The sequence below is a fragment of the Vigna umbellata genome, chromosome 9 (assembly GCF_029865625.1).
Source record: "Vigna umbellata cultivar VRB3 chromosome 9, Vumbellata_1.0, whole genome shotgun sequence".
Lineage (NCBI taxonomy): Eukaryota > Viridiplantae > Streptophyta > Magnoliopsida > Fabales > Fabaceae > Vigna > Vigna umbellata.
Genome location: NC_142173.1, coordinates 25490697 through 25556070, shown reverse-complemented (window position 1 = coordinate 25556070; position 65374 = coordinate 25490697). Strand labels below are relative to the sequence as shown.

Sequence of the window (65374 nt, the reverse complement as noted above, 5' to 3'; positions counted from 1 at the left end):
ACATCTCAGATTTTCTAGCACTATAAAGGGAGATAACAAAACAGTGAACCAAACTAGGGCGATCTTATAACAAAAGAGGCATAGATATGTAATGATCTTCTAGCTTCTGTTTTGCGAGACACTATCTCTAATCGAGATACAATAGTTGCATTTTTCTAATACTAAGTAGTAATGTTACAGTGCATTCATTACATTGAATGAGGGAACGGTATATTGGTGCTGACCCTGCCGTCAGATTTTGTGGACATCATTCTTTCCTTACCAGATTGATCGTATTGATGTAGACATATAAACTAAGATTCCAAAATTGTTGCTGCGCTGATACGTTTCTAAACTTCAATAGTTTTAGTAATTTGTGGATCCCTATTCTACTAACATTCCTAGATTATGAAGATTACTGCATATATATTAATCAACAAGACAACAACACACCTTAAAATAGTGTCACATCCAAAAAGCGAACTAATGAATTGATAATCCATTCGCAACTCTGGACAATATGATCATGCTACCAAAGCAGGATAATATATGCCTGTAGTGAACTAAGGCAAGGAGTCTGTTGACAACAGTTCTTTTAATATTTTGCCAGAATCATCAACAGACTTCTGATTTTCTTGTAAGCCCAAAAGCCAACATAAATTTAATAAAATTTCAGAACAAGTCCTTTTTCAAGATCAATATAATAACAATAGAACAGATGACAGGTATTAGTATATTAAATTTTACCAACTTTAAGAATGATACTCAGAAGACAAGGAAGTATAATGGCATCCTATCAATACTTCAAATGACAAGTCCAAAAAATTCCAAATTCCAAAAAATATTAGCAAACCACACAAATTAATACGATACGCCGGATTGAGGGGAAAGTTTAAATAAAAGGTGAAATGTCAGGGTTAAGGCAAACCTTGGTGAAGACAAAAAATTGGAAGAGCTGGGGAGGCCAGCAAACACATTCGAGTAGGACTTTGTCAGATATGAAAAATTGGTAACCGGAGGCAGAGAAGATACCCTTTCACCCTTCTTCAAAAGTTCTTGTAAGTTAAGTCTTTGCAAGGTCAAAACAACTCTTGACTCCTTCCACATGAAAGCAAGGATGCCATTTTGAAACACAAAGAGGGAACCAGGCTTTGATCCAGGGTATCTGAACCCATAACCACTTGCAATACCCTCTCCCACAAAAGCATGGTCGACATTCACAGGAACCAAATCTGCATCGGTATCCCAGGGAAAGGGTTCGGACGAAGGTTCATTGATATTTGCTGTGAACATTGCTGAACCATTAGGATGCAAAACATAGTGTGTGCCTTCCAAAATCTTGGTTGCAATGAGAAGCTGTTGTCCCTGGAACTCCTCATAAGAGAGCAGGAGAAAGAACAAAGCCTTTCCAGGTTTGTCTTCAGAAGGTTTTCCAGGAGGCCAACCAAAAGTTCCTCCCCATAAACCAGCATATTCTTGGTCATCTCTAGGAACTCGCAATGGCAACTTGTAAAGCGCAAACCTACTGTCGTGCATATTTGGCCATGCCCGGTAAGAAGATAGCTTCACAGTTGATGCTTTTAACGTTAGCCTTACTGTGTCACTCGATCTAAGGAATTCTTGAAGCCGTGCATGCCTAATCTCACCGCTTGACATAAGCTTCTTCTTGGAAACTGAATGATTGCCATTCATTGAATTTGATCTTCCAAGCATTTGCTTAATGCCATTCCAGAAATATCCCCTAAGGCCTTTCCTCTTGATGCACTGGGTGTTACCATCCTCCTCGGGCAGAGGATGAGAGATAGACCTTAGGTCAAATCTCGCCCTAACATCACCCAATTCCAACTGGGTTGGATCAACTGCCTCTTGAGAACTCAACTTATTATACTCATCAACCTCACCACTACCAGCCTTATACATTTGACAAAGGAGTGATCTTCTTTCCCACAAAAGCGCCAAATCCTTCTGAAAATTCTCCTCATCATCCCTCAACCTAGGAAACAACGGCCCAATCATCTTATCCGGAACCTTTTGTCGAACATGGCTAGTAGTAACCTCAAGCAACTTTCTCCTATCACTAAAAGCTAACTTCCCAAAACCAACCATCCCTTCAGCATTTCCAACCACCCTTTGTGAACTAGAAACATCGCTAATTGACCTACAAACCTTCCTCGACGATGAAGACTCCAAGCCCGAGTAATGCACAAAGCTCTTACTCTGCAACAAAGCACTAACACTGCCACACCCCCCAGGTTCAACCTCAAGCAACAGTACATTACAGGACTTATCTGTAAGCTTGACCGAACCGGGATAAACATAATTCACCCCCTTCTCCCTCCCATGAAGAAAAAACATCATGGAACCATCATAATCACTAACAACCTCAAACACAGAAGCCCACAGTATGGGACCCTCTTCAATCCCCAAAGGACCAAGCTCCTGGGGAATTATCCTGCACCCAACAACAGAGACGAAACCAGGCATCACATACACCACGTTCCCAAGCTCAGGATTCTGGTGAACCCATATTCCAATCAATGGTTTCACACCCACCAGAAACCGACAAAGCGCCTTGTAAGAAGCCACACCCTTTCTCCATTCCACAAGATCCTTGTGGGTCACTATGCCCAAATCGTCACATTGCGTGAGCCATAGTTTCTCAGAGGCCACAAGAGCGTTCAAACTCTTGCAACACAGACACAGATTGCACACGTCTCTCGGCGACAGGAAGCGAGAAACAACGGCGAAAACATCGTCCGGCAGAAACAACAGCAAGTTCGAATCAGAATGTTCGGGTTCCATGCCGATCCGACAAAATAAAAATCAAAACTTGCACGCTTCAGCGCATGCCCAAAAATCAAAATAGCGAACAAAACTACAGGGTTGGGGTGAACGAAGAACAAACCCTGAAAATTGGTATTTTTTTTCAGGCAGCACGTGGAAGAACCCTGCACTTGATAGGTGTACTGTGATTCTTCCTGTTCGGTGATTGAGAAGGGTTTGGTAGGTTGGGTTCAATTATTGAGTCTGTGACAGAGACAGTTTGACAGAAATGGAGAGAGTGAAAAAGAGACGGTCGAAATTGGGGAGTGAAAAAGCAAGGAAGGTTGTTGGTGTTTTGGATTCTCCAATGAAGATGATGGTAAATACAAAGGAGTGGAAGAGAGGAAGAGTCCAAGAGAGAAAGCCTTGATTGCTTCGTTGTCTTGTCTTTTTTCGGTTTCTTTCTTCCTTCAATGTTCAAAACAAAACCAAGCATACGCAATGTTTGGCAGCGGAGAATAAATACAGGGAGAGAATGAAGGAAGAAAGTAAAAAAAAAAAAAAAAATTGAAAGTGAAAATAGAGACTATTTACCATTACCTAAGATAACAAAACCAGAACGTAGCTAGTTTGAAAGAAAATAATAATATTTTATTTTACCTTTTATTCCACCTATACTTATTTTTCTTCTTTCTTTATCACGTAAGTTCTTCTCATATATATAACCATCTACATCATTTCATAATCAAAACTACAAATAATTTAAATATTTTTTTACCTTTCAATTTTTTTGAGAACAAAATCATCTGATATTTAAAAAAAAAGTATTTCAAATATAATAATAATTAATTCTAATCAAATATTAACGTCATATTCATAACAATCAAATACAAAATTGCAAATAAATATTATGACTTGAAGTATAAATTACGATTTATAAATAATTAAATCCATGATATATTCTTTCATTTCTCCAATTGATAATTTATTTCAACAGGTTCTCTTTATTAAAATTGATTTTGACTTAGACAAACACAAGGATAGCTCCTTGAAGAATAATAACAATGTCAAACAAAGTTATGGTTCGTTCTTTTCAGAAATTGGTTTTGAGAATAAATGATACCTCACACATAAACGAAAGGGTTACCAGAATAGGAAGAGTAACATGATAACACAATATTTTAACTAATTTTCTCTTCAATTTCTATAATTCTATCTTAGCAAAAAAAAATATGTGAGCCCCACCTACTAATATTTAAAAGATAACATAATTCCCCAAACAATCCATTATTGCCCCCCATCTGCGAAAAAAATACAAAAGATAAAAGAGGATGGAGAGTGTGAAAGATGAAAAATTGGATGAAATTAGGTTTCTATAAAGGATTCTTAAGTTTTACTAATGTGTAAGGTTTTTTTATAAAAGTTAGATTAGATTTTATTTTAGAATTTTTTATATTGTTGTAATACTTTTTTTTGATAATGTAATATTCTTCCATTATTTTCTAAATAATAACATAAATTTAAAATATATTTGATTTTTGTAAAAATCTACAAAATTTTGAGAAGACTTTACAATATTAAATTTTTTTACAAATATTATCTTTAATATTTACTGATATAATTAAATAAAATAATTATTTAAAAATATCATATAAAATATTTAAAAATATATTTGTCCCAAATTATCATTTATCATAAAGGTTTTTGAATTATCGAAGCCTTTTATTGAAAAAGAAAAGATAGAGAAAGCTCGATTTTGATGTTTGTTTTTTATTCTTGACTATGAAATTTCTTCATTTTTTCATATTTTCTTTTATTTTTTTATGTAATGTTTGACTTTAATTTTTGTGATTTTGATTATTTGTTATTCTTTGATTTAGTTTTAACGTGTCATGAAACTTTAGTTAATTTATTTTTACATATTCATCAATGACACAACTGCATTAAAATAACTCAAAATATACAAAAAAATATTTATTCAATTAAAAATTTATTTTTAATATGACTTTGTATCTCATGTTCAATATATTTTATTATCAATAAACTCAATTCTAGTACATCTTAATTAAAATAAGGCTTAATACCCTATTTTGTCTCCAGTTTCGCTCGACAATGTCAAATTAGTCCATCCTTTAAAACGTGCGTCAATTACGTCCTTACTTAATAAAATTTATATCAATGTGCCGTTTGTACGAATTTAACGGAAGGGATTTCATTGATATAAATTTTATTAAGTAGGGACGTAATTGACGCACGTTTTAAAAAATGGACTAATTTGACATTGTTGAGCGAAACTGGGGACAAAATAGGGTATTAAGCCTTAAAATAATATTTTAAAACACAAAAATCAATTAAGAATTTTATATTAAAGACTAAATGAGGATACACTAGTGGAAAAACAACGTATAACGTCACGTATTCAACGTCGTAGCACTCAATATCCAACGTTAAAAATGACTAGTGGCATTTTCGTAAATAAATTGAATCGCTCCACGTTAATTAATAAAATAGTGCGCTGACTAAAATGTATGAACGTCAAACAAGAAGCATATCGACGTAATCTAAAATGTATTAACGTCAAATAAGGCCCAGATCGACGTAAAACAATGACCTTAGAATCTCATAACGTCAACTTAAGAAACATCTAACGTTCAATTTAAAATAAAAAAATAACGAAATAGTGGTTTGCTTCCAGCATTATTATTCCTACCCACATTTGATGTCAACCATGACAAATATTTGACGTTTTATATGCCAGCATGAAGCCAAAGAGGTAATCCCTTTTTTATTCTTTATTTCTTTTCTCTTATAAACCAAACAGAACGTCCCACACTTTATGGGGTCGACGTTTAAAACAATATAGAACGTCGAACTAGCTGGGGTTGGTGATGCGGCTGTCGCGGCCCATCAAATTTGATGTGCATTAAAGAATGCAGTATAGTGCTAGGAAGTGACTCCTAGGTCGTCTCTCAAGGACCAAATGTGGTTCAGGTAATAGGTCAGACACGTAGTGGGGGGGGGGGGGGTTGGTGAAGAGTTTTGTAAATGCAAATGAACTAAATTAAAACCCGAATATAAACACGGATGTAAACACAAAATAAAAACGGTTGGTCATTAACTCAATTACAATACCTTCAATCATAGATTAACAAAATCAAGTGCTACTCTAGCGTCTTTTCCAACACAAATTTTCCAACTAACTTAAACTAACATCACAACTAAATTAAGGATAACTTGCTTGACTCACTTGAATAAAAATTGATACATCAGAAAACACACATTGCATCTTGGAATAAACAATTGCTACACTTAAGCTAATAAAAATTCAATTTAAAAGGGTTGGAACTAATTGAAATGTAGCGGATATAAACGAAATGCCAAAGTGTGTGACAAGTGGAAATGCAATAAATAAATGACCAAATGCATCATTACTACTGGAATAAAAGAAGCTATGCCTTATCTAATAAATGAAATTCGGAACAACTAAGAAAGCAAGCAAGAAATCTGTGTTGCACCCAATTAAAGAAAAATCAATCTCCGTGCTCTTCTAAAATAAATCACCACTTCTTTCTCGATCTTTGTGCACCTCCTGGGACACTAGCTGCTGAATGCAATTCCATCATCATTAATCACCGTTTGCGCCTAGAAAGAAAGTTGAAAGCATCCTGCTGGTGGAATAAAATGAAAAGAAACGTGTGCTTCCCAACACTGCTCCGCTTCATCCAATACCGTGCAGCTGCCCCCCCCCCCCCCCCCCCACTTAAGAAGGAAGAAGAACCGTACACTACATTGCTTGCTACTGTAGCCGAGAATCAAAGCCAAAAATGAAGCACCTCTCTCCCTCCTTTCCCAAGTGGCGGCTGAACCTTCTCCCTAGATGATGCTACGTGATTCGCTTTTGTGCACGCTGCTTCACTTCTTGTTGGACACAACCCTCTCTTTGCTTGCTGGACCGTGGTGAAGCCCTCCGTGTGCAAGCAGTCTATTGGGCCCTCCTTGGACGCGTGTTCCTGCTGTGGTGCAGGCCGTGAGCTTCACTTCCACGTGCTTTTCCTTCCTTCCAGCCAGCAGCCTCTGCTTTCTTCCGTGTGCACCTTCCATTCTCTCCAAACACACACCTGCTGGACCTACTTGCTGGACCAAGGCAACGTGGATCTTCCAATTAAAGCCTTTTTCCTCTAGCCCAAGTGATTCAGCGCTTCCTTCACGTGTGCCACTGCTGCTGTTACCAAGCTTTCTAAAGTGAATGAATCACCCTCTCATGGCTGCTGCGTGTGTGCTTCCCATTCCCCTACTGGACGCGCTGAACTTTCTTCCAAGCTGCTGGGCCGACGTGTGCTTCTGTCTAGAAGAAATAGAAAGATGCCTCTCCAATTTTGCGGGACGTGACAGGCCGTGTGAATGCAGCCCAAATTAATGAAATGTTGGACGGCTGCTGCACTTCTTAAAGCACCCCTGGATGTCCCTACTTGCATCCAATAAAGAAACCAAAAAACCTTTTATTTTGTGGGCCGTGACATGCTGCTCTAGCCTTCAAAAACGTGGCAGTCCACTTCTTCCAATTTAAACACAACATCTTGCAGCACATAACCCCTTAAAAATCCATATGAGCCTTTCACACTTCATTTCCAATTGAATTTAGAAATTACTATCTCCCTGGCGGTTATACCATTCCAACCCTCCGTGTGCACCCCTTTCTCATAAGCCCAAAAGTGCACTCTTTACTGTGCATACTGCTTTTGTGGAGACTTTAGAAATATGTGACAGCCCTCCAAATGTTCCAAAATATTATCCAACAATTTTCCTGCAATTAATAATGCAAATAATTAGCCTCAGATAATTCAAATTAATTAAAATAAGAATTTCTGATCGAATTAAGCACAATTAAGAAAAATGGGAAAATAATGAACATTCAAGCACAATTCCCTAATTAAATCTAGCACAATAAGCTAAGTGAAGTGAAGAAAATATTGACTCATCAAAATAGACCACACTTAGTCTTTTGCACTCCTGGGCAAAATCAAGACACAGATCAAGGAATAGTTCAGAGGACATCAAGGGTACGACACAAACTCAACACACAGAAAACAAAGACTAACAAGGACATAAACAGAATTACACAGTCCTCAAGGAATCTCGACAAAGAAAAGAAGTAGACAATATCCAACACATAATGAATATGAGAAAGCAGATACTTATGAAATCATCCAAGCAATTTCAAGCATGGTAAAATGATCAATCAGTTCAAGAGGTGAATCAAAAGCAACAGAACCTCACAGATGAACTATCACTGTATCTCTCAAGTGTCTAGGGTAAATAATGCCAACTCGATGCACTCAAGAAAGCAAGCACACACAGACTTGGCAAGCCTCTAATATCAACACTAAAAAACATATGCATGTTCAAATCAAAAGGTCTTTTATGGATGTAATGGGGCCAAGACCAAGGGAGGATAAATATGGATGAGAAGTCTAAACATATTGTTTGTCACAAATATCTGAACCTCGACTTATTTGAAAAAGAGGGATTTCACTTCCAGGAATGGATTGAAACTGAAGGTCTCTCTACACTTGTCCAGATGAAGGGTGATTGATACCCTGACTTAGTAAGGGTCTTCTACAATAATATGAGAAACATAGATGGTGTCCTTCATTCTCGAGTAAAAGGAGTAAATGTTCACATTAACAATGATGTATGGTTTCAAGTTGCAGGATTAAAAGCCGAAGGGTTATTCTCGCACTTACGGTACTTAGAAACAAACAGATGGTTGAAGAAAAAGGACGTGTACAATAACTGGTTAAGGTTTCCTGGAGATACACAATTGAAAGATTATATGTGCATGAGGGAATGAATAAAGAAGAACAGATAACAACACACATTCTTGCTTGGGTGATTTTACCTGCTAGACCTGGACAAGACAGAATGATAATTGAAGATGTTTTCCTGCTGTATGCCATCAAGAATGATGTTCCTACCAATTGGGTGGAAGTAATAAAAGATCATATGATTGATGCATGAACCAAACATGCACGACATCTACCATATGTTGTGTTTATCAGCAAAATCCTGATCCTTGAAGGTGTGAATGTTAGTGGTGAAAAGAAATGCTCTTGTAACTGCTCAAATGTGATAAATCAAAACACCTTGACTTCCATTGGCCTTGTAAGACCACAAAGGGATGGTGCTTCAAGGATGAAGAGAATATGGTTCAAAGTTCTGGAAGCACACCTACACTAAATGAAGACCGCACCAACTTCTTCCCTGAAAACCAATTTTGAAAGATTTGTTGTTGACTGTTGTCGACACCCAATTTCGTCCGGATTGACTATAATAGGTTTATTTTATTTTATGTTATTTTCTTTCATTTTTATTTTTTAATTTATACTTTATTCTTACCTTCTTATTTATTTATTATTTTACTTTATGTTATTTTCTTTCATTTTTATTTTTAGTTTATATTTTATTTTTACCTTCTTATTTATTTATTTTATTATTATTATGTATATATATATATATATATAATATATATATATTAGTTATTTCATTTTATTTGTAAGAAAACGAAAAAAAAAGGAAAAGAAAAGAGAAAACCCGAGGTCAACCCTTCCTGTAACATAAAACAGCAGTAAGCAGTGTTCAGGCAAAAAGCAATGCTCGAAATGTTCATTTACAATGGCAACAACAAAAGGCAGAGACTCTTCTTCCTATAATTCCCTACTTACGACTGCAAGTATACATAAAAGGAGAATGATTTTTTTTGAAAGGCAAACTTCTGCCAACTGATAGCCGATACAGTGAACATCAAATAAAGAAAAAAACAAAAGAGAAATCCCATGACAGAAGATATTCCAGAGCTCACAGGATGGAGGACAGAGAGAAGTTTGGGTTTTTCATCACGGTCATAAAAAGGGAAAAAAGGAGAAACCGGGGACGGAGGGAAAAAGGAGGAGAAGCAACGAGTGTTGGAGGAACCTAGCAGTCCACTCCACTTCACTTTCCAGTGCCTGCCTGCAAGATCATTTTGGTTACTGAAGGAGAAGTTCGGCGGAGGGGAGCAAAGGAGATTGAATCCAGTAAAGAAAAGGAGACTAAAACAAAAAGGAAAGTTTTATCTTCTCTTGAAGCTGCGAAGGTAATTCTTCAGACATCCAACCTCTTTTGGTCATGTTCGTTTATATGCTCTATGTATGTCTGCTTTATGCCTGCTGAAAGACGAATGAAATTGCGTTCAATCAATGCATATTGTTAACAATAACAAAACCCCTGTTCATTCGAACTGGACCCAAAATGCAATTTCAGTGCCTGCAAACTTCATCTATTTTGTTAACAATAGAAAATAAGCATATACTCCCCAATATCAAAGCTTCAATACCCTTTAGCACCCAGAAAACATGTGATAAAAAGCAAACAGGGATACAACACATTCAAACAAGGATGGCAAATTGACACTTCGGACTGCATAGTTCAACATCCTCAAGTCCCATGACCTCAGTACCAAACGCTAAATTTCTGCTACCTTCGGCCTGTAACACAAAACACCCATCCGGTCAGCCCCTCTCTCAATACTGTTATGCTGCAACATTCATCAAGTTAACTCAAAATGGCCATGACTATTCACTCCTCACGTTCAGAAACACACCACCTCTCCTTGTGTCGGCGATGCAAAGCCTCTAAAGTTAGTCACCATCTTCGTTTCATCCAACCACAAAAACGAAGGTCTCCCTTTCGTATACGTTGAACACTTAACACAGGACTCATCCTTCGCCTCTCACGACTTCCATTCACTCAATAGAACCATACCCACCTAAGTCAATTTCTCCGCCACGCACATCCCTTCACCCAATCTTCAACCGTCATCCATCCATGTTGCTACAGCCACCATTCATCTGTAAGAGACAAGGAACTCATTCCTTCATCACAACCGAACCCATTACAGTGGACCCATTACAGTGAGAAGATGAAGAAGAGAACCTAGGCGTGGTTCGAAAGGGTTGTTGGCGATGGCAGCCGCGAAAAGAAGAGGGAAAGAGCTTCCTCTGTTTGCAAGCGAGGAGGGAAGGAGGATGTTGACGTGGTGACCGGAGGCGTCTCTGGCGACGACCGGTGACGCTAGCGGAGCCCTGGCCGACGCGGTGGTCGAGCTCGCCCAAGAGGCGATTCACGAAAGAGAAGATAGTCTCTCTTGCGCGCGAGAAGAGAGGAACCGGATTCCGGGGCCGGCGACGATCCTGACGGCGAGCGGCGGTGCTGGCGACGCCCTGGGTCGCGTCTCGCAGTGGCCGGTTTGGCGGAAGCAGCCGTAGACGGAGAAGAAGGAGAGGAACTCGAGCCTCTGGGTGTGTTGGAAATGAGTTAGGATGTGAGAACCCCTAGGGTTTTCCAGACCTGAGAAGTGAAAAGGGCCTTGGGCCTTCTGATAAAAAAAATAAATAAAATAAAATCTATTCTCTCCTACGCGCACCCCCCATTTCTCACCTTTACACCCCTACGTCCATTCCTTGCTTTGGCTCAGGCCCGTTCTGTTCCCAAGGACCAAAAAACGAATTTATTTCCTGCGCCCCTTATTCTCATTTTCGCACCCCTCCCCGCTTGGGCTTTGGCCCAGTTTTGCTTTTTTTGTTTAAACACCCCTTTTTCTTATTTGGCACCTCTACACTTTTTTTTTTATTTTATTTCATTTACCTAGTATTTTACTTTTATTTTATCCTTTTACTTTTTACTTTATTTTCATTATTTATTTATTCATCCTTTTATTTTATTTTATTTTATTTTATTTTCTCTCATTTGTTCCCATTTTAAACATTTATCTATTTTTTAAAATGCACTTTTATAAGAAACGATAAAAGATGTTTTAAAGGTTTAGACACACGTGTGATCGCACGCATCGTCCTTGTGTCAGAACTTTTTCTTCTTCTCTTCTAAAAAATTTTAATAATAAATGTTTTAAAGGTTTAAACACATGTGTGATCGCACGCATCGTCCTTGTGTTAGAACCTTTTCTTCTTCTCTTCTAAAAAATAATAATAAATGTTTTAAAGGTTTAAACACATGTGTGATCGCACGCATCGTCCTTGTGTTAGAACCTTTTCTTCTTCTCTTCAAAAAAATAATAATAAAATATTTTAAAGGTTTAGACAGATGTGTGATCGCACGCATCGTCCTTGTGTTAGAACCTTTTATTCTTCTCTTCTAAAAAATTTTATAATAAATGTTTTAAAGGTTTAGACACATGTGTGATCGCACGCATCGTCCTTGTGTTAGAACCTTTTCTTCTTCTCTTCTAAAACAATTTAATAATAAATATTTTAAAGGTTTAGACACATGTGTGATCCCACGCATCGTCCTTGTGTTAGAACCTCTTCTTCTTCTCTTCTAAAAAATAATAAAAATGTTTTAAAGGTTTAGGCATATGTGTGATCGCACGCATCGTCCTTGTGCCAAAAACCTCTCCTCTTTCACTTCCCCAAAGATCCAAATTTATCCAAAATCATTTTCAAAACAAATTTTCAAACAATTTCCAAACAAATTTCTCAAACAGATTCAAAAGAACTACGTAACCCTGATTTCTCATTTTGAATGAGAATACGTAGGAGCAAGGTTAATCCTTGTCGGGCTCAAAAAACTAAAAAATATATTTTGTTTATTTAGAATTTTTTTTAGGGGATAGTTAAACATTTTGAAAACCACATCATATTCGTGCATTTAGTTAAAGGTACTGCCTTAGGGCAGGCGTTGTGGGGTGCTAACACCTTCCCCACGCGTAACCGACTCCCGAACCCAATCTTTGGTTTTCGTGGACCGTGCTTTATCGTTTTGAGGTTTTTCCGTAGTTTTCCATAATAAACTATGGTGGTGACTCCAAATCTCTTTTCAAAACCCGTTTCTTTTTGGATCGTCGTCCCGTCGCGATTCCGGTTGCGACAGATGGCGACTCCGCTGGGGACGTCGAGAGTCAGGCCATTTAATTAGATGCGCGAATTTGACATGTTTTCTTTATGTTTTTGTTTCCCTGTTTTTTTTTCTTTATCTGTGTTTGATAGTTGGAATAACTGCATGTGAATTGTTGAACATGGAACCCTAGGGTAGAAAACATGTTTATATCTGCCTGGGAATTTTTCTGGTTGTTTTGCAGGTGAGGGTTTAGGTATGCATTGCATTCTCCCTTCACACACACTTTGTGCATGTCATGAGTGGGGCCCTATACCCGGGTCTGAGCGTAACTTAGAATTAGAGGAGTTGTGTAGCGGTGTCATTCTGGGATGTACTTCCTGTCTGGCTATCGTGAGAACTCCAGCTAGAGTCTGTTCTCTTCATTTGTGTCTCCACATCTAGTTGATTACTCTGACTGTTGTGGAGAAGCAATGAAAAGGGCCATAGCTCTAGTGACCATCGACCTTTAGGTTCAGAGAGCCATCCTTGTGAGGTTGCATGTACTTGACTTTCAATCTGAAGCGCTGAACCTTTATTAGGGCACAAAGGGAGAAATGTGCATTCCTGTAACCCTCACTCTGTTTGTTCTTTTTTTGAAAATAATGACTTTGCATTCTCATACCATGCATACATTTTTGTTGGTCATGTTGTTTTACTTCATTATATTTTCATGCATCATGTTCATTCGTCATTTGGTAACATGTTGGTTTTAGGGGGAAATCACAGGCATTCGCTTGATCTCGTACAAGATGGAAGTTGATGCAAGATCTGGTGCTACACAACAGACCGACTCTGCCGTGTTAAGAAAAAAATCTCGCCTGAGGACTCATAGTGGGAACTTGACAGGGTTGATAGACTTAGGCAAAAGGTTAAAGACCATAAAGAGAGAAAACTTCAAGAAGAAGTATGGGAATCTGTTGGATTTAATGGAGGTAGAAGTACAGTTGCCTGCTATCACAGCCCTGGCACAGTATTACGACTCTCCGCTAAGATGCTTCACCTTTCAAGATTTCCAACTGGCGCTAACTATAGAGGAGTTTGAGCACATCTTGGGATTGCCGCTAGAGGGTACCACTCCGTATCAACACTTGGAGCATCAGGCCTCCATCCCTACCATCGCCGCCATAATGAAGGTACATCCCAAGGAACTTGAAGACAGGTTGGTAACTAGGAATCAAGTGCGCGGACTGACGCAAGGATATTTGGAACAGTACTTGCACCATTTAGCTGATGGGGAAGAGTGGGAGACTTTTATGGACGTGTTAGCCCTTACCGTGTATGGCGTCATGTTGTTTCCCAAAGTAGAGGACTTTGTGGATTATGCCGCGATAGATGTCTTCGTGGCAAGAAAGACAAGATCAGAAAACCCTGTGACGGCAGTCCTCGCAGATGTTTATGGGACCATGAGTTTTTGCCATGAAAGAAAGGGGAAGAAAATTCTTTGTTGTTTGCCGGCACTGTATGAGTGGATGACTGCGCGCGTATGTAAGGGGGCGGTTAGTGTCAGGTGTCTATTTGGAGATCCTTCACACCAAGGGCCCAAGGACAAAGGAGGAAACGAGTGGGCCCAATTCTTTGCTGGCTTGAATGGTGGAAAAGTAAAATGGCGTCTTCCTTGGCTTGGGATTAAGCCCTCCATCCATCATTGTGGCAACTTTCCCAATGTACCCCTCATAGGTACCCGATATTGCATCAATTATAACCCCGTCTTGGTTCAAAGGCAATTCGGAAATCCCATGAAAGGGGCACCTTCACCGGACTACCTTACGACATTGTTCGTCTATTATGAGGATGGGCACCTCACCGAAACGTTGAGGAAAAGTTAGAAGTGCTTGGGAAAACGTTATGCGAGCTGAAAAGGATTTAAGGTTGGGAGTGGTGGATGGCAAAGTTAGTTATCATACCTGGATCCTGGAAAGGGTAAAGGAAGTCAAACTGCCTTTCAAGCCAATCAGCGATCAGCCGGTTAATGAAGGGTCCTCCCAAGACCTAGAGAGCGGAGAGGTGAAGGGGTTGAAACTAGAGATGGAAAAACTGAGGGAGAAGAATGCTAGGTTGAGAAAGGAATTACAAGCTGTGCGCAATGATTTCGTTGATATGAGGAATGGTAAAGAAGAAAAAGCACAGGCCTATGAAGAAATTGTCAGAAGTCAGAAAGCCGAAAGAGATTATACATTCCGACTGAAATAAGATCTTGCAGCTGCAAGCAAGGAGCTCGCCATGAAAGTGAAGGAGAAGAATGCGGCGTTAGAAGAGGGAAAACAGTGGAAGCACCTCTACGAAGAAGCCAAAAGAGATAAGCGAGAGGCCCTGAAAAGACTAAGAGAAGCGCAGGTTCAGGTAGAAAAAGTGGGGCACGAGATGAAAGAAATGGCCGTGTCTTTTGAGTCAGAAATGAGCCAGGAGCGTTGGAAGCTAACAGAAGCAGAAGAAGAGCATCGAACCATGATAAAACAAATGGAGGAGTACATTGAGGAGCAAGAGGAAAGGTGGAGGTCGACGGAGTTCGAAGAAAGGCATCAGCTTTGGTAAAGCGAATGGAGGATCACATCGCCGAGCAGGAAGTGGTTGTGAGACATTGGAAGGAAAGTTTCTCCCGATTGGCAGCCTTGGCAAACGAAGCAATTGAAGACATCCCCAAGATGGTGTTGGACGCCGAAGCGAGTATTCATTTTTATAGCCCGCCGGAAGAGATAAAACTTTTTATTAATCATTGTAAATGGTTGGTAGGCGAGATGAAATCCTTTATCGCTCGAGCTCGAGCGTGATGTATTTTGAGATCCTTGTGTCTCGTTTTCTTTATGCGATGTATTGAACTGAGTATTTTAATGAAAGATATGGAAGGTTTGTCTGGTATCAACTTGTATTGATTTCCATCAGTAATGTCATCGTGATCTTGTGATTTCCACCTGTTACCAACATGCATCATGTTTTCTTTATTTCGTTCTCATCTAATTTAAAGTTAATCAAATAATAAAACAGTACAAGTGAGGAAAACAACGGCCAATTTTCCGCGACATCCCTACAGGACTCGAGCCAATTCAAGGATCATGGAAAGCTGAGAGGAGTCGCAAGAATCCATCAAAGCCGAAGTTAGCCAGTTGAAAGACCAGGTTGGCCAGATCTTGGCTGCCCTTGAATCCTTGAAGACTACTGCAGAGTCGTCGTCCGCACAGATCGGAGGAAATGCCCATTTTTATCCCCCGTTGTTGAACACCGCCAGCCAATCGATACCTTTCCCGCCATATGGGTTACCCCCAGGTTACACTCCTCCCGTAGGAGAGTACTTAGAAACAGAGCATGCATCTTTCTCCTTTCCCACAACTGTCAATGTACCGCCAATCGGCACTTTGGGACCCGTCTCCGTGTCAGCTCCCATGGTGAGTGCACAGGGGAACGAAACAAACACAGTTGAAGGGACACGAGTAACTGCAATGCCGTACGTGGTCGCTAATCATGAATCTTCAGCTAGGGCCGCATCGCAAACCACAGTGCATGGGAGAATCAGTGACCTTGAAGGAGCTAAAGGCAGGCTGGAGATTCTTGAGGAAAGATTGAGGGCCATTGAAGGGGTGGAAAGCTACGACTTTGGAGATGTTGCAAGACTAAGCTTGGCCCCTGGTGTGAAAATACCGCATAAGTTCAAGGCGCCGGAGTTTGAGAAGTACAAGGGTAGTACATGCCCTAAAAGCCATCTGACCATGTATTGTAGAAAGATGGCTGCGTACGCCTATGATGACCCGCTACTCATCCACGTTTTCCAAGACAGTTTGGCTGGGGTGGCGTTAAACTGGTATACCCATTTAGAGCCCTCTAGAATTCGTTGTTGGACGGATCTAGCTGACGCTTTTGTGAAACAATACGTATACAACACGCATGTTGCACCGGACCGTCTGCAGTTGCAAAATATGGGGAAGAGAGACAATGAAACTTTCAAGGAATATGCCCAACGGTGGAGAGAATTGGCCGCGCAAGTTGAGCCACCTTTGTTTGACAGAGAGATGGTGGCAATGTTTGTAAATACTCTTCAGCCGCCGTTTTATGAACATATGGTGGGGAACGTGTCCGTCAATTTCGCGGATGTCATCATAATTGGCGAAAGGATAGAAATTGGGCTGAAAAACGGGAAAATTGTGTATGGCCCGCCCGCAGCTACAAACTACAAAAAACCCGGTTTCAATCCGGGAAAGAAGAAGGAAGGGGAGGTGCATGCAGCCTCGATAATGCCTGCGTGGAGAGGTCAGGCTCCCACTCATAGTTATCGACCATACTTAGGCCAACCCCCCTATGCAGCTAACGCCTCGTTCGATCATCAAACTAGGCCACAACAACAACAAGGGTATTATCAACCACCGCGAGTCCCAACTGAAGCGTGGAGGGCCGGGGCAAACGCGGATCCAAATATCAATGCGGGTCAAAACACCAACCCGAGAAGGAATCAATTTGTTAATTTCACCCCCATCCCTATGACTTACACGGAGTTGTTGCCTCAACTTGTAAAAAAGGGTTTGGTTGCCATTTGCCCGATGAAGCCTGTACAACCTCCATACCCAAGGGGTTATGATGCAGATGCCAAGTGTAGTTACCATGGAGGAGGCATTGGTCACTCAACCGAGCGATGTGTGGCTTTCAAGTATAAGATACAGGCTCTAATCGACTCTGGTTGGCTAAAGTTTCAAGAAGATAAGCCTAGCATCGAGGATAACCCATTGTCCGGGCATGGGAGTACCTCGACGAACGCCATCGAGGTCGAAAAACAGGAGTTGATAAGGGATGTGAGTGAAATCCGGAGTTCTAGGAGGTTTATTTTCGAGGCGTTGTTAAAAGTGGGCCTAGTGCAAGGTGATTATGATATGGGTACATCATGTGCACTTCATCCAGATGCTGAGCACTCTATTGAAGAGTGTGTTGAATTAGAAGATATTCTGCAAGACCTGCTTGACAGAAGTTTGATGCAAGTATGCCGCGAGGATAAAGAGGAAGAAGTGTTTGCACAAACTGGTGGGGAATCTGATGTAACTCTACCGGAACCGCTGGTGATACGTTTCACTAGAACCACTCCTGCACCGATGACTGAAGAAAAACCGTCTGTGGTTATCTGTGTCCCATCCCCCTTTCCTTACAAAAATGAGAAAGCTGTCCCTTGGAGATATGGGGCATTTGCGTTAGGAGAAGGAAAGGGTGCTGACCCGGCCATTGAAAACATATCAGGCATCGGGGGAATGACGAGAAGTGGTCGAATCTTTACACCACCAGAGCTGACAAGAGAGGGAGCCAACAATAAGGAAGCAACAATGGCCGCAAAAGCTAAGGAGTTCTTGAAAGGGAAGGGTGTACAAGAAAAAGAGACCCCTGACGAAGGAGAGAAGAGAGAGATATCCGAAGAAGAGGCTTGCGAGTTTTTAAAGTTCATACAACAGAGCGAGTACAAGGTGGTGGAACAGCTAAACCGCATGCCTGCCCGGATCTCCTTGCTAGAACTGCTCATGCATTCTGCATCTCACAGGAAGTTGTTAATGAAGATACTTAGTGAGGCCCATGTGGAGCAAGGTATTTCTCTGAACAAGTTTGAGGGCATTGTTGGCAATATCGTTGCTAATAATTACCTCACCTTTACCGATGAGGAGATACCTACTGAAGGCAGAGGGCATAACAAGGCTCTTCATGTCTCTGTGAAATGCCTGGATCACGTCATAGCGCGTGTCTTGGTGGACAATGGCTCCTCTTTGAACGTCATGCCAAAGTCAACATTGGAGAAGCTACCCTGTGACGGAATGCATATGAGGCCAAGCTCAATGATTGTGAGGGCGTTTAACGGCAGCAAGAGGGAAGTCATGGGCGAAATAGAGTTGCCGGTCCAGATTGGCCCATGTGTGTTTCAAATAACCTTCCAGGTCATGGATATCCTCCCAGCCTATAGTTGTTTATTGGGTCGCCCGTGGATCCATTCTGCGGGAGTTGTACCTTCCACACTACACCAGAAACTGAAATATGTCATGGGAGATAAGCTAGTGATAGTTTCTGGAGAGGAGGATCTCCTTGTGAGTGGGCCATCCTCTGCCCGTTATATAGAGGCAGCCGAGGAAGCTCTCGAGACAGCTTTCCAATCATTGGAGATCGTGGGAAACACCTATGTGGAACCATTTCCAGTAAACCCATATCTGTCATGTGCCTCTATCATGGCGGCCAAGGTCATGCTGAAAGAAGGCTATAAGTACGGGAGCGGTTTAGGCAAGCACGGACAGGGGCGGACATTGTTAGAATCGCTGCAGCGGAATTATTAGCGTGGTAACAAACCAAGAGGGGGGTTTTTAATACGAACGTGTGCCTTTTAATTTCTACTCAATTAAACTTACCAAGCAAATAATAGAGACAAATAAAGAGAGTAAGGTTGAGAGAAATTTGCACAGATGATTTTATCCTGGTTCAGATCACTAGGATCCTACGTCCAGTCGCTTATCTCAAACAAGATAAACCTTTTTCACTAACACAAAACACTTACAAATATTAGTCACAAAGAAAAACAATTTGTAAGAGTTTAGAAATACCACCTCTCTTGAAACCACAAGAGATGAACCTACACCTCCTTTGAATCTTCACAAAGGATGATACCACCTCTCTTGAAACCACAAGAGACGAACTTACACTTCCTTTGAATCTTCACAAAGGATGACCACCTCCTTCGAATGCTTCACGAAGGATGATTCTCTTCCACGCACTTCCTCGGACACACCAAGGATGAACACCTCCTCCGAATACTTCACGAAGGATGAACTTCCTCTTCCGAACACCTCCTCAGACACACCAAGGATGAACCGGCTATTTCCTCTGTCACCGTAGCAGCACTTCACCAGCTCCACAGACACGAGTTTCACAAGCCGAACAAGAACACACAAGTCTCAATGATTTCTGAGTACTAGAGCACAAGGGAAGAGTTGCTTTTGAGAGAAATAGTGAGCCAATTTATAGACTCAGCCTAATGCCCTTCCATTCTTCGAAAACGGGCCATCTAACGCATTTAATCGATTAACATAAGTACTAATCGATTAAAATGAGTACAACGGCTAGTTTTTCAAATCTGAAAGCCCCAACGGTCAGTGTTAATCGATTATTCTCAAGATTAATCGATTAGCTAATCGATTATTATACACTTTAATCGATTATTCTAGTGGCACTTGGGTTTTCAGGGCCAGCCTCTGTTTTAATCGATTAATACTTGTTTTAATCGATTAATACAGTGCGATTTTGACTCTGGACATTAATTATATAATATAAAATTACATGGAATCAAAACCACTAAAAATCTAAGTCCTAGACACTAAACTACAATTATTACAAAAGCTTTCCATAGCAATACAAGTCTTCATAACATCTTGAATCTTGATTTCTCTTGACTTGATTTGGACATCATCAAAACTTCATCTTCATCATTTTGCTAACATTCTCCCCCTTTTTGATGATGATCAAAAACTCCTTTGATTTAAAGCTTTTAGTAATAATCTGGATAAAACACAACTTACGGAAGAAAAAGTGCATTAGTGAATAAGCACAAATAGCACAAATAGGCAAATAAGCTTTAAACATTTTCTCCCCCTTTTTGATCATAATTAAAAAGTTGTGTTTGATGTTCTCCTCCTAAGATAATACTCCCCCTTAATAAAAGCAAGTATGCATATGAGCTAAAAATATTTTAAATTTAAAGATTCATTCAAACATGCACAAAAGGATATATAAAGCAAATATTTTTAGGATAAAGAACTTATAAAACATTGTTTAATCATATATTGAATTATATAAGATAGGAATTTTTTTTTAAAAAAAAACAATCCTAAGATATTTCTAAAAAATTCCTAGATCTCTTCTAATGTTTACCCCTGTAGATATGCCTCCAACTTCGTAATGATAATCCTCTAGGTTGTTTCCACATTTTGTTTAGATCTTCATTTTGAGGATTGTCATCATTCTTTGCTTCATTTGTTGTCTTCTACAAATTTTCATCATTGCCTGCATGTAATTCAACTGACTCAAGAGGTTTTGCCTCAAGGTCTACAATTTCATCAAAGACAACATGCACACATAAAAATTTTTCCGATTGAAAACTATATATGCTTTGTATATTAGAAGATATCCAAAAAAATAGTTTCATCGGCCTTGGAATAAAATTTTCTTTGTTTTAAAGAAATTCTAAATATTAAACAATAGGTACCCAACTACTTGTATGGGTCCTTTGGGTTAGATTTAGAAAAAAAAAAATCATTTTACAACCCAAACATATCTACCACTTGGAACACCATAATGCTTAATTTTACATTTATTTGAAGTATGACCCTTTTTCATACAATAAAAGCATGATACAAAGTTTGTGTTCCTATAAGTTGTTCCTTTTTCTACCCATGTTCTACGGGTTCTATTATTATGTTTATTTTTAATTTTAGGAACATACTTATTTTTAACAACCTTATTTTCGTTATTTTTACTACATTCTCCTAAGGTTGTGTGTTCTAGTAGTTTCTTAAAATTTTCACAAGAAGCACATTCATCACTACTAGTAAATTTACCCTTTTCAAAAAATAAAACTTTATTTTTCAAATCTTTATTTTCTTCAAAAATATTTTCAAAATCTAATTTTAAATTTTTATTTTCTTCAAGAATATTTTCAAAGTCTGATTTCAAATTTTTGAAATCCTTTTTCAATTTCTTATGAGCTTTATCTAATTTTTCAGATTCTACTATTAAAGCAGCATAAGTTTCATGCAATTCATCTTCACTAATTTGACTATAATTATCAGAATCGCTAGATGTACTTACTTGGCTTCCAGCTTCGTCGTTCACCACTAGACAAATGTTTGCTTCTTCATCAGATTCGCTCAAATCGGAAATTGTTTCGTTGTCATCGTCCCATGCGATGTAGGCTTTCTTTTTCTTGAAGTTTTTCTTTTCCTTTATTTCTTCATTCTTTTTTTGATTTGGGCAGTCCGCTTTTAAGTGCCCCATTTCTCCGCAACCATAACATTTATAGTGTGAGGAAGATCCTTGATTTTCTTTCTTTTCGAATTTTAATCTTCCTTTGTCTTTTGATTTCATGAACCTGTTGAGCCTTTTTATCATGAGTCTCAAATTTTCTTCATCTTCTGAATCTTCATCTTCCATTTTGCTCTTGCTCCTTTCTACCTCAGATTTCAAGGCTAGACTCTTTTTCTTGGTTTTTGCTTTTGCTTCTTCTTCATCTAGTCTTCCGAGGTCAAGTTCATGTTCCCTCAACTTTCCAAAAAGTGCCGCCATAGTCATGGTGTTGAGATTTTGTGACTCCGAGATTGCAGTCACCTTAGGTTGCCACGACCTGTCTAAAGACTTCAAGATTTTAATGTTTAATTCATCAGTATCAAATGACTTACCTAGTCCAATGAGATGATTGACAATGTTGGTGAAGCGTTTTTGAACGTCGGAAATTGTTTCTCCTTGCTTCATCCGGAACATTTCATACTCTTGAATCAGGGAATTCTTTCTTGCCCTCTTTACGTCATCTGTTCCTTCATGTGTCACTCTGAGCACATCCCACATTTCTTGAGCAGTTTTGCAGACAGAAACCCTGTAGAACTCATCAACAGTCAATGCTGATGCAATGATATTCCGAGCTTTTACGTCATTCTGACATCTTTTCTTTTCTTCAATGGTCCATTGACCACGGGGCTTTGGTTCCTGTATATTGTTAGTAGGAACAGAAGAACCAGACGCAATAACATCCCAAATTTCACAATCAATAGATTCAATAAATATTTGCATTCTTACCTTCCAGAATGCATAGTTCTCACCTGTGAATAGTGGGGGTCTATTGATTGATGCACCCTCTGCAAAGGTTTGATGTGATCTTGCCATTTGAATGACTATCAAAGCAAGCTCTGATACCAATTGTTAGAATCGCTGCAGCAGAATTATTAGCGTGGTAACAAACCAAGAGGGGGGTTTTTAATACGAACGTGTGCCTTTTAATTTCTACTCAATTAAACTTACCAAGCAAATAATAGAGACAAATAAAGAGAGTAAGGTTGAGAGAAATTTGCACAGATGATTTTATCCTGGTTCAGATCACTAGGATCCTACGTCCAGTCGCTTATCTCAAACAAGATAAACCTTTTTCACTAACACAAAACACTTACAAATATTAGTCACAAAGAAAAACAATTTGTAAGAGTTTAGAAATACCACCTCTCTTGAAACCACAAGAGATGAACCTACACCTCCTTTGAATCTTCACAAAGGATGATACCACCTCTCTTGAAACCACAAGAGACGAACTTACACTTCCTTTGAATCTTCACAAAGGATGACCACCTCCTTCGAATGCTTCACGAAGGATGATTCTCTTCCACGCACTTCCTCGGACACACCAAGGATGAACACCTCCTCCGAATACTTCACGAAGGATGAACTTCCTCTTCCGAACACCTCCTCAGACACACCAAGGATGAACCGGCTATTTCCTCTGTCACCGTAGCAGCACTTCACTAGCTCCACAGACACGAGTTTCACAAGCCGAACAAGAACACACAAGTCTCAATGATTTCTGAGTACTAGAGCACAAGGGAAGAGTTGCTTTTGAGAGAAATAGTGAGCCAATTTATAGACTCAGCCTAATGCCCTTCCATTCTTCGAAAACGGGCCATCTAACGCATTTAATCGATTAACATAAGTACTAATCGATTAAAATGAGTACAACGGCTAGTTTTTCAAATCTGAAAGCCCCAACGGTCAGTGTTAATCGATTATTCTCAAGATTAATCGATTAGCTAATCGATTATTATACACTTTAATCGATTATTCTAGTGGCACTTGGGTTTTCAGGGCCAGCCTCTGTTTTAATCGATTAATACTTGTTTTAATCGATTAATACAGTGCGATTTTGACTCTGGACATTAATTATATAATATAAAATTACATGGAATCAAAACCACTAAAAATCTAAGTCCTAGACACTAAACTACAATTATTACAAAAGCTTTCCATAGCAATACAAGTCTTCATAACATCTTGAATCTTGATTTCTCTTGACTTGATTTGGACATCATCAAAACTTCATCTTCATCATTTTGCTAACAGACATTCCCATTGGAGGTGGTCGAGAACAAAAGCAGGTATGGCCTAGGGTACAAGCCCAGCAAGGGGGATAAGAAGAGGCTGATCGAGGAAAGGAGGGAGCGTAGTCTGGCTCGGATAGAACGACGGGAACCAAGGACGAGGAAGATTCACATTTGTGATATCAAGGAGAGTTTTCGCGGCGCTGGATGGGTGAACACTAGCCTTATAGCGGTCTTGGAAGAGGAAGCTGGATCTGAAAGCTCAAACTTCGTGTGGGCTTGCTCACCAGATGCGCGGCTCAGCAATTGGAAGACTGTGGATTTACCTGTGATGTTTAATTCGAACGAAATGTAATATATTAATTGATCCTATCGCTTTACCCGGAGCTTTAGGATTCATGACTTACGGGTTGCTTTTATTTTGCTTTCAGTGTGATATTTGAATCGTGTTTATCCTCATTTAGCCTCCTCCATCGTTTTTTTTTGTTTATTTATTCTTTTTTCAAAAACTTAAATAATGCAGATATGACAATGAATATTTTGAAAATAACAATGTCGTATCCCTAATCTGGAGCACCCTGTCGATGATACGGAAGATGATTATGAAGATGGTTCGGAACCCTCTCCAGAACTAATGAGATTAGTGGAGCAAGAGTCTAAAGAAATAAAACCCTATCAGGAAGATGTCAAAATACTCAACTTGGGTGAGGAAGACGAGATAAAAGAAGTAAAGATCGGCACTACCATGAAAGAGGAAGTGAGAGAAAGGTTGCGAGTCCTATTGAAGGAATTTAAGGACGTGTTCGCTTGGTCGTACAATGATATGCCCGGTCTGGATACCGATATCGTGCAGCATACAGTCCCTCTTAAGCCGGAATGCCTCCCGGTCAAACAGAAACTAAGAAGAATGAAGCCGGAGATGTCTTTGAAAATCAAGGAAGAGGTGCAAAAACAATTTGATGCAGGATTTTTGGCTGTGGCGAAATACCCGCAATGGGTGGCGAATATCGTACCAGTACCCAAGAAAGATGGTAAAGTTCCGATGTGCGTTGACTACCGTGATTTGAATCGTGCACGTCCAAAAGACAATTTCCCTCTACCGCACATCGACACTCTAGTCGATAATACAGCCAAGTTTTCGCTATTTTCATTCATGGATGGTTTCTCAGGATATAATCAGATCAAGATGGCGCCAGAAGATATGGAAAAGACAACCTTTATCACGTTGTGGGGAACCTTTTGTTATAAGGTGATGTCCTTTGGGCTCAAGAATGCTGGGGCAACATATCAAAGGGCGATGGTGGCACTTTTTCATGACATGATGCACAAGGAAATCGAAGTTTATGTGGATGACATGATTACAAAGTTCGAATCGGAGGAAGAGCACGTTCTCAACTTGAAGAAATTATTTAAGAGATAGAGAAAGTATAAACTCAGGTTAAACCCCACAAAATGCACGTTTGGAGTGAAATCTGGGAAATTGTTGGGTTTTGTGGTTAGCCAAAAGGGGATAGAAGTGGATCTTGATAAGGCGCGAGCGATAATAGAAATGCCTACGCCTAGAACAAAAAAGGAGGTTCGAGGTTTTCTGGGTAGACTGAACTACATTGCTAGATTCATCTCCCAATTAACCGCTATGTGTGAACCAATGTTCAAGTTGTTACGAAAGAATCAGGCTGTAGTTTGGAATGAGGATTGTCAAGCCTCTTTTGAAAAAATCAAATGATACCTGCAAGACCCTCCCGTATTACGTCCACCTGAACCAAGAAGACCGCTCATTTTGTATTTGACTGTGTTGGATAAGTCAATGGGTTGTGTGTTGGGTCAGCACGATGAAGTTGGGAAGAGAGAACACGCTATATACTACTTGAGCAAGAAATTCACAGACTGCGAACAAAGATATTCGTCGTTAGAACGAACTTGTTGTGCATTGGCGTGGACTGCTCATCGCTAGAGGCAATACATGTTGAGTCACTCAACCTGGTTGATATCTAAGGTGGACCCTATAAAGTTCATTTTTGAAAAGCCTGCTCTTACTGGAAGGATAGCTCGGTGGCAGATGCTATTGTCAGAATATGACATCGTGTATGTTACTCAGAAATCCGTCAAGGGTAGTGCGTTAGCAGAATACCTGGCTCATCAACCCATCAGCGATTATCAGCCAATGCAACCCGAATTTCCCGATGAAGATATCATGGCTCTATTCGAAGAAGGAAGAAAAAATCGAGATGAAGAAACGTGGATATTATTATTCGACGGAGCCTCGAATGTGATGGGGCATGGCATAGGGGCAGTTCTCATCTCTCCAGAGCATCAGTACATACCTATGACAGCAAGGTTATGTTTTAATTGCACAAATAACATTGCAGAATATGAGGCCTGCGCTATGGGTATTCGGGCAGCAATAGAGTCCAAAGTGAAAATTCTGGATGTGTATGGAGATTTAGCTTTAGTCATCCACCAGTTGAAGGGAGAGTGGGAAACTAGGGATGCAAAATTAATTCCTTACCAAGCTTACGTCAGGAGATTAATGGAGTATTTCGACGCCATCACATTTAACCACATACCGCGAGAAGATAATCAATTAGCAAACACGTTGGCTACTTTGTCATCAATGTTTGAAGTTGACCAAGATGCAGAATTACCGATGACTGAAATGAAGAGCCATGTAGAGCCAGCATATTGCCATTTCATCGAGGATGAGGTAGATGGTAAACCTTGGTATTTTGATATCAAGCACTATCTTAAGACCTGAGAATATCATGAGAAGGCATCTGAAAACGATAAAAGGTCGTTAAGGAGGTTGGTTGGAAGCTTTATTTTAAATGGGGATATTTTATACAAGAGAAATCATGACATGGTTCTCCTCAGATACGTGGATGCAAAGGATGCCGAACTGATATTGAAAGAAGTCCACGAGGGTACATTTGGCACACACATGAATGGGCACTCAATGGCCAGGAAGATCTTGCGAGCTGGTTACTTCTGGTTGACCATGGAAAAGGATGGTTGCACACACGTGAGGAAGTGCGAGAAATGTCAGATGTATGCAGACAATATCAATGTGCCGCACACGACCTTGAACGTGTTGTCTGCACCGTGGCCATTTTCGATGTGGGGGATAGATGTTATTGGAGCTATAGAGCCAAAAGCGACAAATGGACATCGTTTCATACTAGTCGCAATCGATTACTTCACCAAGTGGGTTGAGGCTGCTTCTTATGCCAATGTGACTAGAAAGGTGGTGACCAGATTCATAAAAAGGGAGTTGATCTGCAGATACGGGTTACCTAACAAGATTATCACTGATAATGCCACCAACCTGAACAACCAGATGATGGCGGAGTTATGTGAGGAGTTCAAAATTCATCATCTTAAATCTTCCCCTTACCGTCCAAAGATGAATGGGGCAGTAGAGGCTGCTAATAAGAATATCAAGAAGATTGTACAAAAGATGGTGGTCACCTATAAAGATTGGCATGAAATGCTTCCTTTTGCTTTACATGGATATCGTACAACAGTAGGAACGTCAACTGGGGCAACACCTTTCTCGCTTGTGTATGGGATGGAAGCGGTACTTCCATTTGAGGTGGAAATCCCATCTATATGAGTTTTAATGGAAACCCAATTGGAGGAAGTTGAGTGGGTTCAAACTCGGTTTGACCAGCTCAATCTCATCGAAGAAAAGAGACTGACAGCGGTGTGCCACGGACAATTGTACCAAAGAAGAATGAAAAAGGCTTTCGACAAAAAGGTGCGCCCAAGGGAGTTCCATGAAGGCGAACTTGTCTTAAAGAAGATTTTGCCTATACAAAAGGATCACAGAGGCAAGTGGACCCCAAATTATGAAGGGCCATTTGTAGTAAAAAAAGGCATTCTCTGGAGGGGCACTAATTCTCACAAGGATGGACGGAGAGGAGTTACATTTACCGGTTAATTCTGATGCGGTAAAAAATTTTTACGCATGATGATTCCGCGATAGGGGATGCCACTAAGGGATATCAACATTGTTTTTGAATTAGGTTGTATTCTGTGTTACTTCATTCAATAAATACCATACGGTTTTATCCATTATTCAACTTTTACGCTTTTTCTTTCGACACGATTCATGTCACACTGGGTTTTAAAGTAAAGTAAGGAAAAAGGAAAGTGATAATACTTAAAGCATCACGGGTATATCCATCGAGCACAAACTCGTTCCTGAAGGATGTTGTGAAGAAAAAATAAATAATAAAAAGAAGAAAAAGGCGAAAAGGAAAGACACATGTTGAATTCATTGTCAATAAAGTCGTCAAGGGCGTAGTACTTTCAAAAGCCAAAAACAAACAAAGTTTTGAAAAATACTTGTGCAGAGTCCTTTCTTGATCAGGTATTTTGAGGATAACTGGTGTTCTTTTCTTACGAAAGCATTTGCATTCATATTGCTTGAACCCCTAACCCTTTCATTTCCCTAAAGAAAAAAAAAGGGTATTGTCATGTCGGAGCGGTTTTCATCATAGTACCTCTGTCTGATGATACATTGATCGGGCAGCGTAAAATAAGAATGATTGTCAGATTGAAAACCTGTAAGGGCAGGCAAAACAAGACAAAAGAAAGAAAAGAAAAAAACAGAAGGAAATGAAGTCGGTGTGTCAACCGTTACAGAGTTTTGTTTCAGGGTTAAAGTCGTGGGAAATAAGGCGAGTAAGCTTCAGAATGACGTGTGGCCATTTTTCTTCACCCAAGTGACAAAAGAAATTTATCCAGTTGCACCCCCTTTGAGCCGTAAGTTATAACTGTTTTTCTTCATCACCCTCAACAAGAATCATTATCATATCGATGTCAATCCAAAGGGACGTCAAAGGCATCCAAGTCAAGGAGAAGATTTGTGGAAAAGGGAAATGAAAAAGAAAAGTTTCAAAAAGGGTCACAACAGGGGCAACGAGACGAATGAAGAAAATAAAGAAAAAAAAACAAAAACAAAAAAACAAAAAAAAACAAAAAAAAAACAAAAAAAAATGAAAAAAATAAAAGGATGTCTGAAGTTCCAAACCCCTAGAGACAGTCGACTCGACACCTTGCAGATGATTCTTGTTAAGACAATTCGACCGTCAAAACCTGTTTGGGCCTTCATTATCCGTTTCTTTCAAAACCCTTTGACCTTTAGCCAGGGTACAAGCCAATTAAAGTCCACGCCGACTGAAGAATGTTTGTCTTGATCTTTCTCATGAACTTAACTCTGGAACGAAATGATGTGGTGAATGACACGATCGCTAGAAGAAAAGAAAAGCATCGTAAAGGAAAAATGAAGATATAATGTGAAGTCTCCCCGTCAAGAGAGAATCGTCAAACTAGGGCATTCCTTCCTACCCAGACCTGTCCACCTCTCCAAATCACACTTATTGTGCACAACAAAGTTGGGGTAGGCTTGTAAGCCTTGATTGTTGAAATATTAACGACACCCCCCCGGATGGGGAGAGCATGAAAGTTAATGTTTCCCACAAACCATCATTCACAAACCATCATTCAGCCATCCACTTTTCATAACCATTTCTCACACTTTCTCGGGTTCAAGCTAGTTTGGATTGCAAAAAGCGGTAAAGAGAATTTGAACTAATGGTTACACTCTTTTCATCAAAGGACTCACTGTCTCTCGACATTATTTTCAATAAATGCATTTTGAATGTACATCGAGTTTAATGACAATATTGACAACGAATTCCAAACATGGGATTTTCAAAAGATATAATAAAAAAACACAGAAAGAAAGAAGGGAAAGCGAGAGCAAAAGGAAAAAACGAAACAAATGTCTCATGTGTTTGTGCATTCATGCACCCTTATCACATTACATCATGCATCTCGAAAGAAGCAAGGAAAATTGTTCTGAAAATCCCTAAGGAGAAAGAGGAGTTGTGGAAAATGTTAATACGACCTTCGCTTCTAAGCCTTTTCATTGTTTTGCTCAATATTCACCAACGTTTCAAAATTTGAATACAAGTTTTCCTTCTACGATAGCGCCCCTCTGTTGGACAATCAGCGAACCTAGTGATCAAGCTCATTCCACTAGTACAATAAAGGGAAACGACAGCGGTTATTTTCGTCTATATGCACCGGTTCTACAACCGAGGTATATACAGGCGAGGCAAAAAATCTACCACTTTTTGCCTCGGTTCAGAACGGAGGCAAAAAGGTGTATGTTTTTGCCTCGGTTCAAATGCAACCGAGACAGTAAAGACGTGTTCCTTTTTTTACTATTTTTTTCGCCAAACGTTTGGCCTCGGTTATTGGTGAACCGAGGCAGTAGAGGGGATTATGCCTCGGTTTGAAGTTGAACCGAGGTAGTAGAAGAGGGTTTTTTCTTTTTCCAGTAAAGAGGGATTATTCCTTTTTTCCAGTAGAAAGCTTGAAAGTATACTCAACAGAGAAAGCTTATTGACATTCACCAATACATTCACCAATACAATCACCAATACAATCACTAATACAAAAATGAAAATGTAATTGTACAATTGAAATGAAAGCAACATATTATTATGAAAGTAAAACAGAGGTCAACAATTATCTAGGCTTCAAGCTTTCTCTGTTCCAATAGTAATGGGCTGTCTATAAGCTTTCTCTGTTGAGCTACGACATTACTTTTTGCTAAAGAGAAAAATTCACCAACCTGAAATGATAAATCAAAAAAAGTCATTACCACTTTGATTGCAGTTTTATCCAGTCAAGGAAAAAAAAAAGAAAACAAACCCAAGAATAAGGACTAACAGTATGCATAAATGTAGACAGGAAAAAACCATAATAATATACCAAAAGTTAACACTTATAAATTCTAAATAGAGTTTAAACACCAGAAAGATGAACAACTTATGTGCTCCTCACAGTTTGAGACTCAGCGTATACTTTCAAGCTTTCTTTCTTTCAGGATTACTTACTGAAAAATGAATTCATACAAACTCTTTGTTTCCACTAATCAAAGCAAAAGGAAGCTGGAAAGGTCAAACTTACAGTGATGCTTTCTCCTATGAAAAAGACCAAGCCACTTAAGTCTAACATCAATATCATCCTTAACGTGCTTGGAGCTCTCAATTTCCTCAAGGGACATCTTAGCTAGATCCTCAATCCCACCTTCCATGAACATCTTCATGGGATCTCTCTCAAGCTTCAACTTTTCTTGAGGGCTGATGCCCCCTTGTACTCTTCCTTCAAAACCCAGTACTCATCTCTCTTCTCCACTCCAGGCTCCAACCTCGACGCCTCCACCGCATCTAGAGCAGTTGAAGCCACCGTCAGTGTGGCACAGAGCAATGTCTTGGAGCGAGAGCTGGGGCAGCATGGAGGAGCCAAAAAATTGGGGATGGGCACAAAGCAATGTCTTGCAGAAAATTGGCCAAAAATCCCAAAACGAAGCCCTCCGCCGCGGCGGAGACGAGGAGGCACGCGAAGAGCAGGCGCTCGAGGGCAACGACGATGGAAGGGATTTTGAGCAGGAGCCACTTGAACTGGAGAGAGGACCAGACGCCGAGGAGAAAGGTGGTGTGGCGTAAAGGAAAGAGGCGATGGCAGCCACAGCGACGGAGGAGTTGAAGGCGGCGAGGAGGGAGGAGGGGGCGGAGAGGAAGAAGGCGAACTGAGCGAAGATAAGAGAGAACCACACGGCAAAGAAGGCGGCGGGCTTGAGGCTGAGGGCGTCGAGGATGGCGACGACGAGGGTGCCACCGAGGTCGAGGAGGAATAAGGCGGATGGAATTAGGGCGATGGCGATCCGGTAGTTGTGGGCGAATGATGAGGGGGGTTTTGAGGGATCTGGAGGAGGCGAAGGAAGCGAAGGTGGAGGAGACGCCATTGCCGCGACGGCGAAAAGTGGGAGTCGTTAGGGTTTGGGGAGGAAGAGAAGCAGGGGGCGCTGTTGGAAGAGGAGAGGGTTATGTGAGGGCGAAGCGCGAGGAAAGGGTTATGGCAAGATAGGTATATTGCCTCGGGTCTAAGTGCACTGAGGCATTCTATGGGGTGTCAGGCATCAGGTGGGGTTTGAACCGAGGTCATATTATCTATGTGCTTCGGTTCCCCTTAAACCGGGTCAAAAAAGTTAACGTAAACTACGAAAATGCCACCGGTTTTATTTTTTTACTAGTGATTAGGCCTCGATTTTGCTTTTAACCGAATTAATTTTCCTTTTATGCTTTGGTTCCTCTGCAACCGAGGCGTATAAGTTATTCAAAATTGCAAAAATGCCACCGCCTTTACATATGCCTCGGTTTTCTAAAAATCGAGACGTATTACCCGTGTTCTTATCCCCGATTTGCACTAGTGTTCATTTATCCATAGGGTTGTTACACCCTCCATGAGGTTGTTACACCTCATTCATTCATCCATAGGGTTGTTACACCCTCCACGAGGTTGTTACACCTCATTCATTCATCCATAGGGTTGTTACACCCTCCACGAGGTTGTTACACCTCATTCACTCATCTATAGGGTTGTTACAACCTCCACGAGGTTGTTACACCTCATTCACTCATACATAGGGTTGTTACACCCTCCACGAGGTTGTTACACCTCATTCACTCATCCATAGGGTTGTTACACCCTCCACGAGGTTGTTACACCTCATTCACTCATCCATAGGGTTGTTACACCCTCCACGAGGTTGTTACACCTCATTCATTTATCCATAGGGTTGTTACACCCTCCACGAGGTTGTTACACCTCATTCATTCACCCATAGGGTTGTTACACCCTCCACGAGGTTGCTACACCTCATTCATTCATCCATAGGGTTGTTACACCCTCCACGAGGTTGCTACACCTCATTCACTCATCCATAGGGTTGTTACACCCTCCACGAGGTTGTTACACCTCATTCACTCATCCATAGGGTTGTTACACCCTCCACGAGGTTGTTACACCTCATTCACTTATCCATAGGGCTGTTACACCCTCCCCGAGGTTGTTACACCTCATCCATAGGTTTATGACACTCTCCATGAGGTTTGCACACCTCAATTCTCTTAGCCTTGTTCATTTTTTGTTTAAAATTCCCTATTTATTCCACGTTCATTTTGAAATCCGGACGAAATTAGTGTTTCTTTCTTTACTTAGCTTTTACTCTAATAATACGAAAATATCAAATTTTCATATTATCTAGTAATATATAAGTAAAGAGGGACAACTGTCAATACCCAATTTCGTCCGGATAGATAAAGACGTCTAGAATTAAGAGGAAATAATAAAATAAAATATTAGAAGACAAAGACAAATTTCATATAAGTTTATTTTCTTTTAGGAAGAAATAAAAAAAGGGGAGGGGTTTTTGTTGTTATTTTTCTTTTCCCTTTTTTTCTGATTATTTTTATTTGTTACTTTTATTATTATTTTTCCTTTTCTACTTTTTGTTTTTATTTTCTTCTCCTTTATTTATTATTATGTTTTATTTTTATTTCTATTTTTATTCTTTGTTTTTTTGCTTTTTGTTTTATTTTATTTATTTTCTCTTTTGTTTGGTATTTCTATCATTTTTTCTATCTATGTATATATTTATCTTATTTATTTACTTATTTATTTTTATTGTTTTAATTATCAAAGTTTTTTCTTTTTATTTTTTATTTTTCTTTTCATTTGTTTCTTAGATTCAAGAAAAGAAGATTTTCTTAAATAATATATATGATGCATTTCTAACGTTTTAAAAAAAAAAGAAAAAAAACAAGAAAAACAAAACACTAAACACAAAAGTCAACTAAGCTTTTCTCTGCAAAGCAAAACAACCAGCAACACAAAGCAACTGCAACATTACACAGTAATGCTCAAAATACTCCAGCAACAAAAGAAAGTTTTGGTTCCTATGGCTAAAATTCCCTAGGCAGAGTTGCAATCATACATCAAAGAGGGAAAGGATATCTGAATGGCTTTTCCCAGCTGATTCAATTTAAACATAAAGAAGAAAAAAGACAAAGGAAAATCTCAGGTCAGAGGATATGCCAGAGCTCCCAGAAGCAGTGCAACAGAAAAAGAGCTTGGTGGTTTTCAAAATGGGGCGGAATCACGTTCATTCAAAGGGGGAGACCTCACGGCTAGAGAAGGATCTCCATTCTGTCAATGATATTCACCTTTTGGGTCATCCGAGAACGGTTTTGGTGATAAAAAAGAAGATTGGTTCAGAGAGCAGGGGACTCACCACCATCACCGGTCATCACCACATTAGAGAGCAAGAAACTCGCATCAAAGAAAAAGGAGAGACGGTTGCCTTCCTAACCAAAAGGAGAAGCTTCTTGAAATTTTGAAGGTAAGTTTTCGTAGGCTCTTTGGTCATGCTCCTCGTAGATATGCTTTCCTCGTAGATATGCTTTCCTCATAGATATGCTTTCCTCGTAGATATTGCTTTCCTTACGCATGCTGAGAGATGAATGATTGATGTTCGATCACTGTATATGGTTACATTTGCTTGTGCCTTCCTCCTCTATTAATCCAAACTGCACCCAAAATGCAATTTCGATGCCTGCAAATTTCATCTATTTAGCTAACAACAAAAGATAGGCATACACTTCCCTAACATCAACACTTCATACCCCTTTAGCACCCAGAAAAGCTGCAAATAAAAGCAAACAGACGCATTTTCATAAAGCAAAACAGATCCCATGCCAATACACTCAAAGCATTCACCTCCTTAGAATTTCCTCACATCACAGGAGCCTATCATTCCCCAACTTACATCCTCATTATACTCATTTTCATAATCTCTGCCCACGGTAACAATAGAGACTCCAACCTTTGTCTACTTCCCTCGCCAGCCACCATCAACCGTTTGGATTCTCCACACTGCGCTCACCCGTAACCGCCTCAACAAACATAACCCGTCATCCGCTACACCTATCATCGCTCAAAATCACCATTGATGCCCCCATTCACTTGTCGGATACCCCTTTCACCATCCAGATTCACCCATGGCCATGTTTTGACACTCACGGCTACTACCAACACCCTTCCAATCACCTTTTCATTCCATTCCCAATTCTCACATCCTATTCGCCTTCCCCATGAATCCATTTCTCAACTTTACTCATCATTTTCTCATAATCTAATCAACACACAAAGATTCCCGTATCCATTTACTTGCACCCAGAAAGCATCCAAGTAAACAGAAGCAGCCAAGTAGGAAAACAGAGAATGAATAAACCAAATCCCAAACCAATCAGTAAATAAAAAAAGATGGAAAAGAGAGGGGAGAAGGTGGATTCAACGCCATGGCTGGCGATGCTTTAGGCTACGACGTGCGACGGTGAGAAGGAGCTGGTGGACTGGAGCTTGGGCTGACGATGGCTCCGGCGGTGCGCGTGGTTACTGGCGACGCCACGAAGGTAGTTCACGGCGGTCTGGTTCGAGGAAGCAGTCGCGCATGCGTGGCGGAGGCGACCCCTTCCCTGGGTTACCGTTTTCGAAGGGAAACGAGAGAGAACGCAGGGGCGCCGCGGTCGGCAGTGGCGCCTAAGGTCGTCGTCGACGCCGAGACCGGTGGAAGGCGGTGGCATGGAGGCCGGTTCTAGCAAGGAGCGGCGGCGAACATCCGAGAGAGGAAAGAGACCTTAGGTCTCTGGAGAACGAGTATAGTGTTGGGAATGAAGGGGGAGATGCTGAACCCCTAGGATTTCTGGATAGAAATTGGGCCAAACCCTAAAACAAAAAAAAGAAAAGATTTTCTCCCTTGCACCCCCTATTTTCCTTTTCACAGTGCTTTCCGCTTGGGCTTACGCCCAATCCGTTATTGGAAAGGAAAATGGTTTAGCCACCACTTGCAACTTCATTCACACCCCCATTTCGTTCGGGCTTTAAGCCCACTCTATTTTTACACACAAAAATAAAAAGGAATTGGACCTGGGCACACATTTCGGGATGCACCCCCCATTTTCATCTTTACACCTTGGCAGATACAAAGTTGGAGAAAAAGGATTTTGACCCAAACTAAAGAGCCTCAATTTCACTCCACACCTTTGGTTTTTATCTCTGCACCCCCATTCTTATGGGATGTTCTCTTGCTTTTATTTTATTGCTTTTATTTTATTACTTTTATTTTTGTTTTGCTTTTATTTTATTTTATTTTATGCTTTTATTATTTGTTTGACTGTTAGGATTTTATTATATGCAACCCCTTGTATGATAACCCCTCACCCCTTTGTTTTATTTTTATCTATTGGACTTGTTTGTTTTGTTTTTTGTAAAAAATTACAAAAAATAAGAAAAAAGGATGAAATATTAAAATTACAAATATTTTAAAAATTAAAAAATATATATTTTAAAGGTCATGCACATGTGTGATCGCTCGCATCGTCCTTGTGCTAGAAACCTTTTCTCTTTCTTTTATAAAAATACAAAAATATATTTTAAAGGTCAAGCACATGTGTGATCACTCGCATCGTCCTTGTGCTAGAAACCTTTTCTCTTTCTTTTATAAAAATACAAAAATATATTTTAAAGGTCAAGCACATGTGTGATCGTTCGCATCGTCCTTGTGCTAAAAAAAACTTTTCTCCTTCTCACATAAAAATACCAAAATGTAAAACATTCACATCTTCAAACAACAATCAACCTTTCGCCAGAACTACGTGATCCTTGATTCTCCATCAAAAGTGGAGATACGTAGGAGCAAGGCTAGTCCTTGTCAGTTTCACTTCCAAGAAATCCAAAATCATTTCAAAACAAATTTTCAAACAAACTTCTCAAACAGTTCCGAAAGAATTACGTAACCCTGATTTCTCATTCTGAATGAGAATACGTAGGAGCAAGGTCAATCATTGTCGGGCCCAAAAAACTAAAAAATATATTTTGTTTCTTTAGAGTTTTATTTCAGGGGATAATTAAACATTTTGAAAACCACATCATATTCGCATATTTAGTTAAAGGTACTGCCTTGGGGCAGGCGTTGTAGGGTGCTAATACCTTCCCTACACGTAACCGACTCCCGAACCCAGAATCTGGTTCTTGTAGACCATGCCTTATCCTTTTATGGTTTTTCCGTAGTTTTTCAGAATAAACTATGGTGGCAACTCCAATTCTCTTTCCAAAACCCGTTCCTATTTTTGGATTATCGTCCCGTCGCGATTTCGGTTGCGACAATGTATAGCAAGATCGTCTTGATAATTAGATGAAAAAATATTTTCTACAAAATTATAGTATAAGCATTTATAAGTTTGAATTGTATGATGTAATATTAAGGTTTAAACCCTCAGACGATCCTCATATTTGTATCGGAATCTCAAGTGGGTCCTTGTATTTGCAACTGTCTCAATTGGGTCCAAATATTTGAAAAAATGAGCCAATTTTGCCCTGTCCGTTAAGTTCTCACAGACGGCGTTAAACTGTGATGACGTGTTTATGCTGATGTGTATTGTTGGATTAGGTGGAATTTTTATTTAAATTAAAGAATTATGACATGGCAAATTAGGGTTTTTCATTCTACAGAGGGGAGGAAAAGGTTGTGTCGTCACACGTAGTAGAGGCGCGAAGGAGATTGATTTTAAGGTGGAATCAATCTCGCCATGACACTACTTGCACGGGTGTTGGCGGTGAAACTGAACTCGCGTCGGGGTGGCTATTTGTTCACGGTGGTCTCTTGCAATGATGGTGAAGTGCGAAGGAACGTTGCGATTTGGTTGGTTCTTGGGGGTTTCTCTGTTTTGATTTTCTGCAAGTCTATGTGTTAGGTTATGTCAGACTCATGGCGGAAGGGTTCCCCTACTCTGCGAGTTTGGGATTCTTGTTATTGCTTTGGAGGAGGCTCATAGAGATTTGTGAATCACAGAGACCATGCAGGCATTGCACGAAGAAGACGAACTGATGATATTGATTTGGGGTTCCTGCTATTTCTAGTTTTTCTGAGTGCAGGTTTGGTAGTGGCACGTTGAAGGTGGCGTTGATGGTGGGCTTTCATGGAGATGTGTCCTGGTGAAGAAGATTAATGTTGGAGCGAACATTACGGAGTTGCTATTAGGGTTTTTTTTGTGTGGTTGCTACAAGTGATTCGCGCGAAGGAGATTGTGGTGGAAATAGGCTTGCGATTTGGCTTGCAGAGATTATGAATGCGTTCATGGAGATTTGTGAATCGCAACGACCATGGAGGAGGACAAATTAGGGTTAGGCGACGGCCTTGCGGCAACGCGACATGGACGGTGATAGTGGCGGCACAGTTGCGGCACGATGGCCAGGGTTAGGGAATTAGGGTTTTTGTGGAGAGGATGATGATGTGGCATCAAGGGTTATCAAATTCCACGTCATAATTTAAAATTTATTTCCACGTAAAAAGATCACACAGATCAGTATTATCACATCAGCAGACTTTGACGTCGTCTATGACAACTTAACGGAAATGGTAAAATTGGCTCAATTTTTCAAATATTAGGACCCAATTGAGACAATTGCAAATACGAGGACTCATTTGAGATTCCCATACAAATATGAGGACCATCCGAGGGTTTAAACCTAATATTAAATATTACATATTTTATCTTTGTTGTATTGCAAGCTACTTTGTGCTTGTGGTTATTATAATGTCTTGACTATTATATAAATAATAATCATTAAATGATTAAACTAATTTATTTTTGTATAATAAGATTTTCCTAGAGACAACATTAATAAGAACAAACTTTATATTCATCTATATGTCAATATTTATGCAAATTTATGTATGTAGGCCATTGCCTTATTACGTAACTAGGTTAAAATTTTAAAAATTATGTAAATGGACAACTCGTGCAACCTTTACATGATTTCAAATGAAGGAATTGTGTTGGAGGTACACAACTTTCATTTTGACCATTGTTAAAAGGTGAAGTCATCCACCCCCATACGTTTTTTAGCATTTGTAATCGATTACAAAAATATGTAATCAATTATGTAATGAAATCGTTTTGGGGTGCACGACTTTAGTGTGTAATCAATTACATATTAATTGTAATCGATTATCAGTGTGTGTAATTCGAATTATAGGCCATTGTAATAAATTACAATAATGTTGTAATTAATTATCATTAACAAAAGGTTGTAACAAACTTTATGTACTTGTTGATATTGTGATTTATGGGTTATACCCTACTACATTATAAGGTATCTAAGCGTATCATTAAGTTATAATTGATTATGATTTAAGTTTTTAGTACATGAAGCGAAAAAATAACACCAATAGAAGTGAACAAATTCATCAACTAAAATATAAAGTACTTTATTAATTCATAATAGTTAGTACAAAAAGTTAATCATAAAATAAAAACATAATACAATCAAATTTAAGATGGGTCTGATGGCCTAAATTGATGGCATAGATAATCCATGTCTTCTTTGAGGTGAGCAACTCGAACATCAATGCTATCAAATATGTTCCCAACAAATGTCTGAAGATCACGATCTCATTCATAATTTATGGCAGCATAACAAAAGAAGTATCTTGCTTGGATGGGGACGGTGAGCGATTTTTAACAAAACCAAACGAATAGATAACTTCACCACTAATTTTGAAAGACCTTTTAACTTATACATAAGGTTCATCATCAAGGGAAACTTCAAAGTGCTTCATAAATATGGTAATGAGTTGGGGATATGGTAGATGAGCATTGTTTAGTAACGTCTTTTTCATTCGATGTTTGATTAGACGAGCCTTGTTAATCTCCCTTACAGTAAAATGTGTCCAAATCATAATTAGATTTTCTTTTTTGGCTTATGCAAGGTAGTCCTACAAGGAACCAAAATGCGACACATAATATAGTGGATTATACTACTGTCAACCTTCATCAACCCAGCAAGTATTCTACCTATAATGTTTGCATTCGGATTACAAATCATTGTTCTAGAATCTAAAGTATAGTACTCATCTTTCCACTCATTAGGCATATTTCCTTCAAAAGATACTCCGAGAGAAAGTTTGTTTGTCAGATAATAAACTAATTATGGAGTTATTGTCATATTTTTTAAATTTAGTGTGAATTACTCCATCGTCAATAATGCACATGTTGTTGTAAAAAACTCAGACTAATTCCGGATAATAATGTTTTTTATGAGTGATAAAATCAATTAGACCAATATTTTTCAAAAGATTATAGCACTCAAAATTTTAATCCTTGAAAAAGTCCAAATCAATGTATTTTGGTTCAATAATGTCATGGAAAAAAAATTGAACAGTACCTATCATATTGGCCATTTGTGGAAAATAGTTTATTAGGGTGTGTGGTTAGGCGAGATGGATTTAGTGGTGGTTGTGGTGATGGTGGGCTCTCAACAGGTTGACGACGATGACGCCCACAATAGTAGAAGAGAACCCCTTTGTCTTTTGGAGGATTCTGCCATTGATGATTTTGGACGTTTTAATTGGTGAGAATAGTAAAGATCTGATAGGAAAATGTGTTCCTACTTCTTAGAAGTGAATGAGAGGAGAAATGAGGAAGAAAGGAAAGAACTTTGGCCACCAAAATAGGAAGAGAGAAAATGGAGTTTTTACAATGAAAGATAAGTGGTAATTGATTACACTTACTGTGTAATCGATTACCAAATGCATTTTGTAATCAATTACATAATAAATATAATCGATAATCAATGTCGTTATGTAATCAATTACATTTACTAAGAAATTGACATGATGAAGGAGCATGAAACAAGGAGAAACGTGACGAAAGAGAAAAAGACACTAAAAGAGTGCAACAAAAGAGGTTAAAGGAAGAGCATGATGAAAAAAAAAAAGTAAAAAAGAGAACATATTAAAAAAGTCAACAAAAAAATACAGATGAAAAAAGCTTGATGGAAGAACTTGAATGAAACACAAAATAAAAAAGTAAAAATAAAATTTTCAAACCTATTACATCATTAAATTTTTTTTCTAACATACTATAAACTTAGAAAAATAAACAAAAGTTTAGCTGGAAAATATTTTTTAGGTAACATTGATGCATATAAATGGGACATAAAATATTTTTGGATTAATATACATTTTTTAAGTGTGATATATGTGAAAATAATTTTCAATGCTACTATTTATATATTTATTCTACAATCTCATTTAACATTATTTTTTTTATGATTTAATTTAACATGATATTATAATTTATAAATTCATAAATCGTATAGGTCTGTGTGTTCTAAAGTGCATATGTAAAAGGAGAATGGGAAGTCCAACCATTTATCTCAATTTGAAGTGACTTTAAAAAATAAATTAAAAATAATGAAATTCATAAATATTTCATTATAACATTAATATTTTAAATAATTCATATATTTATTTTAATGTAAATATGAATATATTATTAACCTTCATTTTAATGATTTAAGTACGAATTTTCTATTATCATAGAAGCAAAAGTAATCTTTAATTATTAAAGTACAATCTAATTCCAAATAATTTTAAAATAAATATTATTTTTACACTTTTTGAATTATATATATTTTAAAAGAGAGAAAAAAATGTTTGTAATGAATAATATTGTGAACAAAATGTATAAAATTTATAAAGAGTTACTGGTATATAAAGTATTCATACAGTCGTCCAAAATAACTATGATTCAAATTTATATACATAACTTGATCAAAACTATTTACTCGTCTAGAAAAGGTTTCTTGACATATAAACTAAAAGACAAATTACTAACTTTTCTAAGCACGACTAAGCATATGTTCCTTCACCGCCCAAAGCCTGCTCCAAAGAAGTACGATCTCTCTCTCTATTCAGGTCCATCTTGTGATCATACAAAAACATACAACAAACCACAATACAACAAAAGGGTAAGCTAACATTTTAAAAGGAATTCGCTCATGCAATTATAACATCATACAATATGTCTCATATCCAAATCAAACTAAATCTCACCATACAAATTATTTCAAGATTCAACCAATCTAAATATATGTATTGATATTGGACTATGATAAGTTTTTGCACTTGTAGTGGTGGAACAACTGGTCCACCCCAAGCTACCACACAAGGCTAATTCGTCTACCACCTACGGACAAAGAACACCAGACCATAAACTAAGACCTCCTACTACTCCTTACTACATAATCTCCTTCCCTATTTGAGATGAAATGATTATTAAAGTGTCAAGATAACTTCCAAGGTTGAGTTCCTACATTAATACATCTCTTTGTTTGAAACCACCACCAAGAATTTCACCTTACAAATTCTTGTCGAACCACACCTCAATGACATACTCAACATCATGTATAAAGCATAATTCAATTCAATAATTACTTTTAAACAAACTTCAGTCCATAATATAGTTCATTGTTACAAGAAATCAAAAGAAAGAAAGATTCCAATCAAACTCTAAACTAGTCACTTAGTGCATGCCTCGACCAACGAAAACCCTCTCCCTCGCTCAACGAGCCACCACTCACTCTACGAATAATGAAACATAGAGTTCTTGTCACCCATTGAGAACTCTAATGAGAACTCTTGCTTATCCACTACTACAACCAGATCCCTCCACGAACTACTTGCCAAGCCTCATGGCTCGCTCTGCAAATGCAAAAACAGAGAGCTTTGCTCACTAAGCGAGCCTAGGCTCACTTAACGAGATTGTAGAATTTTGTAAAGAATCAATTCTGCATAATCTACACCACAATCATCACATATTCTATCTTGTACACCTCCACATACATCTACAACTCTTCTAGGCTATTTCAAACTTTAATTGCACTATTCCCCCGTAGTTATGACTTACCTTACATGCTATTAGTCTTAATTTCTTTCCATTCTCTAACTTAAATAACTAAACTCCATTATAAAAGCTTAAAAGACCATTTCTACTCATTCCTTAGCGGTTTTGTTAAAATTAATTATATTTTTCATCTAAATTTTTTATATTAATAATTTTTTAAACTAAAATAAGTATCTTTAACAAAAAAATTACCTACAAAATAAACAAAAATATTTATAATAAAATTTAAAAAGTGAACATACGTGTATTTTCTCTTGTTCGATGTAATAACGTTATATGCGAACACTTATTTTCACCAGTGATTATTACTTCTATCTTATTAAGTTAATAAATGTATATACTCATCTGAACAATACTTGATTTTGTCTTTCCTAATTTATTAAAGCTATAAAAGGAATTGTAATAACAGGACCTCCCGGCATAGGACGAGCATCCAGCCATGTGGACGACCGTCCAAGATGGAACGCCCGTCCAATGTGGCGAGCGTCCAACGACGTCCGCCCAAGATGGCATGCCCGTCCAAAATGACGAGCGTCCGCCCAAGATGGCGAGCGTCCAGCCAACCAAGACAGAACGTCATCCCAAAGATGGAATTCAGGACGAGCGTCCAGCCATTTGGACGTCCGCCCAAGATGGAACGCCCGTCCAATGTGGCGAGCGTCCAGCCAACCAAGGCAGAACCTATGTACCAGGGAGTGCAGAGCGTCACCTAAATGGCCAAATGCCCATCCGCCAACCGGGTAGAACCCCTGTTTGTAAGAGAAAATTTGAAGAACTCACATGGAATTTTATCACCACAAGATAGCACCGCACTCTCTACACTCACAAAAAGTGTTCTTCAGGAAAATGCCGAGGGACGAAACGTCTGGGAAATATGTATGACCATGGCGTCAAATCTTCTCTTGTTTTAGATGATTATTCATAATCCTACGCACACTACGTGCACTAGGACTTGGGGGGCTTATGTACCAGAGGTGCCGGATGCCGTACGGAAGGACGCCCACATAGACGGCGTCATATGTACCGATAGAGGACGTCTACCCAAAGTAGATCGTCCGCCCGAGGCTTGACGTCCGCGCAAGGTAAAATGTCCGCCCCGGAGGCTGGACCGAACGAGCGGCCAGCCATTTGAGAAATGGACGTCCGCCTAAGTTGGCGTGTCCGCCCAATAATCCGGACGTCCGCCAAACAGTCTGGACCGAGCGTCCTTAGGAACCGGACGTCCGTCCAAGGACGTCCGTCATCCGCCAGTCCGCCCAATAATCTGGTACGCATTCACGAGCCGGACGCTCGCCCAAGGATTGTACGTCCGCCCAAGAGCTGGACGTCCGCCCAAGGAGAGGACGACCGCCCAAGAGCTGGACGTCCGCCCAAAGAGTGGACGACCGCCCAAGAGCTGGACGTCCGCCCAAGAAGTGGACGTCCGCCTAAGTTGGCGTGTCCGCCCAATAATCTGGACGTCCGCCAAACAGTCTGGACCGAGCGTCCTTAGGAACCGGACGTCCGTCCAAGGACGTCCGTCATCCGCCAGTCCGCCCAATAATCTGGTACGCATTCACGAGCCGGACGCCCGCCCAAGGAGTGGACGACCGCCCAAGAGCTGGACGTCCGCCCAAGGATTGGACGTCCGCCCGAGAGCTGGACGCCCACCTAGGGTAACATCCCTGACCGACCATCATTCCCAACCGACGCACGTTGCTGATTACACGGTTAAATGCTAATGACACATTAAAGTCCTTAACGAAGATTAAGGTATTATTGGGCCGTCCCCAGGCCCCCAAAAGGTAAAAGCCCATTACAACTCACTATAAATAAAGGTCTCAGGTATGAACTCTGACCAACTTGAATAACGATGCATACACGCATTACAATCGCTCTGTCATAATACTGACTTGAGCGTCGGAGTGCCTTTAGCAGGTACCTGGCCCCTCCCCAACTGGGAGTGTGGAGCAGCGCTAGGAGAGGGAGGACGCCCGTCCAGGAACAGCGTTCGTCCATCACTGTACCGTCCGCCCAATCTGCATCAGCTGGAGAGAGGCGTCCGCCCGTTTCCAACGTTCGTGATCGCTCGTCCGCCCGGCTCCAGCAACCGCCATCAGTCGTCCGTTCGTTCATCTTCGTCGTCCGCCGGTCCGTCTCCAACAGTAAGTTAGTGTGTTTTAACAGGGTCCGCCCGGATCCAGCCGAAACATTTGGCGCCGGTCCGTCTCCAACAGTAAGTTAGTGTGTTTTAACAGGGTCCGCCCGGATCCAGCCGAAACATTTGGCGCCGGTCCGTCTCCAACAGTAAGTTAGTGTGTTTTAACAGAGTCCGCCCGGATCCAGCCGAAACAGGAATTAATAATTAATAAATGCATATAAGGCAGGTCTATATTTTTAAAATTAGAAAGAATTTCACTATTTATTTTTTATACAAATAATGAAAAAAAATTAAGAAACATTATCGTACATTAAAAGCGCGTGCGTCATTGTCATACATATATTTTTTTTAAGCAAAAGATGTACTTATCTTCCTTTTTTGGAGGGGGAAGTTTGATTTCATCATAAAAATAATCCAAAAACAAAATAAAAATATATTTTACTGTACTCTAACTTCAATTATTAACACATTTCATAATTGAGATAACATAGAATGATAAGATATGCCGTTTCGAACGAGGACAAAGACACCTAAACTTCATTTGCAGAAGATATGCATAGATTATTATTATTATTATTATATGATGTAATATAATATGGCAAAGCCTAGGGGCTAATAAATAATTAAAAATAAGTCAGCGTTATCGCGTGGGGTGACTTGCACCAAGTTTGGGTTGGTCATGCGTTTTATTTTATATATAAAGTTGGAGCAAATCTCCATTTATAGATAAGTGAAGGGAGAAAAAATAACACTATCACCATCTTCATATCATGGCTTCCACACTGAGAATTTCAAGGCTCATCTCTCGCTCCTTTTCTTCTACTTCCTTCTTTTCACGAGGTAGAGGTGTGTGCTCCATCGCACCCAATCTCAAGATGCTCTCATAATTTTTCTCTGTCTAAAAACAGTTACCAAATGATTTTTGTTATCTGTTTTGTTTATTTCATTTTTCTGTTCTTTCTTGAACTGATTTCTTATTTTTTGACAAAGAAAATATGTTAGAGTGTACGGTTAGGTTCATTTAATCATTGGTATTCGCTTAGTGTCAACTGCTGTGTGTTTAGTTGTCTCATGTTTTCTTAATTGTACTTGTCGATCATCGGTTCCAGTTACAATTACTGTTTTTTTTGTGTCACTTCGAATGGGTGTTTAACTGGGTGCTTTGATTTGGATTTATGGTTTGCCGTTTAAGGTCTTTATTAATTATGTGTACGGATCAAAAGTTTAAAGATTAAAAGGTAAAACTTTCAGGTGGGAATAGTTACCTTGGCTCAAGACTCTCTAAATACAGCACTGCTGCTGCCATTGAAGAACCCATTAAACCATCAGTTCAAGTGGAATATAACCAACTCTTAATTGATGGAAAATTCGTAGATGCTGCTTCCGGTGAGTGTTTATTTTGCTAATCTTGTTTCCTTTTGGGACATAAAGTTGAGTTTTTTGGCTAATCAAAAAGTGGAAGGACAAAAGAAAGAAAAAAAGATAATTGATTTTTAAGGGGGGCTGTTTGGGGTATCTGACGATTCGGATTCTGGTGGCATCAGGTAAAACTTTTCCAACTTTAGATCCAAGAACGGGGGAAGTGATTGCTCATGTTGCTGAGGGTCACTCTGAAGATGTTGATCGAGCTGTTGCAGCTGCACGCAAGGCATTTGATCATGGTCCATGGCCTAGGATGACAGCTTATGTATTTGATCATAACCCCCCTCTATAATGTTTATTTTCCTGTCGTTCACAAAGTCGTGATCATTGGTCTCATGATTCCGGGGGAATCCTTTTTTGCTTCTTTGTTATTTGATTTTATAGGAAAGGCAAAGGATCTTGTTACGTGCCGCTGATCTGATTGAGAAGCATAATGATGAGATTGCAGCACTTGAGACTTGGGATAATGGAAAGCCTTATGAACAATCTGCTAAGATTGAGATTCCAATGCTTGTTCGTCTGATTCGATACTATGCTGGTAGGTGGCACACAAAACGTGGAACTTAGCCTACCCCTCTTTGTTTTTTGTGAAAATTTGGTGACACTTGTGTTTTCATGATCCTCAGGTTGGGCAGATAAGATTCATGGTCTAACAGTTCCAGCTGATGGACCTTATCATGTGCAAACTTTGCACGAACCCATTGGTGTTGCGGGTCAGATCATTCCTTGGAACTTCCCTCTTCTCATGTTTGCTTGGAAGGTTGGACCAGCGTTGGCCTGTGGCAACACCATTGTTCTCAAAACAGCTGAGCAGACACCATTATCGGCTTTATATGTAGCAAAACTATTTCTTGAGGTTTGTGCTAGTAATATTGACCAATATTTATTTTTTAAGAAGCATAATTTTTATGGAGTTTAATGTACTCAGAATATCTGCAATCCTCATCATTTTTAGTTTGTGATCTGTCTGGCAGGCTGGACTTCCTCCTGGTGTTTTAAATGTGATATCGGGATTTGGCCCGACTGCTGGTGCTGCTCTTGCAAGTCACATGGAGGTTGATAAGGTACTAAAATGTTTGGCCTCTGCGGTAGTGGTATAATGTGCATCCTCTGTCCCACAATTGCAGCAGTTTTAGTCTTTTGAAAAGATACCAAATTGATTGATGTTCTTAGTTTTCAATGAAGCATGAATTATTTCTTTCATAATTTTCCTCAAATAATGTTTTGGTATACAGATAAATTTCCATGGCAATCAATTTCAGTTTCCTTGTCTTGTGTAAAAGTTTCAAGTTCTAATATGGTATTTATTTGGATTGTTAGACATATAAACACGATAATGACTTAACAGCATAAATATTTGGTATTCTGTCACAGCTTGCTTTTACGGGTTCCACTGATACTGGGAAAGTTGTCCTTGAATTGGCGGCTAAAAGCAATCTTAAGCCTGTAACTTTGGAGCTTGGTGGGAAATCCCCGTTTATTGTGTGTGAAGACGCTGATGTAGATCAGGCTGTTGAGCTAGCACACTTTGCTTTATTCTTTAATCAGGTATATAAAATATATTGCACTTGAGTAAATCAACCAGTGGTCTTGGGACTTGGAAAATTTGATTGGTGTTGTTTGTGACATTCAGGGACAATGTTGCTGTGCTGGGTCACGAACATTTGTACACGAAAGAGTGTACGATGAGTTTGTTGAGAAAGCAAAGGCTCGTGCTTTGAAACGTGTTGTTGGTGATCCATTCAAGGGGGGTATAGAGCAGGGTCCTCAGGTAAAATGCTAAGAATCCCTTACATTGCATCCTCATGTTTGATCATGGAGCTTTGTTGTCCAAATTCATTTGAGGGTATAAAATGTCTGACAATTTGACATTGTGTTTGCATTTCACCGACTCAGATACTAATCGGTGATGACTGGAAATAGATTAATGCATAATTCTTATAAAATGTATAAATACACTGATGGTTTCATGTACAATCCAAACAATCAGATTGATTCAGATCAGTTTGAGAAAATCCTGAGGTATATCAGATATGGTGTTGAAAGTGGGGCTACCCTTGAAACCGGAGGAGACAGACTTGGCAACAAGGGCTTCTATATTCAACCAACTGTGTTCTCAAATGTTAAGGTATATCTTATAAACTAGAGTGAAAAATAAAAATACAACTCCTAATGTTTTCAATTTGTGACAACCATCACCAGGACGACATGCGGATTGCAAAGGATGAAATCTTTGGTCCAGTCCAATCCATATTAAAATTCAAGTAAGAAAGCAACCACTGTGAATTTGTTTGAAGAGAATGGTATTATGCTACATATCTGTGCACTAATCTATGAGTTGATGATCCCAGGGACCTTGGTGAGGTAGTTCAAAGAGCAAATAACACACGTTATGGGCTTGCAGCAGGAGTGTTCACAAAGAACATAGACACTGCCAACATTTTGACTCGGGCACTGAGAGTAGGAACAGTTTGGGTAAATTGCTTTGACACATTCGATGCTGCAATCCCCTTTGGGGGTTACAAGATGAGTGGTCAGGGCAGAGAAAAAGGAGAGTATAGTCTCAAGAACTACTTGCAAGTGAAGGCTGTTGTTAACCCCTTGAACAACCCAGCATGGCTTTGAGTTTCAGCCTTTTGAGCATTTCTAGCATTTTCTGGATGATCAATAACTCACTGTTTCAATAACATGATAAAATCCTGCTTTTTTGGTGTAACCCATGACTCATTAAATTTTTTATATTTTTCTTCAGCTTCATCCTTTTATCTCTTTCGTCTATTTCTAGGCGCAGCATTTGTATGCGTCAGCCTGACACACTTTGTTACTCTTGATTTGGCAAACTCATCTAGGTTGTTTCTTTTATCATGTTCTGTTATGGATGCAAAAACAACACTAGAGATAGTTTACATTATCCTGAGTTAGATCAGTTTCTGATTTCAATGAGATATAAAAACTTGTCAGAAGAAAAATAAAAATTAATCTCAAAGTAGGTTTAAAGTTAAAAAAGAAAATAGTTTTAAGAAAATAATCGAAGGTACTCTTTTCCAAACCAATTGGCTTCATTCTACTGCTACACTCAAACCAATGATATATTAGTTTCAAGCTAAATTTAATTTTTAATTATACATGTTGGAATTATATTGTTTAAAATTAATTGATTGTTCAAAGTCAAAGATTGTTCAAGGTCAAAGATTCACAAGAGAAAAGGAGAAACTTCAGCCTTGAACCGATCATGTGAAATACAAAACTCGTCGAAGATTAAAAAAAATTAATTAGTCCAATGATAGGGAGAAGGTGGATCTAATAATATTTTAAGCAGGAATTATAGACAGATAAACAAAATTAATTAGACCAATGGTAGTGAGAAGAGGGTGGTACTAATAATATTTTAAGCACGAATTATAGGAATTCATTCTTTTCATATATTATTATCTTTTTATATTCGATATATAATCTATATCTATAATTTAAATAAAAACAATATATTATATACGTCACACAATACGCCACTCAATAAAATAAAAATATTAAATACTTACAAACGTGTATATCTATATATATATATATATATATATAATTGACATGTTAATTGGAGGAGATAAATAAAATAAATGAAATAGAAATGACGAGTGAGAAATACAATGAAAGTTAAGGTCTTTCTTGAAGAAAAAAATAGAGAATAAAGGAGGAGATGGATGTAAAAAAGAGTAGAAATAAGTGAAAATAAAATAAAAAATTTATTCAAAACTTTTAAAATTATATCTTCTTAAAAACATATAAAAAGAAAAGAACAACTTTTTTAATGACTATTTATCTTCAATGATTTTATTTTATTTTGATATTAATTTCAGTAATTATTTACTTTGCTTTTGCCTTCTAAAAAGTATATAAAAATATTGTTCTTGAATTTTGTAGTTTCACATAGGTCTCATTCGAGATTTGTTATCATACTTATTACATATTTTTATATTTCTTCACCTATTTTTGATTTTTAAGTTATTGGGGCTTCACCTGCAACGACTGCAACATTGGGCTAAATATTTTTTATATTGGCTCTTTCGTATATTTTTCTATAGCAATTTGTTTTCACCCCATAACTTCCTATACTTTCATACTTTTCAAATTGTCTATTTTGTCTTTTATGATTTATAAGTGTATAAATCTTCCTTAGCTGTGTTTTTCTTGTTTTTTTCTCCTTTCTACTCATTGTTGGTTTTACTACTATTTTGGGTACGAAGTATTCTTGAAAATGCTTGGTGATGAATAAGTCCTTATAGGGTCATTCACTACATCAGCATCACCCACATCAACGACTAGAACCTGATCTTTCCTACAATTTAGGTTGGAGGTCTCTATCTATGACCAACTTCAGATATCCATACATCATATATTTTAGATTCCACAAACAAGGTATTTTTAATAAATGAATTATCTTCTAAATTTTATAATCCATTCCTCATAGTCGATTAAGTACAATAAATATTGATATATTTTACTTTTTAGTTATAAGAAAAAAATAAATACTCAGTTAAAAAGAATAATTTTGTTGATTTTGTTTAAGTTTCATTAATGATTAAGGCAGTGAAACACATGTTTGATCTTTAGTAATTGTTTAAAACAAAATTTAATCGTTAAAGGAACATTTACTTTTTGTTTTTCTAAATTTAAAATCTTTAGTAATTTTTTCAAGGTTAATTACATATTACCTTTATCTTTCATTTTAATAAACAATAATTATTAAAGACCAAATATACGTTTAATTATCTTAACCTTTAGAGAAGTTTAAAAAATATTAACAGAATTAATTTTAGATTGTGTAATGTAGAACATAGATTCAGAAACATATTCTGAATTGCATAATTTAAAACATGATTTATGAAAAGTACATTATCAATTGTTTAATTTAAAATTCATTTTCAGAAAATGTATTATGGATTAAAAAATTTGGGTCAAATTCTTCAATTTGAAAAGTTAATATATGAACACAAACTCATTAGAATTTCACAATGGTTCCAATAATACATACACGATGACAGTGGAGTAGTCAGCACCAAGCGAAAGGGGAGATAGGGTGCGTATCATATACCGCCCAGTCAGCATATCACTAGTAAGATTACACTATCAAGAAGGTGGATCAATCTGTGAGCATGATAATTAATTTTAATATTGACCAAGTGTGATTATCTAATTAGATTATTATTAATTAAAAATTTATTTTAAAATCTATAAATATAAGTTTGAAGTAAAGAGATTGATGAAGAGTTTAAAACAAAACTACAACTGTCATAACTGTTTTTACTGTTACAGTTTGACATACTCATTCACTGTTATATACGTTGCATGTACTCTTTTATTGTTTAATGAGAAAACCAGTCACTTTCTCCTATTCCTTTTTCTCTGCATTATATTCTACACTCTCTCTACATAATCACCACCTTACCACAACAGAGATAAGTGACCTGCATTTTACTACACACCATTAATATTGAACTGTCAACGTTGAACTAACTTCGGCATCATAATTCCTTCTGTTGGTACCCTCCGAACGATTGGGAAAACAACTACGAGAGGATTAGAAATTCTGGACAACTTTTAGACCTTGGCCGACTTACTTGTGGTTGGATTGTTGCCTTCGACCCTACATCTCAAACAATTTTGGCACCCACCATGGGGCGAATATTCAACAACCAACAAACCTTACGGTAACTACAAGGAACATGACGAGCAATATAGTGGCAGACTCAGTCAAATAACAATAGCATCAACCTGCTCCAACTAGGTACGGAGAAGACTCGTGCAAGACAACCCATGAGGACAACATAAAAGCTAGCAAAGAGAACACGTCCGTCCAGATAATTAACATAGCGGGTCTGTTGTCCTTCACATCGGTCATCATGGAGACTCACATGCCTCTAGTCTATGAATGACAAAAATATCCGCGCCTGCGGGTATTAGCGGATAAAATATGTGACAAATAGTTGGTACCTGCGGGTATTTATTACCAGTGGATAACAAATATTTTAATATTAGCTTGTAAACTGTCAGGTGCGGGTATTATACTCTCTGTACCCGTGGATATCCGCTATCCGTAAAAAATAAAATAAAAATGTAATTTACATTTTATTAAATTAAATTTAATTAAAATTAAAATTAATTTACATTTTATAAGGTTAAATTTAATTAAAATTAAATTTTAATTTAATTTATATTATTTTTATATATTTTTGTAATTTTATTTAAATTTATTTTAATAATTTAAAAAAATATATTTTTTTAAATATTTGCAGGTATCCGAAGATATTTGCGGGTTTTAAAATACCCGTAGATATTTTTTAAACGTGTATTTGTTAGGGTAGTGGGTTAATTTTTTTTGCAGGTCGGATTGCGGGTAGGCACTGTCCATGTTCGACCTAACCTGTTGTCATCCCTACTATAGTCCCCCTGACCTTTGAGAAGTATGATGAATCAACGGATCCAAACAAGCATTTGAAGATGTTCGTCAGCTAAATGGCTTTCTACACCACAAGTGACCTGGTGCGGTGTATATCTTTCTCTCTTTCCCTCAAAGGGGAAGCTTTGGCATGGTTCAACTTGCTACCACTTAATTCCATTGACAACTTCATTGTCATCCGCTCATTGTTTGGCATGCACTTTGCCACGAGTTGGTCATATCACTCTACAACTCTTACCCCAGTGAACCTCAAGCAAGAGAAGGAAGAGTCGTTTCGTGCCTTCATGGATCAATTCGGAAAGACCACCCGACAGATCAAGGATCTCAATCACGTGTTTTCCCTTACACACGTGATAACGACCTTGAGACTTGGGTCGTTTGCTAACAACGTACGCATAAGGCCAACAAAGATCATGAAGGAACTAAGAGAGAGGGCCACATAATATATGCAAGTGGAGGCCACATAATATAATGTCTCAAAGTCAAGTCTCAAGTGCTCTTATTGTAGGAAGATCTTCATGAAAACTTGTTTTTATATTAAAGCTTTTGTAATTTAGTATGGGATGTGCTTTATATTTAATTCTGTATATTGTTTGCTTTAGGTTTTGTTAAAAAATCGTTTTGAATCTGAAAATCTCATTTTATACTCAAGATAATCGATTACCACTTATGATAATCGATTATCAATAGTCGATTATGACTTGCCATAATCGATTATCATGAGCAATTATGAGATTTTTTCAAACATGTTTTTGACCGTTGTGCATTCATTGATGCATAATCGATTACCATATATGGATAATCGATTAATACACGTTAAATAATTGATAACACATTTTTGGAGGTATCCTTGAGTGATCTCTATAAATTAGATTAGGACTCTCATTCTAATATACAAGATACGAAATAAGTGTATTTTGGAATTCTTATATGTTGTGTGCGGTGATAAGTGTTCTAGGTTTTGTGTAACCCTTGCGCTGTGGTTTTGAAAACTTGACGTCTTGGCATAGAGCGAGAGCTTTCACTAGAAATGTGATTGAGTGATGTTGTTGTTGCTGAGTTGAAAGTCTGTCATGCTTTGTGAAGATTCAAAGGAGATGTTCATCCTTTGTGAAGATTCAAAGGAGGTGGTCATCCTCCGAGAAGCATTCAGAGTAGGTGTTCATCCCTTGTGGGTTTCAAGGGAACTGAGTTTCATCTCTTGGGGTAACAAGAGAGGTGTTATAACCTTTAACTTGTTTATTTTCTTTGTGATTGTAACAATTTGTTGGTTTGTGCTGGTGGAACGTTAATTCTTGGTTGAGATTAACAATTGGACGTAAGATCTGTGCGATCTAAACCAGTATAAAAATTACTTATGCAATTTTCTCTCTTCCTTACTCTTTAATTTGTTTAAATTGTTTTAAGGAATTTTTATATTTACGAAAACATTATTAAAAGAATGATTTACGATAAGAAACTAATTCATCCCGTTCTTGGTTTGTTGAACTTGTTAACCATTCCGCTGCACCACTCTGGCAGTTGGTATCAGAGCTTGCTTTGATAGTAATTCAAAATGACGAGGCCATATCAAACATTCGCTAAGGGTGCCTCTATCAATAAACCTCCATTGTTTATTGGAGAATACTATTTAGAAAGTGAGATTGCAAATTTTCATGGAATCTATTGATAGTGAGATTTGGGAAACTGTCACAAGTGGTCCTTTTTTTCCTACTGTATTTATTAACAATTTGCACGAACCTAAACCGCGATAACAATGGAATGCTGAAGATAAAAGAAGATTCTAACATGATGTTAAGGCTCGTAACATTATATCATCTGCTCTAACTATTGATGAGTTTTACAGGATCTCAACCTATAAAAATGCTCAAGAAATGTGGGAGATGTTGAGAGTCACCCATGAAGGAACTGATGATGTTAGAAGAGCGAAAAGAAATACTCTAACCCAAGAGTACGAGATGTTCCGCATGAAGCAAGGAGAAACAATTATATAGATGTCCAGAAGTGCTTCACGCATATAGTGAATAATCTCATTGGATTAGGTAAGTCCTTTGAAAATGATGAATTAAATATCAAAATTCTTAAATCTTTGGACAGAACTTGATAACCAAAAGCGACTGCCATAAGTGAGTCACAAACCTAAACATCATGTCAATAGCTGCATTGTTTGGTAAGTTGAGAGAACATGAACTAGATCTCGGAAGATTGAACAAGGATGAAGAAAAAAGTAATAAAAAAACCTGGGCGTTCAAATCAGAGATTGATAAAAGTCTTAAAGAAGAAGATGACTCTGAAGAAGATAAGGATGATGTGGGTCTCTTCGTTAAGAAATTCAAATAAGTTCTAAATCCAGGAAGTCCATGTGGTACCTTGATAGTGGTTGTTCAAGGCACATGACATGAGATATAAAGAAATTTACAAACTTCCGAAACAAAGAACCAGGCTATGTCACATATGGTAACAATAACAAGGGAAAGATCCTCAGAGTAGGAGACATAGGAAGTGCAAATAACTTGATGATTAAAGGTGTATTGTTGTTGAAGGTTTGAAGCACAACCTTCTTAGTATTAGTCAATTATGTGACAAGGGTTTCAAGATAACATTCGAACCCAATTATTGCACTATTTATGAAAAAAATTCTTCTGAAGTTGCTTTGAAAGGTATTAGACATGCAAATATTTATTTAATTGATTTGAAAAATGTTTCAAATAAAAATATTTTATATTTAGTTGTAAAAGAAGAAAATCCATGGTTGTGGCATAAGAGAGCTGCTCATATTCATATACAACAATTGGATAGACTCATATCTAAAGACTTAGTAATTGGTCTACCAAAACTCAATTTTATAAAAGACAAACCATATGTTGCATGTCAAAAGGGTTAACAAGTTAAATCATCTTTTAATTTGAAAAATATTGATTTGAGTGAAAAATCCTCAGAACTCTTGCACATGGATTTATTTGGGGAAAATTATTATGCTTTAGTTATTGTTGATGACTATTCAAGATATACATGAACATTCTTTATTACTCAAAAAGGTGAAACTTTCAAAGTGTTCAAAATGAAAAGGGTTTGAAAATTAAATTTATTCATAGTGATCATGGAGGGGAATTTCAAAATGAATCATTTGAAAATTTTTGTGAAGAACTTGAAATTTCTCATAACTTTTTTACATTTCGAACTCTGCAACAAAATGAGATTCTAGAAAGGAAGAATAAATCTTTAGAAAACTTGCACGAACTTTATTGAATGAATAAAAAATTCCAAGACATTTTTGGACTGACGTTGTAAGTATTGCATGTTACGTTTTAAATATAATGCTTATTCGTCCTATTTTAAAATGTATTTCTTATGAATTATTTAAAGGAAGAAAGCTAAATATTTCTCATTTAAGAATTTTGGGGTCAGATATTTTGTTTTAAATTATGGAAAACAAAAATTTGAAAAAAATTAATTCAAATCCGATGAATATATAATTTTATTGGTTATTCTCTAACTAGATACATGTTTCTTAAAACAATAAATGACACTCTAGAGTTCAGAATATTACAAAATAAAGAACAAAAAAATATTTAATAAACTTTAGTAAAGATATCTTATATTTTAATTGTAATGTTCACTCTAGCTGTATTATTAATATTGTGTTATGTAGAGTTTTGTTGTTATAATTTTATAAATAAAATTAAAAGTATTAACACTGAACCCCAAATTCTAAATTCATTAGTGATTTCCCAGTGAATATGTTTCTCCAAGTTCAGCCCCATAGCTAAAGGCTATACACAACTAAACTTAGTTTGTCTACGCTGTTTGCTGTCTGCTGAGGTTCCAACTAAACCCTAATATCCACTGATTAAAGAAGCTACCTATGTTTCTTATAACCCTTTTCAAATGCCATGCCTATGGATGGCCTAATTATATTATTTCATCTCTCCATTTTAGGTCAATACTCTTATTTCGTACATGCCCAAAATAGTCACTTCTTGCCCTTTTAACACAAACCATAATTAAGCCATTTCAGAAGCAACAACTTACAACTATAATGTTTTCTCAATTACTCATTGTCTCACATAATATCCCACATTTGGATACAGGAATCATCCTTAGATATCACTAAATTATATATAGAGTTTATAGACTTAAAATAGAGTTTATAGACTTAAAATTTGTATAGATACATACAAAAGTATATTATATCAATTAATTTATCCATCTTCTTCTGATACCTGCGTTCAGTAGAGGCAAAGAATTTAACTTCCAACAATAGTATTATTCTCCACTCAGGTGAAAAAAAATATATAAAAAATGACTTGGATATATAGCTTCCTTCATGATTTCCCATAAATTGTTTTCAGAAATTCTCTTTTCGTAATTTTTGTGAATAAATTTGTATTAGTGGCATTCTGGTGGCATGACTTTGAATCTGGGTCTGTCATTGCAGTAAGAGTAAAACATGAGTTTCCTCCTTGCCCAATCCATAGCTGCTACTTGCTGCTGTGATAGCTTAGTAAACTCTGGTCCATTGACTGGGTCTTGGGCAGAAGGGTTGACCTTAGAACATGCAGAAACTGGTGCTGTGGGATCAGATATGCAGCCACTCTGTTTTACTTGTGCAAATGAAGCAACAAATGGTGCATACTTGTAGTTAACTGGGTATTTGCCTCCATGAGTAGCCCATTCTGAACCATCCCATATTGTGGCATACACCGACATTGGTTTTGATGGATAAATAGAAGGATTTGTGTTGCTATGTATGAATTCCCTCACTGGAACATTGTCCACTAAGAACCTACAAAATCCGCAATTGGGTTATTGTGAGTATGTTGCTATTTAGGATACACTTTTTCATTATAGAAAAGGAAGATAAGAAATCAAAGACTAATCATGCAAAGTATTTCCATTGTGATATTCTTTCAATTCCAAGACTGAAACAAGACTTATCTAACTTACACTGTGTGATAACTGTTCCACAAGATGCTGTAAAGATGATACTGCTGTGTTGGGTCGAACCAGAAATAGAATTTCTCTTCTCTCCCTGTGCTGACACTTCCATTGGCATAGACATTCGTTTGAATAACCCAGTCATTTCTTTTATCATGACCCAAAATTTCAATGTCTATTTCATCATGGTTGTGAGGGAATTTATCTGCATTAGACAGCTGATGTTTTCTCGAGTTAATTTCTTGACGACATTCATTACCTCAATGGTACATATCAGTAAGAAAAATTCTCTCAATGAAGTAAGTGTCTGTGTTTGTACTGTGTGCTGTGCAACCATCCATGTATGATAACAGAAGAATCTTAAGCATAGAAGAAGTGAGCTTACATAAAAAGCAACAACAACTCCAGGTGACAAACCAGAGGGCAATTTGATTGCAGCACTGAAGAATCCATAGTAGTATCTTCTTTGTGACACCAAGCCGGAACCTATAGAATAATAGCCTTTGTTATGAAATGATTAAAACAAAACAAGGAACTTGTAAACTTTCAATAACTTGACTAAATGAAGAGGTTGTTCATATTAACCTGAGAGTTTGTCGAGAGCCAGTGTGGCCGTGGACCCATTGCTGAGAAACTGGACATTGGAGGCCCCAAAGGCCTTAGAAAAAGCTTGATCAATTGGGACAGTAGGAAAAGAATCCGTCAAGCGTGTGACAGTTGGAACTGTAAAAGGTCTGTTGTGTGAAGAAACCACAGTGGCTAAGCAAAGGATTAGTAGATATGAGAAGCCTAGCTTTTGTTGCCAAAGTGCCATGTTTTGTGGACATGTGAGGAGAAAACATGTCAGATTGATTGGGTATATATTGGGTGTGGTTTAATGAATGGGGCTCGTAGTTTTTGCTTAGTTGTTTTCTAGCTGGCCAGTGGCTAATTGCCTTTTTCCTTTAGTCATTTCACAGTATCTTTTCTGATAGGTGTCTTGGATCATAAAGGCAAAGATCCAAAGAGTCATGTGGGGGTGATTTGTTTAGGTTTGGCAGGGCTTGTGTTGTGGGGCTGGCCTAATATTGGCAGCATGAAATGGGAATGGAGTTTTAAGTTAATGTTTGATGGGGAACCTCACTCTTCCCTGCATGGCTGTAGCATCTGTTACATGTCTTATTCTTCTAAATTTGTATTTGTAGCTGTGATCCAATTGGGAGCAACTAATTCTCATAAAAACGCGTAAACTTTTATTGGATTTGTCTTCCAATTTGCACAATGATGAAGACCATACATCAACATCAGTACCTACACTTTTCCTTCACTCAAGTATTAGTATTCCATTTACCCTCTTAAATTCAAGCAGTTTATTTTAATCAGCACTAGATTTCTAAGTTCTATCATGTTATCTAATACTTATACTGTTTAACATTGCATGATCTAATTTAGAGGCTTTAAATGATAATGTTATTGGAAGAAGAAACAAGATAAAGCGAGGAACGAAACTAGGATAGTTGAGTTGGGTTGAATTGGCATAGAAATTTAGTCTGAGTTCCCAGATCTAGCAATCTCTTAAATGCATGTCTGGTTTCTACTTAAATTGCTAAGCTGAAAATGGTGTGGTGGTAGGTAAAAATCACAGTAAAATGGACTAATCAGGAGAATCAATGAATGTACAAGATTGGATTAGCGTTTAATAAAGGTAATGAAGCTAACTAAAGTATGATATACCGATTGAGCAAATGTGACAGAGGTGACTTAGCTGGCATGCAGAGGAATCTGATGCGACAGAAAAATAACTTAGTACATCTCAGACTACGCACGTTCACGTTGGTTTTTGTAATTTTTCTTTTGTAGTGTAGTAGTAGAATGAAAAGGTTGCAGGGATCGCATTGAAAGAAAAAGGACGTGTGGGTGGTAGTTGTCACACTCAGAGTTATGGCACAGAATTACATTTTCCTGCAGCACTCAATTGCTTACTCAATCTTAAATAGGCGAATGAAAACAAGGTAGAGATTGTGATAGATAGCAATTAGCATGGACAAATATGCAGGTAGGACCAACTTCCGTCCATCTACCCAAAAGGGTTTCAAAATTTATTAATGGATGGAATTCACGCAAACTTTTTCTTCCACTAATTTCCTCATTAATTGACCTCATCTTTGAGATAACGAATCATTCACACAATACCAAACTTCAGTCTACCTCAAGTAAAGGTTTCAAAGTTTTTTTTTTTAATCTTATTATGTTATTCATCTTTATTTTTATCCAATGTAAATATTAAAATTTTCAGATAAATTTTATTCAAGTTTTATATAATATAAAGACCTACAAAATAGTATTTTAGAAGTGATATTTTAGAAAATGGTATTTTAATATTAAAAGGTTTTAATATAAATAATTTCGTTATAGAGTTTCATTATTTTAAAACACATCATCTTTTTAGAAACCACTTTTCTAAAATTCTTTGATTTTTCTTTAGGAGTTCTTCTGCTGTGTGAAGATCAAAGACTACTTGAGTGATCACAACGATGAAATTTTCGAGTCAAACCGATTAGTTTCTTCAATAGAGTAAGTTGACTTTATGTTTCCTTCTTTGGTCGATTTTGTTTACCTTGCATGCTAGCTCTTTTTGTCTTGCATGTGAAGTTTGAGTCTTTTATAAGACTCTTTACTGATCAATGGTCTTAACGGTGTACCCTGTCATGTTTTTGTTATTCGTAGGAACACATAGGAATTTTTGTAAGTTAGAGCTGTTTTAGGCTTTCTAGAGCGATTTGGTCTTCTATCATGTAAGGGAAGCTAATATTCGCTTTAACTTTCATATGAAAATTGTATGAATTTTTATTTGATAGCTAGTGGAATTTATGCTTGGTTGAATATCATATTAATTGAAATGATTAAGTGATGTTGTATATTGATGAGTGAATAATTTCCTATTGATGAATATTTCGGTATATGCTTGGATTTGATAATGGTGTGAACTTTGGATGCTACTGTTTTGAAGTTCTATAGATACAAATCTGATGTAGAGTTGAAAGTAGGAAATGGAGGGTGTTGTTAGACTGGTTTTTAGTCTAAATTGAGGTTTTGATAGGTGAATTTCTAAAGGAGGAGTTTTAGAGAAATAAATAATGTTTAAGGTATATGTTTTTAGATCATTTTAAACTTGTCTAGAACAATAGTTGATCAATATGAAGTTGAAATGAAAAGTTGTAATTAAGTGGAGTTGTAGGCTAGATTTGGTTTAAAATAAGGAGTTTTGATATGTGAATTTTGAGATAAGGGTTAAATTGATAAATTTGAGGTTTATGGTTTGTTTTTAGGCCATTTGGAACTTGTTTGGACTTTTAGTTTACCAAAATATGATTAGAAAGGGATAAAATTGAGTGGTGAGCTTTTAAATGGTGATTTGGATATTGATGAGTCTAATTGATGGGAAAATAGTTTTAGTGATGCTTTTGTTTAATCATAAACATGTTAGTAAGTTACACTTAGGGTATAGACTAGTGGTTTGGTTCATATGTGTATTGGGAGGTACGTTTAAGGTAAGGAAGTTTAAGGTTGGTAGGTTCAAATTCTGGAGAATTATTATTCTGCAATCTCGTTGAGCGAGCATAGTCGCTGGATGAGCATAGTTGTTGGGCAAGCAGAACTCATTGTTTCTATATTCGTAGAGCGAGTCAAAGGGGTTGGACGAGTTAGTTTGAGGGAGAAGCTTGTTGTAGCAGTGGATGGGCAAGAGTCCTCACTAAGCGAAAGAGTTCTTTTTTTGTTGGGATAAAACATGCATTGAAAAACCTGTTCAGATCATGTTTTGAGGTTTTCTTTCTTTTGTTTTCTTGTAACGTTGAACTATATTAATTATTTGATATTTGTTTAAAAGTAACTATTAAATTATATGATGGTTTATACATGAGGTTATATATGTATTTAAAGTATAGTTTGAAAAGAGTTTCTAAGGTGAAATTCTTGATGGATGTTTCAAGTAGTGTATGTATTATTGTAGGAGCTTGGTCTTGGGGGTTATTCTAACTCTCTAATGGTCATCCATTCTCAAGTAGAGAAGGGTAAGTCATGTGATGTGAGTATTAGGAGGTCCTAGTCTGGGGGCGATAAAGGGCGTTTTAACGAACCAATCTTGTGTGGTAGGTTGGGGTGGGCCAGCTGTTCCACTACTACAAATGTACAACCTAGATGTTATAATATGTTTAGGTATTGTGCTTAGGTTTGAAAGTGAAATATAATACATGATAGTTTGTGAATTCCATGTTTTGTTCTTTTTATATTAGCTTACCCTTTTGTATTTGTCTATTTGTGTGTGCTTGTTTTCTCTTTTGCCATGATCACCTTATAAAGGGTGTAAGCTTATGGGAACGTCTTTTTAGTTGATCCAACGCGGGATAAATGTGAAGTAATGACGTAGTTAGGTTTTCGTTAACTAGGTGTTTGTTTTTTCGTTAATTATAATATTTGTAACATTTTATTAATAGTTTTATATTATTAAAATGAGATGTTACACCTAAGGTTAACTCAAAGATTTGAAAAACATAAAGCTAAATTAATAAAGAAGTATTTTATTTAAAAATTATTTTTCAAGATTTTTTATATAAATTATCTATTAAATTGTTGTAATTAATTTATTTAACTTTCTTATTGTTACACTATCCATAGTTTTGTTACATGAGAGATTTTATCTTCATTGTGTAAAAAAAAACTAAACTTTAACCTAATTAATTAATTTTGTAATTCAATCCAAACAAAAATTTCAACTCCCAAGTAAAAAAAACTTTCAAAATCCATAAATAAAAAATATCGAAAAATAAAATTGGACAGAAAAAATACATTTTTAATTACAAATTCAATAGGTTTAAGGTCTCGATAGGTTTCCATTTTGATCAGGAATTTCAAATAGGTCCCCTTTCTTTTTTTCGTCTCAATTGTGTCCTTTTTTGTGTAAAATTTGAGCAATTAAAGGCCTGTCGTCAAATTGGGAAACAACCGTTTAAATGTTGGTTACGTGTCATGGTCAAAGTTCACGTTAATGAGACGTGACATTATAAACGAATTTTGTATTAAAAATTATGAATGCATAGTGGTGTAATCAACTTTTTGGAAGGGTAAAGTGGGAATAATAAAAAAACTTTAAGTGCAGCCATCACTACAACCTCCATGACCGCGCAAAGCCTCCCTCGTCCTCGACCTCCCTAATGTCGCAAGCCAAGTTCGCATCTTCGTCATCTCCACCAGAACCATAGATCTGCAGCGCCTCCATGGCAGCCACCAGGGAGCGAAATCTTCTCCATCCACCATCGTCGGAGCACCGTAAGCTTTCTCCTGTGTGCGCCATCATAAATCTCATCAACACCGAGTCGCGAGTCCTCCATGGCACCCAGTTGAATCGCAAATCGTGCCACTCCTCGCGAGTTCGTCATCTACATCACCGGACCTACAAAGCAAAATCCAGAGAAGAACAGAAATGTCAGTCTCTCGCCGAACCTCCGCAGTGGCACAACCATCTCCCTCGTGTCTTCATCGTCAACCTGCAAGCAGAAAACCACAAGAGGCGCACCACCAGAAACCAACCCAGAATCTTCTCCACCATCACCAAGCATCATCGTCGCCGCTATTAAAGCCTAAACGCCTCGACCACCATCGCACCGCCACTTTCTCCTTCGTCTCCATCAACCTGTGAATAAAAAACACACCGAATCCAATTCACAGCGCATGCAGGAAGGCCTTCTTCCAACTTCCAATGCTAATTTGTTCCTCACACGAACCCTACCCCCAATTTTTTCCCCAATCTCAATTACATTTGTCAATTAAAGGGGTCTACACTTAAAAGTTTTTATTATTATCACTTTACCCTTCCAAAGAACTGATTACACCACTGTGCATTCATAATTTTTAATACAAAATTCGTTTATAATGCCACGACTCATTAATGTGAACTCTGACCATGTCACATAACCAACATTTAAACGCCCGTTTGCCCAATTTGACGGGAGACCTTTAATTGCTAAAATTTTACACAAAAAAGACTCAATTGAGACGAAAAAAAAGAAAAGTGACCTATTTGAAATTCCTGACCAAAATGAAGACCTACGGGGACACATTAAACCAATTTAATAACTAATCATTCTCTTTATTTAAACAAAAGTATAAGTTATTGAATTTTTTTTTTATTAAATGTAATTTTTAATATCAATAAAAATTAACATATAATAGTTCTTTTACTGTTTTGTAGACGCGGAGTTGATTTTTATGAGATTTTGCGATACAGCTTTGCTTGGAGGGGAATTAAAAACAGAAAGCTGCTATGTATTTAAGGTGCTTTATTTGTCAACATGTTACCACTTTTTTCTCCATTCTCAGAATGGTAGATCAATGCTGCAAGCCACTTTCTATAATTAATTGATTTTTTTTATTATTTCACTACAAAAGTGAAGTTTACTCTATTTAGTATTTCACCTGGTAATGAATTGTGTGACATTAACATTTTTCATATGATAAATTATAGTATATATATACAGAAAATGCACCCATATCAATGTCACTACTGTATTCATTATGAAGTTGGTTACGAATTTATGGCTAAAAAATTTATTAATCCTGTTACTAATTACTGTTTTTTTGTCAAAAGGTATGAGTTTCTCAGGAAATTTGTACTAATTTACACTTTATTACCATATTTTCCTAATTTGAATTACCTGTCACATTTACATACTGAAAATAAAAGTGGTGTAATGATATTTTGAAGGGGGAAATAGCAACCATTAGGAGAAGAATTTCATGTCACGTAATTATATATTTGAATATGTTCATTAGATTATGTAGAAAAATAGGGCGTTACACGTCACAATCAAAACACTGTTCAACTACTAAATGGAAATATTAACCTCAGTTGGGAGTAAAAGTAAACAAAGATAATGAAAATATGTAAAAAATGAATTTGAGTACATTAAGTTAAGGAGAGCACAAAATAATTTCAAAGTGAGTAAATTTATTTATTCATTATAATTTTATTTTTTATTACTTTTTAATTGGTTAATGTTATTATAACATATAATATGTAAATATTTTATTAATATTTATCCTATAAACAATTATGTCTAAATTACATAACGCAAACGTACATAAATATTTATATTTATCATATAAAACTAATAATAATAATAATAAAAATAATTCAAAGTAAAATTAACAAAACATTATTAATATAGTTGCTATTTTTTTTTTTGTGTGTACAAATAAATGAATACTTATGAAAATTATTCTTACGAGATCATTTTTGTAAAATCACATGACTTTTTGCTGATTTGTGTTAGGATGTCATTGAAAGTCTTCCGTCTTTTATGATAATTCTTAGAAGTTATAGTAGTTCATATTTAAGGATACTTATCTAATTATATTCTTTTTAATAGGTTTTTTCCTTCGTGGACCGTTGGAATCTTTAACTTGTTAGAAATAATTATCTTTAATTTTAGTTTGATCATTATTTAATCATAATATATTTTTTTATCAGTTAATCATTATACTTTATTTACACATGTGTTATCATTGGTGAATCTTGATAAATAATTTTGAGGAACCAAATTAATATATTAAAGATTTGTATATATTATCATTGACCAACAATCACTAGTGCAAAAAGGACTTTAGACGTCTGTTATTTTGGGCTTTTAACGTCTAATCTCTGTCCGACGTCTATATGGGTGACGTTAATGAGACGTCGGGCCCTTTAGGTCAGACGTCTCTATAGACGTCCGACCTATATAGGTCCGACGTCTCTATAGACGTCCGACCTATATAGGTCCGACGTCTCTATAGACGTCCGACCTATATAGGTCCGATGTCTCTATAGACGTCCGACCTATATAGGTCCGACGTCTCTATAGACGTCTGACCTATATAGGTCCGACTTCTATATAGACGTTCGATCCATATAGGTTCGACGTCTCTCAGGTTGTTCCTAACTCATGGTGATTCGAGTTTACAACTTTATATTTTAGTTGAAGAGAATGTATTGTAC

At 37.6% G+C, this 65374-nt stretch overlaps 4 protein-coding genes and 1 pseudogene across 5 annotated transcripts; 3 read left to right on the top strand and 2 right to left on the bottom strand.

The window, feature by feature from the left end:
• Positions 1 to 707: 707 nt before the first annotated feature.
• Positions 708 to 3231, bottom strand: LOC148193055 (F-box protein At5g39450 pseudogene; annotated as a pseudogene).
• A 10190-nt stretch (positions 3232 to 13421) lies between these two features.
• On the top strand, positions 13422 to 14498 carry LOC148193054 (uncharacterized). Its single transcript, XM_088099348.1, has 2 exons — positions 13422 to 14063; positions 14163 to 14498. Exons 1-2 carry the CDS (start codon positions 13422 to 13424, stop codon positions 14496 to 14498), a joined length of 978 nt encoding a protein of 325 aa, XP_087955474.1.
• A 394-nt stretch (positions 14499 to 14892) lies between these two features.
• Positions 14893 to 26502, top strand: LOC148193053 (uncharacterized). Its single transcript, XM_088099347.1, has 8 exons — positions 14893 to 15079; positions 15151 to 15336; positions 15760 to 18222; positions 18313 to 18863; positions 23770 to 24075; positions 24322 to 24996; positions 25846 to 26137; positions 26372 to 26502. Exons 1-8 carry the CDS (start codon positions 14893 to 14895, stop codon positions 26500 to 26502), a joined length of 4791 nt encoding a protein of 1596 aa, XP_087955473.1.
• An 18735-nt stretch (positions 26503 to 45237) lies between these two features.
• On the top strand, positions 45238 to 48833 carry LOC148193052 (benzaldehyde dehydrogenase, mitochondrial-like). Of its 2 annotated transcripts, none has more exons than XM_088098670.1 (11): positions 45238 to 45389; positions 45801 to 45935; positions 46094 to 46236; positions 46356 to 46509; positions 46598 to 46827; positions 46946 to 47035; positions 47346 to 47519; positions 47605 to 47742; positions 47962 to 48099; positions 48174 to 48235; positions 48323 to 48833. In XM_088098670.1, exons 1-11 carry the CDS (start codon positions 45320 to 45322, stop codon positions 48594 to 48596), a joined length of 1608 nt encoding a protein of 535 aa, XP_087954796.1. In that variant the 5' UTR covers positions 45238 to 45319; the 3' UTR covers positions 48597 to 48833. The 2 variants fall into 2 exon arrangements, with proteins under 2 accessions (XP_087954796.1, XP_087954795.1); XM_088098669.1 differs by having other exon boundaries at positions 45239 to 45395.
• A 7835-nt stretch (positions 48834 to 56668) lies between these two features.
• Positions 56669 to 58232, bottom strand: LOC124843698 (putative xyloglucan endotransglucosylase/hydrolase protein 33). The gene is made up of 4 exons (XM_047320503.2): positions 57946 to 58232; positions 57746 to 57846; positions 57370 to 57578; positions 56669 to 57208 (listed from the first exon to the last, which is right to left on the bottom strand). Exons 1-4 carry the CDS (start codon positions 58172 to 58174, stop codon positions 56812 to 56814), a joined length of 936 nt encoding a protein of 311 aa, XP_047176459.2. The 5' UTR covers positions 58175 to 58232; the 3' UTR covers positions 56669 to 56811.
• Between the last annotated feature and the right edge of the window lie 7142 nt (positions 58233 to 65374).

What these genes read in the sequence shown, in the direction of transcription:
- LOC148193054 (XM_088099348.1), top strand. Translation starts at nt 13,422, where the DNA reads ATGGAAGTTGATGCAAGATCTGGTGCTACACAACAGACCGACTCTGCC. An exon ending in TGACGGCAGTCCTCGCAGAT is followed by an intron (nt 14,064 to 14,162) that starts GTTTATGGGACC and finishes CGCGTATGTAAG; the next exon opens with GGGGCGGTTAGTGTCAGGTG.
- LOC148193053 (XM_088099347.1), top strand. Translation starts at nt 14,893, where the DNA reads ATGAAAGTGAAGGAGAAGAATGCGGCGTTAGAAGAGGGAAAACAGTGG. An exon ending in GTCAGAAATGAGCCAGGAGC is followed by an intron (nt 15,080 to 15,150) that starts GTTGGAAGCTAA and finishes TACATTGAGGAG; the next exon opens with CAAGAGGAAAGGTGGAGGTC. An exon ending in GGGGAACCTTTTGTTATAAG is followed by an intron (nt 24,997 to 25,845) that starts GTGATGTCCTTT and finishes TATGTTACTCAG; the next exon opens with AAATCCGTCAAGGGTAGTGC.
- LOC148193052 (XM_088098669.1), top strand. Translation starts at nt 45,320, where the DNA reads ATGGCTTCCACACTGAGAATTTCAAGGCTCATCTCTCGCTCCTTTTCT. An exon ending in CTTCTTTTCACGAGGTAGAG is followed by an intron (nt 45,396 to 45,800) that starts GTGTGTGCTCCA and finishes TAAAACTTTCAG; the next exon opens with GTGGGAATAGTTACCTTGGC. An exon ending in GGCCTAGGATGACAGCTTAT is followed by an intron (nt 46,237 to 46,355) that starts GTATTTGATCAT and finishes TTGATTTTATAG; the next exon opens with GAAAGGCAAAGGATCTTGTT.
- LOC124843698 (XM_047320503.2), bottom strand. Translation starts at nt 58,174, where the DNA reads ATGGCACTTTGGCAACAAAAGCTAGGCTTCTCATATCTACTAATCCTT. An exon ending in GGCTCTCGACAAACTCTCAG is followed by an intron (nt 57,847 to 57,945) that starts GTTAATATGAAC and finishes ATTATTCTATAG; the next exon opens with GTTCCGGCTTGGTGTCACAA. An exon ending in TGGAACAGTTATCACACAGT is followed by an intron (nt 57,209 to 57,369) that starts GTAAGTTAGATA and finishes CGGATTTTGTAG; the next exon opens with GTTCTTAGTGGACAATGTTC.